This window comes from Zea mays, chromosome 7, assembly GCF_902167145.1.
Source record: "Zea mays cultivar B73 chromosome 7, Zm-B73-REFERENCE-NAM-5.0, whole genome shotgun sequence".
Taxonomy (NCBI): domain Eukaryota; kingdom Viridiplantae; phylum Streptophyta; class Magnoliopsida; order Poales; family Poaceae; genus Zea; species Zea mays.
Window position 1 is genome coordinate 39527222 of NC_050102.1, and position 72089 is coordinate 39599310.

At 43.7% G+C, this 72089-nt stretch overlaps 1 protein-coding gene, 1 long non-coding RNA gene, 1 other non-coding gene and 2 pseudogenes across 3 annotated transcripts; 3 read left to right on the forward strand and 2 right to left on the reverse strand.

The window, feature by feature from the left end:
* Positions 1-21378: 21378 nt before the first annotated feature.
* Positions 21379-23679, reverse strand: LOC103632262 (uncharacterized). Its single transcript, XM_020541440.3, has one exon. It carries the CDS (start codon positions 23213-23215, stop codon positions 22181-22183), a length of 1035 nt encoding a protein of 344 aa, XP_020397029.1. The 5' UTR covers positions 23216-23679; the 3' UTR covers positions 21379-22180.
* LOC109941000 (uncharacterized) lies at positions 21587-22148 on the reverse strand (annotated as a pseudogene).
* An 18936-nt stretch (positions 23680-42615) lies between the features above and the next one.
* LOC100274660 (MIR398bHG) lies at positions 42616-44679 on the forward strand. Its single transcript, NR_160293.1, has 2 exons — positions 42616-43017; positions 44098-44679. It is a non-coding gene; the product is annotated as an MIR398bHG (long non-coding RNA).
* On the forward strand, positions 42797-42904 carry MIR398b (microRNA MIR398b). The gene has a single exon (NR_121167.1). It is a non-coding gene; the product is annotated as a microRNA MIR398b (primary transcript).
* A 25177-nt stretch (positions 44680-69856) lies between the features above and the next one.
* The window catches only part of LOC103632263 (uncharacterized), a 2602-nt pseudogene continuing 369 nt past the window's right edge, over positions 69857-72089 (forward strand).

A 72089-nucleotide genomic window follows, 5' to 3' on the forward strand; every position in this document is an offset into this window, starting at 1 on the left:
TTATGGATTTTAAGTTATGAATTTCCAAAGGTTTTAGGTATTTGATACAAGATTAATTAAGAGATAAATTTTATTATACGTTTCATGCTAAAACAGTGTTACTAAGTGATAAACAATATTAAAACAAAATTATAGGAACTAGAATGGATCAATTTGGAATTAATATGAATTTTATATGAATTAAACAAGTTCTAGCATTATTTTTGTATTAAAAATCAGTTTCTATAATTAATTCTCCAATTTTCACTGGTTCTTGGACTGCACGCACAATTTCAGAGAAAGGCAGGGGTCTCGGGGCAAAATCCCCGAGACACAGAGCGCCATTGCGCGGACTGTGGGTCAATTATCAACAAGCCCATGGATTCTTTTGAGAAATGAACAGGCCGAAGGGGTATCTAGTGGTTGGAGCCGTTCAATCTAAATCTGATGGTCCAGATTAGATCCGGAGTACATTAAACCCGCGAGTGACCCTGAGCGTCCGATCAGAGACCAAGCGCTAGGATTACATCCACTCATCCCGAACCGGTACACAACGATAACCGTTTGATCCTAGATCAACGCTCCGGATCTAATTACCCACATATCAACTCTTGACCGCCTGATTTGAATTGGACGGCACACGCCGCATTCGACTGAAACGGTATTCCTCGTCTAATCCGGGCCGCAGATCTCACGGTCGACGGTTAGAAACTCGTCAGCAACCTCCGCCACCCCGACCGGCGGCGCAAAAACACCGCACGACGACGCCCATCGCCGGACTTCCAGATCCCGCGATCTAGCGCATCAACCTCCCTACAGGGTGCTACGCAATCGTAGGGAGCTAGTGAACACGGTGCAAGGAATATTCACCGGAGATGGGTACTGATCGGAGTTGACCACGACACGCGGCGAATTCGTAGCGACGATGAAGAATTGGAGGCGCCCAAATCGCTCCCCCTTCTTGATTCCACCGCAAGTGCGTTCCGGATGACCAGGCGGAGCTCCTCGACTCCACCCCGGGTACCCACCGGTGATGTTCTCACGCGGCGGCTATCTCTTTCCCTCATGGAGATCCGTTTGGACGACACAGCGGCGCCGAGGTGATTCACGGGGTGTCGCAAAGCGAAAAAGAAGAGGAGAGGAGCCACGACGATCCGACCTATATGGGCGCAAGGTCGTGCGTGACGCAGAGCAACGTAGCTCCGGGTCTTCGGGCGCACCCGCCATAGTCGGCGAGTTGGTTTCACAGCGATTGACAGACCGGGCCCACCACGCAGCGATGAGTCCACGCAGGGAAACACGCGGAGCCGAGCACTGGCTGAAAGGTGGGGTAGCGCGTGCAGTGGGAGGAAGAGGGAAGCGAGCGCGGCATGAGAGAATGACCCCTAGGCCCGTGCTGTCGGCGATACATCAGGGATGGCGCGCGGACGTGTTTGGCGTGACTGACAGAAGGGGTCCACCAGTCGGCGCATGGTGGAGGAGAGAAGGCTGGGTCGCGCGGAAGGAATCCTCTTGTGGGCCGAAAAGCAAAATCTAGGCCCAATCCCGCGTTTTTTCCTTTTTCTTTTATATTTTCCTTTTTCCTTTTTTGATTTTCTTTTCCTTTTCTTTTGAACCTCTAATTTGAATTTGAATCTTGTTATGAGTTTCACCTTTGAGTCAAATATACAAATTCAAATCCTAGTGTAGGAATAATATATTTTTATTTACTTATTTTTTTATCCACATAATATTTTCTTTCTTCTCTTTTCTAAATTCTAGAATTTCTTTTAGATCTTAAATACCATTTTGGACATTAATATATTTCTTTTTACATTATTTTTATAGTGTCACAAAATGAAAACCTCAGCATGATACATAAATTAGTGGTATGTCTTTTATTAATTATTTGTTTTTAAATGTGGTGTTCACATGTGATGGTAAATAGAGATGGCACATATAGTGGAAATATGTCTCCTTTAATATATTTTTACAAATTGGGTATTACATGTCAAGACCTTGACTCTCTTCACCTTCGGAGCACTAGAAGATGTTGAAGCAGCAACTTTCCTTTTCCCCCCTTGCCTTCGGACAGGAAAGCTGTAATCAGGGTAAACAAATCCAATAACATCGAAAACCCTATTCAGTCTCTTTTTCCCTCGAGCGCTGAAGGCAACCGTCATGGCTTCGTCTTCTGTCCTCGAGTAGGCTTCAAGTAGCTCATCACTCGTTGCCTCTATAGCGTCTAGCCAGTCATCATTTGGCTCATCAAATTGACTTCTGTACCAGAAGGTATACTTGAGATAAACCAAGTCACTTTGGCTGGAGCCAGTAGTAGCTTCCTTCATCATTTCCCATTCATTTGCAAGAGGCCATACTTTGTAAGCAATGTGCTCTTTAACTAAATCTCTCGTGCCAATGTAGGTTCATATGGTGTTAAAGGCATTTGGCATGCTTGCACTTCATTCCCAAGTGTGATTGATGGCCTTCTAATGCTGAAGCATGACCATATATGACGTTGAATGACACCCCTCACGTCTTCCCTCTAATTCAGGTCATTCTTCACGTAAAACCATTGTTTCATCCAAGAGCCCGGCCACTTCTTTTGAAATGTAGGCACATGTTAATTTGCCTCGGAGCGGGGCACGAAGCTGTAACGGCCGAAGTTGTTATGATATTGTTCTTTTCCGGTCGCCTTCATTTGGTAAGATAACTCGTGAATGTTGCAGAAGCACTTAGCATCCAGCTCTAGTCCCTGACTCCTCATGGCCCATATAAAAACCCCCACTTTGATAAGTGCTTCGGGGGTAAGTTGATGAAAGAATATCTCAAATGTCTTCAAAACCTCAACCAACATCTTGTGGAGCGGAAAGCGAAGACCAGCTTTCATGAAGCTCTTGAAAACTACTACCTCATTAGCTTCGGGAAGGGTAACGGTGCTTTCTCCTCTAGCCCTCACTATGGAAACATCATGAAAATATTTGCCTTTCATCGTTTCAATTTGTCCTTGTTTGACAGTTGATTTTCCAAAAACAACATGGCTCGGCCTCCACGACCGATCTTTGACATCTTCATTCTCACTCTCCACGTCAAAACTTTCGCTATCGCTGGAGTCCTCATACAACCCAGCCAACATCTCATTGGTGATCTTTTCTGTGTTGGTCTTCTCCATAGCTTCATAAAACCCAGACAGTGTGGGGCCCATGATCTTCTTCTCCTCAGCCATTCGGGAGATGATTACGACAAATGCCGAAGCCCAAAAGTTCATCGAGCTCGTGAAAGAGAAGAAGGCTAAAATGGAAAATACAGCGCAAACAACTAGATGGCATGAAAAATATTTGCGACACAGCCTTCTATATATATACTCAACGCCCCACAGCTCGGTGGGTCCCACGGTTCAGAATGATTCGCTATTCTAGCGAAGGGAAGGTGTTTTTTTGGACCTTCGGCTAAAGGCCTTCGTTCATGTCGCAGTCTAAATTTGTAGAAAGAAACAAATTAAAACTACGAGGGGCTACTGTTTGTAATTGTCCTCTTCCGAAGGTCCTCAAAACATGACTAACAATTTGTTTTTCAACATGATAAGGTTTGTTATAGGGAGCTTCGGCTTTAGGATGGAGGTTTTCCCCGTGACAAAGGCATACGAGGTGAAGATATGATCCGAAGATGATAAGAATGAACGCCAAAGTTATAGCCGAAGAGTAATAGCTTCGGCTTATAATGGTGATGAAGACTAAACATGATGCTGGCCGGAAGAGAAAAAGACTAGCTAGTCCCTAATGATTCATGTTATGATTATATGTAAATGTCAGGAACATAAATGTACTTTTACCCGGGCTGCGTCCCGTGCCTATAAATAGATAAACAGTAGCACCGTACTGTTTCACGCTGGATTGTAATCACTCTCACGTCAATACCTTCGAGCAAGCCGAAGGTATCAATGTAATACATATTCTGTTAATACTCATGCATATTTTATAGAATGCAAATATGAATGAATCAATGAGTTATACTTGCTATTTTCATCTCTTTGTATTCTTGTTTATCCATGAGATGATGAAGGTATGTACTTCATGACCTTCGTCTGATGATCATTATGTCCATTGGGAGATAATGCTTCGGAAGACGAAGGTCCTTAATACTTAGCAATTGTGTTGCCTTGTTCTTGATTCACAACATTTGAGAACAAGTGACCAACAGAAGGGGAAACTGGTATGTGGTGGTTTGGGGCTATAAAAGGACCCCCATGGCACACCTCTTCAGTACACAAGTATACCAAGAGCTACTCTACACTTCGATACTCTGCCACAACACGCTCCATCGATTCTAGTGAGATGCGAGCACAATTTGGAGTTGTTCTTGTAATTCTTTGTATTTTGCGCTCTTGCGATCTTGTTCTTATGTTCTGTTGCTAGTATTGGCTCTTGTGTGTGTACTCTCTCCCCTCTCTTGTGCTAGGTTGTAACTCTGATATTGTGTACTACTGCAAGAGACTCCAATCTATGGAGATTCCTTGCGAGAGAGATTCTATTGATATAAGGAAGACTATGGCACTCAAGTTTGATCTTTGGATCACTTCTGAGGATTGAAAGCAACGCTTGTCCAAAGAGGACACCACAACGTGGATGTAGGCAAGCATTTTAGGCTTGGTGGAACCATGGGATAAAATCACATGTCTCACTTGTGCATTTACTTTCTTGCGATTTTATTGCTTCCTAAGTTCTCCAAATTCACTTGTAATATTGCTCTTAGTCTAATTTATATTTTGAAAGAGCAATCAAGTGAAGAAGACTTTCACTATTCTTCTCACTCAGATTTGGTTTAGTTTTGCACTAACTCCTAATTTTCGATTAAGTTTGTGTTTGGAGTTGTATTTTTTGCCGGATCACTTATTCACCCCCTCTAGGTGCTCTCAGGTTGACAACAGAACTGGTAGTGCTAGCCCTGTCCTTATCTCTTCGTAGAGGCATGATAGTGGTGGCTAGTGAGTTCACCTATACATACACTATATTCAGAATTACAAAAATGCCCTCGCTCCTATACAAAGGCTATACATAGTCGAAGATGGGCAATTATGTCTTTCTACAAAGGAAAAGTGTCATGTACGTCTTCTCCTTCTCCTTCGTAGCTTCCTTGCTGTTATGTTCGAAGGTGGTCTGATCCTGGTCGAGCTTCATCTTCTTCTACTTCTGCTTGTCATTTGTTGGTGAAAACCAACCGAAAGCTTCCGATTTAGATAGATGGCTCAAAGATAACTTCCTAAAAACACACTAAAACACAGCTTTCATTAACCATAGACCTTCGGCTAAAAGACTTCTCCCCAACAAATATAAACCTAAGATAAGGTAATAAAATGTGTGCTCCGTTTAAAAAACACAATGATAGTACTCTTTTTTATTTAATAGACGTAGGAAAATTCTTAGTGTGGTATTGATGAACATGACAAAACTATATGATGGCATTCATGCCCTCTCATTTTTATATTTTCAAAATTGAAGAGAAAAACTATTGCTCCGTCATTTTGTTTTGTTGTTTCTTCACCATAATTATATTGATAAGAAAAAAAAGACGGTGGCAATTTCACTATTTGAACTTAATATGCCACTCCTTTTTGTACCTTGCCTTTTCCCTCTCCATGACTACAACCTCAAATCTCCCTTCATATCCAGCTTCTTGTCTGAATTTGCAGGAATTTCACTTTTCTAGACATTGTTGCATGCACAAAGCCGTACTTTCATGTAGAAATCACATAGCACCTAGGTAAAGAAAGTAGAAAGGCGAGGATGGTAGACGACATGAAAAGGCGTAAAAGTTTAATTGTTTACCCTGATCATAGCGGCATGATTTACAGAGGCCCTACGGTGTCCTCCACCACCAAATGATTTAGGCAGGATTTTGAATTATTTGACGATGAACTTGGAGCGCCAGAGGCCAGAGCTGGAGGCAGAAGCCAAAAACAGAAGGGACGCGGGCCAAGCTACTTGCCTTCTTTGCTCTCGTCATGCATCGTCTATTCAGTATTGCCATCCACTCAGTGGCACCACCCGTTGTCGTTGCGCAGCTGCTGCCGCTCATGGAGTTACGATTACTACACGGCAAGGCAATTTATATGTTTTTTTAATCTTTTTTTGGTCTGCTATATATATATATATATATATATATATATATATATATATATATATATATATATATATATATATATAGTACGTAACAGTGATTAGAAATCGATTTTTTATTTAGAAAGTATGTATACATGTAAATAAAAAATTTGGAAGCAGATGTGTGCATTAATGGTTTGGATCTGGCTGGGGCTGCCCGAGAGGCGATGGATCCGCATATGGGTCTCTCACATCGTCACATGCCTTGATCAAGGGTGGTCCCCAGGCGTCAGACGCTGGCTTTGTTTCATTTCACCCCCTCAGTTTCTTTTCTATTAATAGTATTCTATAGCTGCGCTCAAATGGCACAGTACAGTGATGCTGGTAGAATTGGAAGTCCCCTTTTTATTGTTTTACTAAAAGATAAAAGAAGAGAGAAAAGGGAGAAAAAATGGTTAGACAAGTTTTGGTCAACTCTTGATTAAGAAAATGAGGGAGATTAGGCGGCAACGGCAACGACTGAAGAAGTCAGAACCAGGAAGGTAGTATAGCACTAGCAGGCTAGCAGCTAGTGATTGTAGGCAGGCAGACCTAAGCATTATTGTCACGTGATGACGTTAATTAGTAGTACTAGCTACGGTTATTGATCCATTATTATACTAGGGATCGAGATTAGGACATGGATCAGACCTCCTTGAATGCGAGAATTTTTCTCATTTTCTGTGTTTTTCTTATGAAAAATGAACGGATTTCTGTGAAGTTTCTGTATAATTTCTCTAAAATTCCTCTATTCTAAAGGGGTCTCATAGATTTAAAGCAGTTACTAGTAAATGATGTGCACCTTGTGCGCATTGAAAATATTTAGTAATATAAGCGACAATAGTATTATAGCTTTCTATGTTGTTTAATTAATTGTCTGGTGAAGCTGAACCAGCTATTAGACGGATGGATTTGGAGAGAGAGGGATAGAAATGGGATTTAATCGTCTAAAGTGGCATCGTAAGTTAAATAAAGCCTTGGAACAATTTTATTACGTTAACAAAACATAGCGCACCAAATAAAAGTTTAATACTTTAATTACAAAACAAATTGTGGCAATAATTTGGTCTTTCTTTTACACAGATCTTTAGTTTGCCTAATATTTTAATCATAAGATGCGTAGTTTAAATTTGTTCCAAGATTAGCTTACTCTTGTCCTTGGATTAACCAAATTTGATCCAGGAGGCCTAGATTACTTTGTTCTTGGATTAACCAAATTTGATCCAAGAGGTCCACGAACCAATCAATTCGACATATTGCATGTTTGATCGTGTGACATTTGTGTGCAGATGGAAAATCGATCTTTCATTGCTGAATAACGGTGCCCATCAGCAAACTGGCATTTCTTTCTTTTTCTTTTTTTGTGTGGAGTCTCTGAACTGTCATCAGATTAGTGGGAAGTCCCCAGTTCTCACTGATGCACCGTCGGTGCCAACGGTTGCCGGAGTAAGAGAAGCTGCCTCGTTTCAGCTCATTCCTTCAGACTCTACAGATAAAGCTACCAGGTATATTTAATCGTGGACATTTCGTCGTCTAGGTAGTGTTTGGTTGAGGAGCCAAGTAGAACGGAGCCGTTCCATCCCTGATTCTAGGAACGGAGCCGCTCTGTTCTGTGTTTGGTAATCTGGAACGGAGCGGTTCTGTTTTTTGTTTGGTTGCAGAGTGAACGGAATGGAGCGTGACTGTGAGAGCAGGATTGGAACGGAGCGGCTCCGTTCCATTGATTTTTTGGAGCGGAATGGTTCCGGATCTGAGGAGAATATTCCCTAAATGGAGCCATTCCGTTCTAGTTACTTTGTAACCAAACAACAACAAAACTGGAACAGAACGGTTCCGTTCTACTTGGCTCTCCAACCAAACACTACCTAAATTCCTCTGTATCGACCTATAAAAAATAGGTAGAGAGTTCAATTGTCCGTGCTTCCGCTCCCTTTGCTGTAAATAACATTATTGTTATCGTGTAAAATAGATGAGAGCAGTGACTTGCAAAAGCCTCGTGGTTTGGGAGTCGAAGCATTGATTGTATACTTGAAATAATGACGATTTAGTTTTCACTTTGTTTTTTATCTCTTTATGTCAGTTGATTTTGGTGTTCCTAATTTTGGATCTAACTCGTCAGCTATCCCGAACCTAGGGAAGCTTCTCTGAACATGATGTTACCTTTGTTTTTTTTCACTGTCAAAGTCAAATGTCATCAAGGCATGGCTGGTGTCTACTCCGCACAGTCGAATCATTCTGTTTTAGATTCATATTTAATTCGACTCAAATACTTTCCAAAGCATTATCTTCTGCTAGCAGTCCTAAATTTTCCCAGAGCCCGCAGGATTATGTACAGTACAAGTCTTCATTTCCCAAGTCATGAACTGACAACTCGATTTTTTCTCCTAAACAATAGCAGAGCAGCAGCGAACATTGAGCAAGCCGGGTGAGTTGAATGAGCGCCTAGAGGAGCAGGACACTCCTTTTGGATCCGGAGGTGGCTGAGCGCCTAGAGGGCGGCATGGTCGTGCCCGTTCTCGACGAGCAGGACACTCATTTTGGATCCCGTGAAGGAAGGCACGCTCCTCCGGCCGGCGCCCGCGCCCACGACACCGTCCATCACCTGGCGCGAGGGACTTTATTCGAGGGCGCCTCTGATCTCTGGCAGTGAGACGAACTTGCGAGGAGGGCACGGGGAGGGAGACGCTCGACCGGGGACTACAAACAGCATCACTATCGTGGGATTGGAACTTCCTTTTTTTCTCAACCGGTTCTTCGTGTGCGGTCTGGAATCCTCTCGACGACGAAGGAGCAGAGCAGACGACATCATAGCGTGGATGGGGCGCGTTCGTGGCCGTTGAAGTTCGTAGCCGTTGAAGAGGCATCCTGCGGCTGAGGCTAAACAGGATGACGTGGGCGAACGGGAGGCCAGTATTGCTCGACGATTTAGTTTTCATTTTGTTTTTTATCTCTTTATGTCAGTTGATTTTGGTGTTCCTAATTTTGGATCTAACTCGTCAGCTATCCCGAACCTAGGGAAGCTTCTCTGAACATGATGTTACCTTTGTTTTTTTTTCACTGTCAAAGTCAAATGTCATCAAGGCATGGCTGGTGTCTACTCCGCACAGCTGAATTATTCTGTTTTAGATTCATATTTAATTCGACTCAAATACTTTCCAAAGCATTATCTTCTGCTAGCAGTCCTAAATTTTCCAAGAGCCTGCAGGATTATGTACAGTACAGGTCTTCATTTCCCAAGTCATGAACTGACAACTCGATTTTTTCTCCTAAACAATAGCAGAGCAGCAGCGAACATTGAGCAAGTCGGGTGAGTTGAATGAGCGCCTAGAGGAGCAGGACACTCCTTTTGGATCCGGAGGTGGCTGAGCGCCTAGAGGGCGGCATGGTCGTGCCCGTTCTCGACGAGCAGGACACTCCTTTTGGATCCCGTGAAGGAAGGCACGCTCCTCCGGTCGGCGCCCGCGCCCACGACACCGTCCATCACCTGGCGCGAGGGCCTTTATTCGAGGGCGGCTCTGATCTCTGGCAGCGAGACGAACTTGCGAGGAGGGCACGGGGAGGGAGACACTCGACCGGGGACTACAAACAGCGTCACTATCGTGGGATTGGAACTTCCTTTTTTTCTCAACCGGTTCTTCGTGTGCGGTCTGGAATCCTCTCGACGACGAAGGAGCAGAGCAGACGACATCATAGCGTGGATGGGGTGCGTTCGTGGCCGTTGAAGAGGCATCTTGCGGCTGAGGCTAAACAGGATGATGTGGGCGAACGGGAGGCCAGTATTGCTCCCGCGGTTGTACTATCTCAGGTCGCGGACGGTCCGGGATTTATAGCCGGACGGTCCGCGTGTGTTAACTTCTCTTGATCCGAGGCTCGGGTGTTTCAGGCTGCCAGGTCGCGGACGGTCCGGCCCTGGAGGGCGGACTGTCCGGACCCACCTTTTGTGTCAGCTCTGACAAGTTTCAAACGGTCAATATAGCCGTTACTTGTACGGCGGACCGTCCGGCCCTAGGGCGCGGACGGTCCGCGTGTGCGCAGAACTGCCCCCTTTTGCACATAACGGTTGGTTTTAGATGGGGGACTATAAATAGAAGGGTAGCTCGTGTGAGAGACCTCTCTTGGCCATTCCTTGCACACATTGAGCTCACTTGTGATCCTCCAACTCACTCTCTCACACTCTTTGCTTGAGATTGCATTCTAGTGAGAGATTGAGGGTTCCTAGTGCATTTGCATCATTTGGTGATTCTTGAGGCACTAGGTGGTACACCGAGCAAGCGTCGTTGGCTTGTTACTCTTGGAGGTTGCCGCCTCCTAGACGGCTCGGGTGATTGTCTCCGTCGAGCTCTCCAAGAAGATTGTGGAGAAGCCGCGGTGTTGATTGTGAGGGATTCGCGCCTACCTCGCCGGAGCGGCAAAGGTGACATTAGTGGAATCGAGGTATTGAGTGATTTCTTGTCCACTTGGCTCAAAGATCAAGTCGTGTCTTGATAGAGGAGCAAGTGAGAGCTTGAAGTCCACCTCAACGTGGATTAGGGGTGATCGGCAAATCACCGATACCACGGGATAAATTTCGGTGTCTATTCCTTCTAGCATTACTTTTTGCCTTGCAATTGATTAGTGTTTTGCTTATTGTTCTTCAAGTATTCAATCTCCGTAGTTGTCTTTCATACATTGTTTACTTATTGACACTAGTAAATTTATTCCTCTTGTTGTATTGATTAAATTTACTTAGTATTGTTGTTTTTAGTCAAAACCGTCTATTCACCCCCCCTCTAGCCGGTGTCCTAGATCCTACAAGTGGTATCAGAACCGAGGACTCCATTGTTTGTGGATCTAATCATCCCGGAGTGGGACAAAATGGCTAGTAACAACAATGTGCACATTGGGAAGCCACCGCACTTTGATGGAAACAATTATGATTATTGGAAAATAAGAATGTCAATGCATCTTAGAGCAATGGGTGGAAAAATTTGGCCAATTGTTAGAGATGGATTTGTTGTATTGAAGGAAGATGAACCATCCGTTAGTGATAATGAGAATATCCTCACAAATGATCAAGCCATGAATGTTTTTTATGATGCTCTTGATATAAATGAGTTCAATCGTATCAAGAATCTCACAACCGCTAATGAGATTTGGATAAAACTAATGGAGATTCATGAAGGAACTACAATTGTGAAGAGTGCCAAACTATATGTGTGCAAAGGGAAGTTTGAGCAATTTATTATGAAAGAAGATGAGAGTGTATCCGATATGTTCAATCGGTTGAATGAGATAGTAAATGAACTCAAAGGACTTGGTTTTAATGTACCGGATGTGGATTTCACACACAAGTTCCTTAGATCACTTCCGGAGAAATATGAGACTATTGTGACAATGCTAGTAAGGAGTGATCTATCTACAACTTCTCCAACCGAAGTATTGGGAGAAATTCTCACTCAAGATATATTTAAGAAGTCACAAGCCGATGCTTTAAGTTTGGCAAAGAAGGTGAAAAATGAATCTATTGCTCTCAAAGCCAAGGCCTCAAAGGCAATTGAAAAAGAAGATAGCAATGATGAAGAAAATGAAAGTGAGAGTGATGGTGACATGGCTTTATTTGTAAGGAAATTCAATAAATTCATGAAGATGAAAAGAGGCCAACCTAGAAGAGGTCAAACATCTAGAAGAAATGCTTTCAATGATAGAAAATGTTTTGAGTGTGGGGAACCCAGTCACATTGCCATGAATTTCCCAAGCAAGAAGAAGAAGGGCAAAGATGAAAGTGACAAGAAGAAAAAGAAATACTATAACAAGAAGAAAGATGGCAAAGCCTACTTAGTTGAATGGGACTCGGATGATAGCTCGGATGATGATGATGATGACACCTCATCCAAGCTTAATGCCGGAATTGCCATCAAGGAAGCTCCCTCACTCTTCTCATCCCCCCATTGTCTCATGGCAAAGGGAGATGCTAAGGTAAAAATCATCACCGATTTAAATGATATAAAAGATGATGATGATATCGATGATGTTGATGATGATGGCTATTCATATGATGATCTTGTTAGAATGTTAGGTGAGGCCGATGACTACATGCACAAAGAAAAAGAAAAATTTAAGGCCTTGAAGGAATTGTATAAAAACCTCCAAGTGTCTTTTGAGGAGCTCAAGACCTCTCACAATGACCTCAAAGAAAATTGTGAGAAGCTTGCGGATGCTCAAAAATCATCTATTGTGCATGAAGTTGAGGTGGTCACTAAGGATGTTGGAGTCACTTGTGACTTACTTGATAGTCTTACAAGTGAACCACTACCTACTAACTCTATTTGTGATAAATGCAAAATTTCTCTCAATGATAACATTGCTCTTGATGAATCAAAAATTATTGTTGAGAATGAAGTGTTAGTGGATAGAATAAATACTCTAACTCATGACCTAGAAAAGGCATATGGTGGTAAGACTAAATTGGATTTCATATTGGGAAGTCAACGATGCTCTCTTAACCGTGAAGGTCTTGGATATGTTCCCAAGAAAGGAAAGAATGCTTTTGTAAAGCAAAAGACATTGTTTGTGAAAGAATGTGACAAAGTGTGTCACAAGTGTCACAAAAAGGGACATGTTAAGAAAAATTGTCCCAAGTTCAAACATGTATCCTCCACTTGTTTTGAGCATTGTTATGTTCTTTCTCATAATGCAAAAGGTGTTCATGCTAAATTTGTTGGTACTTCAATTGTTGGAAACAAAAAGAAAGCTATTTGGGTGCCAAAGACCTTGGTCACTAACATCCAAGGACCTAAGCAAGTTTGGGTACCTAAAAGAGATTGATTTCCTTTTGTAGGTAAACTACAAGGCGGGAGGGAATCATTGGGTGTTGGATAGTGGATGTACTCAACACATGACCGAGGATATGAAGATGTTTACCCAAATGAGTGAGGAAGATTGCTCAAATTATGATAGTATCACATTTGGAGATAATCGTAAAGGAAAGGTTAAAGGTTTGGGTAAAATTGCTATCTCAAATGATCATTCTATATCAAATGTGCTATTGGTTGAGTCTTTGAATTTTAATTTACTTTCCGTAGCTCAATTATGTGATTTACGATTTTGTTGCAATTTCACGGTTGAAGATGTTATTATCTCTAGTGTTGATGGTAGCAATCTTAAATTTAAAGGTTTTAGACATGAAAATCTTTATCTTGTTGATTTCTCATCTAATGAGGCAAAGCTCACAACTTGCTTATTTTCAAAAGCTTCACTAGGTTGGTTATGGCATAGAAGACTTGGTCATGTTGGGATGAAGCAACTCAATCGGTTAACCAAGCATGACTTAGTTCGAGGCTTAAAAGATGTGAAGTTTGAAAAGAACAAATTGTGTAGCTCTTGTCAAGCCGGTAAGCAAGTGGCAAATACTCATCCAAATAAAAGTCAAATGTCCACTCATCGACCTTTGGAATTACTTCACATGGATTTATTTGGGCCCACATCTTTTGTAAGTATTGGTGGTAATTCTTATTGTCTTGTGATTGTGGATGACTATTCAAGATTTACTTGGGTTTATTTTCTACGAGACAAATCCAATGTGTTTGAAACATTCAAGTCATTTGCTATATTGGCTCAAAATCAATTTGATTTCGACATCAAAAAGGTTAGAAGTGATAATGGGTCGGAATTCAAAAATGCAAGAATTGATCAATATTGTGATGACAAGGGTATCAAACATGAATTTTCTTCCAAATATACCCCGGAACAAAACGGTATTGTTGAAAGAAAGAATAGAACTCTTATTGACATGGCTAGGTCTATGTTAGCGGAATATAGTATATCGGATTCTTATTGGGCCGAGGCAATAAATACCGCTTGTCATTCATCAAATAGACTATATTGTCACAAGCTCTTGAAGAAAACTCCATATGAATTGCTCATTGGTAGAAAGCCAAATATCTCATATTTTAGGGTATTCGGTTGCAAATGTTATATTTTGAGAAAGGGGAGCCGGCTTTCTAAATTTGAGAAGAAATGTGATGAGGGTTTTCTTCTTGGATATTCATCAAATAGTAAGGCTTATAGAGTTTTCAACAAAACTCATGGTATTATTGAGGAAGCATATGATGTTGAATTCGATGAAACAAATGGGTCTCAAGATGAGAGTGATAATCTCGATGATGTTGGGGGAACTCAATTGATAAATGCAATGAAAACAATGGCCATTGGTGAAATAAAACCAAAGGAAGATGATGATGAAGATAGTGTGGTTGTCATTCCTTCATCCTCAACTATAAATGAGGAAGATCACCAAAGCCAACAACTCAATGAAACCATGGATACTCATGATCAAGGTACTTCAAGACCTTCGGTTCCTCCTAAAGCTTCAACAAGCAATTATCAAACGGTATCAAGAATTCATCATTCCATTGTGAAGGATCACCCGGTTGATCAAATTGTGGGTGATATTAGTAAGGGTGTTCAAACTCGCTCTCGCATAGCTTCGTTTTGTGAACATTTCTCTTTTGTATCTTGCATGGAACCTAACCGTGTAGATGAAGCTCTACTTGATGTTGATTGGGTGAATGCAATGCATGAAGAATTAAATAACTTCGCTCGAAATGAAGTTTGGGAGCTTGTTGAGAGACCAAAGAACCACAATGTTATTGGTACAAAATGGGTGTTTCGCAACAAGCACAATGAAGATGGTGTGGTAGTAAGAAACAAGGCAAGATTAGTTGCACAAGGATATACTCAAATTGAAGGGTTGGATTTTGGGGAGACATTCGCTCCCGTAGCAAGATTAGAAGCAATCCGGATTCTACTTGCTTATGCTTGTGCACATAATATCAAGCTCTACCAAATGGATGTAAAGAGTGCCTTCCTAAATGGTAAGATTAGTGAACTAGTGTATGTTGAACAACCTCCCGGTTTTGAGGACCCCAAAAGACCTAACCATGTGTTCAAGCTTTCTAAAGCTCTCTATGGGCTTAAGCAAGCTCCACGCGCTTGGTATGAAAGGCTTAGGGATTTCTTGCTTTCCAAAGACTTCAAAATTGGGAAGGTTGACACTACTCTATTCACTAAAAGAATTGGCAAAGACTTATTTGTTTGTCAAATCTATGTTGATGATATTATTTTTGGATCTACTAATGAATTATTTTGTGAGGAGTTCGGAAAAATGATGTCAAAAGAATTTGAAATGTCTATGATAGGAGAATTGAGCTTCTTTCTTGGCCTTCAAATCAAACAATTGAAAGATGGAATTTTTATAAGTCAATCAAAATATTTGAAGGACATGCTCAAGAAGTTTGGTTTAGAAAATGCTAAGCCTATCAAGACTCCAATGGCAACAAATGGTCATCTAGACTTAGATGAAGGAGGTACTATGGTTGATCAAAAACTTTATCGTTCAATAATTGGTAGTTTGCTTTATATTACCGCATCTAGGCCCGATGTTATGTTTAGTGTATGCATGTGTGCTCGATTTCAAGCTTCACCTAGAGAGATTCACTTGAAGGCCGCTAAAAGAATTCTAAGATATTTGAAGTATACTCCCACTATTGGTCTATGGTATCCCAAAGGTGCTCAATTTGAATTAATTGGATATTCGGATTCGGACTATGCGGGGTGCAAAGTTGATAGAAAAAGCACCTCCGGTTGTTGTCAATTTCTTGGTAGATCTCTTGTTTCATGGTCTTCTAAGAAACAAAATTCGGTTGCTCTATCTACCGCCGAGGCGGAATATATATCGGCCGGAAATTGTTGTGCTCAACTATTATGGATGAAACAAACCTTATTGGACTATGGAATTATTTTCAAGAATGTGCCTCTCATGTGTGATAATGAGAGTGCGGTAAAATTGGCTACCAATCCGGTCCAACACTCAAGAACCAAGCATATTGATATACGACATCACTTCTTAAGGGATCATGTTGGCAAGGGAGATATCTCTATTTATTCCATTGGCACGGATGATCAATTAGCAGACATTTTTACAAAACCTTTGGATGAAACAAGATTTTGTTCTCTAAGAAGTGAAATGAATGTGATCGATATCTCAAATGTGGCTTGAAGTTGATCACACATGTGTCGTATTGCAACTCGGGTCTCAATATGCTCTTTATGCTATTTATTTGGTATTTTTGGTACATTTTTCATTCCGAATTGCTCTAGATAGTTTAATTCAAAATTTTGCATTACTCAATTACATCATATGTATATGCATGCATACTAACTCTTGGATTGGTCAAAATGTCCATATATCAGCACCAATTCGGATTCGAAATTCAAAATCAGCAAGTGGACAGCAATTGGAAAAATGAGTATCAGGCCGCGGACCGTCCGCCCATGGACCGCGGACCGTCCGCAGCATCAGGAACTGGACAGTCCGATCAGCCTCGCGGACAGTCTAAAATCATCAGGGCGCGGACCGTCCGCCGCCCTAGCGCGGACCGTCCGCCGCCCTAGCGCGGACCGTCCGCGACAGGGCACTTAAATCGGGCAGTGGCCGCAGATTTGACACTTGTGCTCATACGCTCTTTCACCTGCTCTCCACTCGCCCAATATTCTCTTGTGTCGAGTGTGCGCGGACGGTGAAGTGAAGTTGCGTGCGGACAGTCCGACAGCTTGTAGCAACATTCCATCAACATGTCTTCATCACGGTATCTTCAAATCTTGTGGATTTCATCAAATTTCTTCAACTTTGAGATTATTTGGGTTTCCTCTCTGATCTGAAATTGAGCAGTGGGTTTCAAAATCTGATTGGTGGGATTGATAGTTCTCCTCAATATCAATGCTATGCAAAATTTTGAACTTGTTTGGCTGGGTATTCTCTGCAAAATCATCAAATTAAACTTTTGTGGCGGCTAGGGTTCCTTGGAATCGCCCCTGGTCGGTCGCGGACCGTCCGCCTGGCGGACGCGGACCGTCCGGGCCTCTGGCGCGGACAGTCCGGCCCCCTAGCGCGGACCGTCCGGACCCTGGCAGAGCATTACCATTCCATTCCTTTTTTATAAGTGGTGATTGGTATCAATTATTTATCTATGGATGTCTGTCACATTGTTGCAGTGGTTTTGGTGGTCTCCGCAAGAAACTTGCAGGTCGCTTTAAATCCAAGCACCCTCGTGGCAATGATGATGACTATACACCAACCACTGATTCAGAGGCCCAATCCTCAACTGGGGGCACTGAATCCATGGATGCTAAAGATTTTCCTCATGTTCATCCCGATTATCCCATTGATATCCAAGGATGGACTTATCCAAAGCGGAGATTTTCTATGGCTGAGTACTGCTCTAGACGGACTGTGAACCAGTATGCTCTGGCATCTGATACAAATATCCAGTTTTTCCACACTCAGCTGCAGTTTGATGTCTTTTGGGGCACCCTGGTGGATACCAATTTTCATAAGCATCAGGTGATCGATTGGTCCTTCTTGCTCAGTCAATCAGTCATGGAGGGTCTCATCCCCAAATTTGAAACATGTGGATTATATCAGTTTATGGGGCAACGCACCGATTTCAATGAAATGGCAGTTAAGCAATTCCTGGCTACCTCGGAGATTGATATTGCAGAAGAATCTATCACCTGGATGACTGGCTTCAAGCGATATTCTGCTTCTTTTGCTGACTTTGCCGCTGCCAACAGTCTGGACTATGGCACCATTTCTGCTGGGCTGGATCTTTATACTGAAGATAATTTTGAGGATTTTGTGCAGTTTTATGAGCCAGCCAGGCTCGGTATACCCAGGAGGTTTGGAGAGACAGCAGGACTCAGACATCATCCTGCTGTCATCAACAAGATTGCCAGAGTCACCGTTCTTCCCAAGAGTGGTGATAAGAGTAAAATTCGAGATAAGTTATGGAACATAATCCAGCACATCATGAATGGTGAAGTCATGAACATTGTTCTTTTCATGATGAGGTAGCTTAATGATTTGAAAATGGACAAGAATCAAAATTTGGCATATGCTCCATACATTATGGCTCTCATCAAATCCAAGACAAGATTTGAGGGCCCATGCGAGATTGTTCACACCCCATTCAGGCCTTTTAAGAATGAGATAGGGTTTCTCACCAGGCCACTCACTCCCTTCCCAGATGATGAGGAAGACCCTGGCTATGAGGGTGGAGCAGCTCCTAATGTTGAGGGACAGCAGATGCCTCCTCCTCCACCTCCTCCTCAGCCTCAGCACTATTGGGAGCCTGCTCCAGGATACTTTGATCCTTATTTTCACACTATGCAGCAAGGGCTTGAGACTCATATTGATACTCGCTTTGAGGGCCTGATGACACATGTGGATCACCGCCTCGATGACATGCAGTCTCGCTTTGACAGTAACTGGGATGCGCTCAACTCTGAATTTTCTGACTTTCGTGATCAAATTCACACTAATGTCACTGATCCCATCATGTCCAGGCTGAATAATATGCAATAGAGTTTTCAAGATAACATGGGTGCTCTCTCCAGTCAGTTTGACAATCTTTCTACAAATGACAACATGCATGATATAAGTCAGAGGCAGCAGCAGCTCCAGCAGGATTTTGGCCAGTTCTCCTCCCTGTTTGACACCTTCAGCACTCACTACTACAACATGCATCCTCCGCCGAGTGATCAGTGAGGCCTCTCCTTTGTGGCAATTGATGCCAAAGGGGGAGAGAAGTGATGAGAAGTTGTCTGGCGTCTCCTTCAGGGGGAGTTGGTGGTTCTATGTGGACATTAAGACCATGCATATGCATTTTACCTTTTCATGCCGCTTGCATTAGTTTATGTCTTATGCATTTGGAACTTGGTTTGATCTATTAACTCTATGTCGTATGTCTGTGGACTATTATCTGTAATATTCTGTGGGATGAACTATGTTTTAGTTCAAATTACTCTATGTGTGGTTAATCGAGATGTGATTATAATTGCTGCGCTCACTCTACGGATCATCTCTTGTATGCCTTGATAACCATGATTGTAGGAAAGTCTCCATCAAGCTCCAATATATTATGTGTGTTATATCTTCAACTTCAAATAATCCTGCACACACTTAGGGGGAGCCTTTCTTGCATACTGAGTTTTTATTGGGATTTATCTATCTCTCGGACAGAACTTCAAATCAAGATAAGTCCTATGAAACTCATCTCCAAGATCTATCTTATACCTTAGGTATGAGAGAGATTTGGAGAAACTAAACTTCTCTTTAATATACTATGTGGTGTTGTCATCAATTACCAAAAAGGGGGAGATTGTGAATCATCTAGGCCCCTTTGGTAATGTTTTGGTAATTAATGACAACTACTTGTGGACTAACGATTCTTGGAGAAATAAGAATGCAGGGTTGGACCACATAGAACAGGAAATGTTGAAGAGTCATACGCATTGGTTGTGGATCAGATGAAGGAAAAGGTATAATATAGGTTTTACTTTTGCCGGTCTTGAGGAGTTTAGAGAAGATACCTGACCGGATTAGTAGGCTAGATAGCCGTACTATTAAGAGGGGTCAATGACTCAGATCTGTGTAAAACTTAGTGCCTCATAGAGCATCAAGTAGTTGCATTTGCATGAGGACTAACAGCGCTTCACATTTCGCAAGTCAAAAGTTCTTTCAAAAGCATGTTTGAAATTGCGAAGTCATGAACGCGCGGACTGTCCGGGCCTTAGGGACGGACCGTCCGCGATCCACCAGAGGGGTCCGAAGTCTGACCAGTTGTGTTGACACTGTGTTCTATTGCACTGCGGACCGTCCGGGCCTTAGGGCCGGACCGTCCGCAGTCCTGACCAGAGGAAGGTGGCTTCGGGTCAGTCCCTGAATTATAGGCGGACGGTCCGCCTGTGAGGGGCGGACGGTCCGCATGTGTCTAACTCGTTTTTGGACAGGGACTGTGTGTTTTTATAGATTTGTACTACGGACGGTCCGGGGGACCAGTCAGGACAGTACTGTCTCAGGTCGCGGACGGTCCGGGATTTATAGCCGGACGGTCCGCGTGTGTTAACTTCTCTTGATCCGAGGCTCGGGTGTTTCAGGCTGCCAGGTCGCGGACGGTCCGGCCCTGGAGGGCGGACTGTCCGGACCCACCTTTTGTGTCAGCTCTGACAAGTTTCAAACGGTCAATATAGCCGTTACTTGTACGGCGGACCGTCCGGCCCTAGGGCGCGGACGGTCCGCGTGTGCGCAGAACTGCCCCCTTTTGCACATAACGGTTGGTTTTAGATGGGGGACTATAAATAGAAGGGTAGCTCGTGTGAGAGACCTCTCTTGGCCATTCCTTGCACACATTGAGCTCACTTGTGATCCTCCAACTCACTCTCTCACACTCTTTGCTTGAGATTGCATTCTAGTGAGAGATTGAGGGTTCCTAGTGCATTTGCATCATTTGGTGATTCTTGAGGCACTAGGTGGTACACCGAGCAAGCGTCGTTGGCTTGTTACTCTTGGAGGTTGCCGCCTCCTAGACGGCTCGGGTGATTGTCTCCGTCGAGCTCTCCAAGAAGATTGTGGAGAAGCCGCGGTGTTGATTGTGAGGGGTTCGCGCCTACCTCGCCGGAGCGGCAAAGGTGACATTAGTGGAATCGAGGTATTGAGTGATTTCTTGTCCACTTGGCTCAAAGATCAAGTCGTGTCTTGATAGAGGAGCAAGTGAGAGCTTGAAGTCCACCTCAACGTGGATTAGGGGTGATCGGCAAATCACCGATACCACGGGATAAATTTCGGTGTCTATTCCTTCTAGCATTACTTATTGCCTTGCAATTGATTAGTGTTTTGCTTATTGTTCTTCAAGTATTCAATCTCCGTAGTTGTCTTTCATACATTGTTTACTTATTGACACTAGTAAATTTATTCCTCTTGTTGTATTGATTAAATTTACTTAGTATTGTTGTTTTTAGTCAAAACCGTCTATTCACCCCCCTCTAGCCGGTGTCCTAGATCCTACAGACGTACGCGGTTAGTGAGTGCTAAAAATTAACACAACCACACCACGCCCGCCCGCTCGCCTGCCTGCCTGCCTGCCTGCCTCGCCTCGCCACGCCTCGCCTCGCCACGCCACGCCACGCCCGGCCCGGCCGGCGGCGGCGGCGGCGCGCGCGCGCGCGTGGCACGCCCTTGTCCATTTCTTGACTTCTCAAGTTAAGTGGAATAAATCCCACCATATAAGTCAAGGCAAAAGACCCTTGGACTTCCAATGTGGTACTATTGGTATTCTCCACCATTACACACCATAGAGTTTATTCAATAAATGGGCCAAGCCCATAAAAGATCCAACACACGCTTGTTCGGAAGACACATACGACTGAACGCGCCTTTTCTTCTCCCGCGTCTGCAGTATCAGTAGCTTCACTCACCGGACTGCTAACATTACCCACCGCTTGAAATGCGGCTTGCCCCCAAGCCGCTGATAGTGTAGACAATGATTGATGACTCTACTTCAGCTTTCAGGGGTTAGCACTGATTACCCCATAGTTTGGGTGAGTGAGAGACAAGGGCAGTACTGATGCTGGCTTACAGGAGAACTCAGCAGCCTTGAGCTGTTGGTTGGGTACCTTTAGAAGCTATGTCTCCCAATCTGAGAATCTGAGAAGATGACCTGGTGTGAAATGAGCAAAGATTGTGTGAGTAACACTGAATTGGTGCCCTTTTGTCAAGACCGTAGCCAATATCATCAACAGCAGTGGCCTTCTCCTTCTCGTTAGCCAAGAGCAGGCTATATTGACACTCATGAGCCATGAATTACAAATCAAGAGAAGGTTAGCACCGTCTTGACCACCATTTTCTTTAGATGAACAAAAGGAATGCTCCACGGCTAAATCACTCAAGTCTGCTCCTGCAATGATATTCTTTTCAAGATCAACTAAAAGCATGACATCCTTTTCTTTAGCACAATCATGGGCATTTGAGGAGTATTCATCAGTAAGGCGCAGAGACAAGCAATGGATTCCTTTGGGAATAGCAGTTGCAACATAATGTTTATACATCAGTAAAGTAGCACCATCTTCACCATTATCTGAACTCGAGAATTCAGCTGCAAGTTCAAAGAATTCAGAGCAATAATCATACTTGTCCTCTTTTAACACCTTTAAAGCCATATTCCATGGACTGACAGCAAACCAAATTAGTTCACAGCAGAAAGGGAAAGGGACTAACCGACCTTGCTTTTGACCAATGCGGGAAGCAGGTACTCATCATCGATGAGAACAGCGTGACGGACGCCAGGCAGCTGCAGGGGTATCAGTGACTCGCACTCCTTAAGTTGTGCGGCCTCGTCCACGACAGGGACCTCCAAGGGCTGGGCCTTCTGCATGTAGAGCAGGCGGTACGAGCTCGAAGCTGTACAGAGCACGATCTTAGCATTCTGAAGCAAGAACTCTAGATCGATCGTTCGGCTGTCATACATTTCGGGAAGCTTAAAGTTAGAAGAAAGGAGCCATAGCTTGCGAAGACACGAGGATATCGCCTCCCTCAGCCGGAACCTAACATCGGAGTGCCTTTTGAACAGCGCTTGAAGCTGTTCGACTGGTTCAGACTGCACGAGCACTCCAAACGCATCGAGCAAGAGCAGCACCTCCGCCATGCAGCAAAAGTTTTCTTCTGATGTTGCGGATCTAGGAAGATCATCGACGAAAGTCTCCACACAAGTGCGCAAATCCTTAGCGAGCTTCTTGTAGTTACTCTGGAAGTAGGTCTCGAATGATATTTTCTCTCGCTCTACTTCTCGTGCTTTTTTCTGCACTTCCAGTAAATCTTTCTGTATCTCCTTAACTTTTTTGTCATCCATCGTCCGTAAAGAACAGACAACTATTACATTTCTTAGCTTGATTTCTTCTGAAACCAAATCCAATACACAACCTTGTATGGCCTCATCATACCTTTCATACGGAACCATCGGATCCTCCTGAAGTGCAATCATGGAGCTCAGGGACTTTGTCCACCCTGTGATTGGCATCAAGCACTGACGCAGACGGCGAACACGCGTGTCTAAGAAGATATTTTCTAGTTTCCGGTCCACAGCCATCCTGTCCTCGTTGCCGAAGAGCACGACATCGCCAAAGAAACACTTCGTTGCAGCACCGCCGCCGCCGGACTCTTCGATAACACCAAGGACCCGTGACGCGACCTCCGCCACAGCGGTGTTGGTCGGGGCGCAGGTCACCGTCCTCTGGTTCTCGATCAGCATGGACCACAGGAGCGCGCTGATGGTCTTCGTCTTGCCGTCTCGGAGGCCCCAGATGAGGCGCACGGAGCAGGCCGGCTGCTGCACTGGGCGGGGCAAGGGTTGGGAGGTAGGCGGTCGGGGAGGGGGCGCTGGGGCGGAGTAGGCCCGAGAGGCTGGAGCCGTTGAACCCGACGATGAGGAGGCCGTGAAGACGAGCACGGCAGCGCGTGGTAGGCGAAGAGGAGAGCGAAGGCGGCTAGGAACTTGGCGGCGAGCCTCCGCCAGACACAGGGCACAACGAAGAGGACGCGTGGGAAGGTGAGAGTGTTGCGCTTGGTGTAGACGGAGGCGACAGCGGGGAGGAGCGATAGCAGGAGGAGGGCGGGGAGGTAGGCGAGAAGGCAGGGGGCGGTGCTACCGGCGGAGCACGCGTACGGGTATCGCACGAGAGTTTGTCGGCGGGTATCACGGGGCAGCGCGCAGCGGGGAGCAGAGGCGGTTTGGCATCGCGGGCGGGAGCACGGTGCTGTGGACGCCCTCTTTAGATTCTTAAGAAGTAGTATAGATATAGATTTAGGCTACCCCTTTACATATTCAATGTCAATACTTTCATAATAGACTGCACTGAAACCACGACAGCCACCAATAATGATCCTTTACGACCGAGATATTTGCATAAGGAGTCATTATGCTAACTGCTAGTAAGTGCAACAATGCACTATTTTTATTCAATCTTTTCCACAAACATTGTGCCATAATCAATAAAAACATACCTTTATCCAAGAACGACACATCAACAAGGTGCTCGCCTAAGAGCAATTATAATAAGAAGCTTAGAGTCCTGCTTATATGGTAAATTTATTTAAGTGAATGCGAGAGACAAGTAAAAAGGTGAGGAGTGGGCTCCCATACAAGAGCCAACCCTATATGGGGTAAGGAAAAATAGAAAAAGAGAAAGATAGCAGATCTTAATCTAAGAGTTAACCTTAAAGCCAACCCTATTATATAAGTATTTTATCGTTGTCTCTAAATGACATGACAATTGTTAGAGAAATAGGTATTTTCAGTTTTAATTTAATCCAGAAAATTACAGTGATGTATGCGACAACATGTATGTGCATATGTGTATCACTACTCACATAAACAGTAAACAACAGTAAAATATGCACAAATACTAAAAACAGAGTGTACCCTGCAAAGGGACCGATGCTCAAGGCATCAGTGGCTCTATTCACACTAAACATCTCGTGTGTATGTTCGATATAGTCGTACACAGTCGATGCAGGCAGATGTACGCAGTGCAGTTTCTCGAACGGCGCCAGCGACCAGGAACTTGATCAGCGTTGATCGAGCGGACCGAGTCAGCAGTCGCGAGTACGCTCCCAAAAACCCGATCGCCCGCACACCCGTGCAAATGTCACTCTGCGGACGATAATTTCGGAGGCCTACTCTCCCACACTCTCTGTGCTCGCAGAAGGTAGGACATGAATGGCTATGTGAAACGCGTCTGAGACTGTACGTGCATATTGTGTTGTAACCAGAAATAGCATCACCTCCTCCGTATATGTACATGTGTAGAGGGAGTGAACGGACAGTAACGGTCGCCATCAGAGCTACCGTTACAGCCAGCCAGAAACTGACGCCACAGCCATTACAACTCGTCCATTACTAGCTATAACACAGTAAACGGCTAGTAACGGTCAACAGTAATAGACGATCATCAATCCAGACAAAATGCGCAATCGTTAGGAAGGAATATTCGAGACAAGGCCAATGCCAAGGCCATGACCTGGCCCGGCCGGCGGGGAGCATGTGTGGTAGTCCTTCAACCTTTTTCTCAGCTTCTCAATAGATGCACCAACGGTCCACCAATTTAAGTTAATTGAATTGTGCTTTGAACTTCCGGTATGGTACTAAAATACTAGTATATCGTAGCATTAAAATGGACCTTTAGCATTGACTATTATTGAATATTAATTTGGGACAAACCCATATTAATTCAACAACAATGATATAAAGTCTAGGGTAGGCTCTGTTACTAGCGTTACTCTAACTATTGCCTTCACCATACAAATTTCTATGTGGATAGAAGATTTTGTAAAGAGGTCACCCGTGGATTTGTTTTTGTGGAGCTAATTAACATTAATGTGTTCGATATACACTACTACAAAGGATCACGTGCCTCTATAAATTTGTTTTTGTGGAGCTAATTAACATTAATTTGTAAAGCGAGCCAAACATGTATAACTTTGTGAGTGATTCCAACGTGCCTCTGCACTGTAACATCCCAATTTTAACCCTAAGGTTAGAAACCCTAAAACTCCTAACCCCCCCCTAATTATCTCTTAAGACCCCCACCTCATAAGACATCTCATTCATCATATGCATACACCATGGTTGTTAGTAGCACCTCACATAGAATATTTTTGACACCCAAGAAACATAGATAAATATTTGTTCAATAGAAAAAGGAGATTAAAGAAATAGAAATAGAAATAAAAAAGGGAAATCCTCCCCCCTCCTCGGCTGGGCCGGATCTAGCCCACCTCTCCTCCCCGCGTGCCCGCGCTCCTCCCTCTCTCGCGGCCCATCTCCCGCGCGCCCGCACTCCTCCCTCCCCCGCTGACCGGTCGGCCCCACCCGTTAGCCGCACCCGCTCGCGCGCCCGCGCTCCTCCCTCCCCCGCTGACCGACCGGCCCCACCCGTCAGCCGCACCCGCCCTCGCTCCGTCGCGACCGCCCTCTCTCTGGCAAACGGGCCCCGCCTGTCAGCCCCTTCTCCCCCTCGCCCGTGACCAGGCTATCGGCGCGTTCGCCACCGGCCACCGCCCACCCAGTCGCCTCGCCATTAACGCGCTCACCAGCTCGGTTTGGCGCCTTGCGCCACCGCGCACTGTGCCCGAGCCGTCCCTTCACCCCCGCTTTCCCGAGCCATCCCTTCACCCCGCCTGCCCGAGCCGTCCCGTCGCCACTGTGTACCATCATCACCGCCGTGGCAAGCTCGCCCGTGCTCGCCACCTCTCCTTTCTTCCCCGCCCTGAGCACCTATAAAAAGGACCGCACAAGCTCCATCCTTCCTCACACCGGCCTCGGCCACTCCCTCTCCCCCTCCATTGGACCGAATCAAGCTCGGCGTTGTCGCCTTCCTTCTCTCCGGTGAGCCCCCCCCCCCTCTCCTCTCTGTTAGCTTATAGCCAAATTGCTATAGCTCTTAAGCTCCGCCACTGCGCCCCGACTTCAGCACGCACTTCCCCTTCGCCTATTGTGCCCAATAGCCTCGCCAGCGACTTCACCGCCGCGGGCACCCGCCACCTCGCCATGGACCAGCCACCCCGAGCGTCCACCGGCCAAATTGACCCCACCTCCGTAGTCCCCTACCTCCGCTCATGCCTTGCCACCTATTCGTCGACGCAGAACCGGGCCACCGGCGAAGAACTATCGCGGAACTTCACTGACGGCCGGTTCTCATCGCCGCGGACCGTCCTTCCCCCCCTAACGTCGTTACCTCCCCTCCTCCCTCTGACGCGTGGGCCCGCGCCCACGGCGCCGTCCCCACGCCGTCCCCCGCTGGCGGGCCAAGCTAGGCCGCCTGCCCGTGCGCGCGTGCGCCCACGCCCCAGCTGGGCCAAAATCCCCCCCAGCCCAGTTAGCAGGGAAATTCCTTTTCTTTTTCCTTTTTCCATTTCTTTTTCCTATTTTCATATATTTATGCATATATTGATATTTTGTGTACCAAAAATAGTCTAAATAAATTATAGGGCACAAAATAATAATATTTAAAAGTTGGCACACTCCACCAAGCCACCATGGTTGATGTATTGTTCATTACCTATTTTTGCTAGGAGAAGAGGGATCCGATCCTCCGGAATTTGTAGCTCTGGAATAAGGGCAGGACCGCAGGAACCCGACCTCTCCGAAATAGATCTTACGTGCTAGGAGAACTTCGACGAAGGCAAGTCCATTCTTCCCTTGATGCATAAAGTACCTACTCTTTCTACCACTACCTAAGCCGGGAATAAGGGATGGGTCTTTTGCATTGTGAGAAGAGAGATAGCCCGCATTAAAGAATATCTTTTGAGTACAAAATGTGGGATGAGAAAAGGGTGGTGTTTTTGCTAAACGATGTTTTTGAAAAGTGTATGATGAAGGGTATTCACCCTTATCGCCTTTGGAGTGGGATGATCAGGGACTCCCTGGTTTAGGGGAGGGCCTCAGGTGTTGGCTCAGCCGGGTTAGTGTGAGCATAAGGATTGTCCCCTCATATAAGGACCGATTTGTCATCCTTCACTACATGTATTCATGACAAGTACAACCACTCGAGACTGTATGGGCAGTCACTCAATCTGAACTCGTACGGTCCAAACCCCAGGGTTATGATGGATGGGGAGCACCGGGAGGATAAGGAGGGGGAATGTTTTGTCCGGTTTGGACATGGCGGTGGCCTGACTCCTTCCAGTATAACCGTTAAGGTAAGGGCGTGCGAGGAAAGAAAGAGATTCGGATTCGGGTCTCATTGGCCATGAGACCGTAGAGCCGGACTAGTGGGTAAAGTGTACCCCTCTGCGCAGAGTTCAAACCTATTCGAATAGTCCATGTCCACTGGTATGGACGAGTCTGGTGTGGTATGACAATTAGTGTTTATAACCTCCGCAATCAGGGAAATGTGTGAGTGGGTGTGTTTTTGGAAATGAAAACAATGCCACGGGAGCAGGAAGCTCAGTGGTGGTTGAGTGTGAAAATGTGCTACTTCCTTCTTCGGGGAAAACCATCAAAGTATTGCCTTTCTCTGGAAAAGAAGAGTGACTTCAACTCCACCATATAAAGCATGTATTATATAGGTCCCTCTCTCTTTATGGGCGGGATGGGCTTGCGGAATACCTAGTGTATTCACCCAGATTTATTTATGTTTTTCAGCAGCTGAAGACTTCTTTTCTGCTATGCTCGACTAGAAGGGGGCTGTGTCGGCACCTAGTTCTGCCTGTGGCTTGGGCTAGTTGAACTTCCCCTGTACTTTGTATTTCAGGCTCAATAGAGCTTGTACTCTGGTATTGTAATGACTTTTATTCGAACTATGTACTATTTGAAGTAAGGAATGTGGTTACTAGCCTCCTGGGACTAGTAATTGTATCACATTTGAGTCCCAGAGGATTGGGGCGCTTCAGGTGGTATCGGAGCCATAGGACTAGCCATAGATCGCAGCCCCGACCTTAAAAGTTTGCCTTAAAAAGAAAAGACCTCTTACCTCTAAGAAGAATATTCTCTCCTTTCCCCGATATTAACAAACGCTTCTTTTCTTCTACGAGATGGAAGGCTCCTTTGTCATTAGGACATCCTACTACTCAGAGGTGGAAGGATTCCCTCACCTATTACGAAGTTGCGCGCTTCGCATGGGGATCCGCAAGAAGCCGGAGTACGTCTAGAAAGAATACCGCGAGAATGGAACTGAGAAATGCTCTATGGCAGTCTACTTGGGAGAAAGCCGAAACTACCCAAATCACCCTCCTTTCCAAGTCACCTTCACTAGACACCGTTTCCTAGGCACTTGCCAAAACGTTGCCCGAAAAGCCCTCCGCCAGCTATGCCAAAACTACAGCAGGGAAGTCTTTGAGACACCCCTTCGTTACTTTCCACCTAGCAACAAAAATACCCCTACCTGGAGGAAAATACTTCAGGCCCTGTCAGGAAGAGATCCTACTGAAGATGACCCCACCATAGTCTACATGGCCGGATATCTCCACACCCTTGACAACCACTATGACGACCTTTTCTCCCACTACACCCACCTAAACTCACGGGTGGAGAGCCTAGAGCAACAAATCAAGAAATTAAAAGAGGAGAAGGCGTCCCTCCAAGAAAGTCTCGAAATAGCAGAAGGTGAAGAGGCCAACACTCGTAAAGCCTACCGAACCCTAAAGATGGATTACGATAAGAAGTTAAAGAAGCTCGCCCCCACTAAGAAGATCCGGAAGCGGACCAAGAGCGAAGGATGCCAGACAGAACGAAAATAGGAAGCCCCACCAACACTGCCTCCCTCCAGGATAGAAAACTTGTCAGACGTTGAGGATATGTCCCTAGCTAGCCTTGACGACCTTCTCAGGGAATTTGGGGACACCTTAGAAAGGGAGTTCGGAAGCACCTTAGAAAGCGCTCGCGTGTAGTATGATTTGTGGTAACTGTATGCTTGTAATGAACTTGTGTGATGAATAAAATAACGTATTTGAAAAAAAAATTGGCATGTGCATAGTAGTAATCCGCTCCCCCTGGCAGATGGCTTCGGATAAAACCATGCCTACTGCCTCTGGGATTGGAGCAAGGTCCCCCCTAGGAGCTAAAGGAGAAGTCGGTGGAGAAGGGAGTGAGACCCACCTCCGTGCACCTCCGGAGCTGCCATTAGACATAGCCCAAGTTCTGGCCAACCAAACCTGACTCATTGAGGTCCTCACCAGAAGCCTTGAGAACCAGCGCCCGAATGTTGGAAGACCTCAGGACAGGATGTGAGATTTTCTAAGGCTCAAGCCTCCCACATTTGCTGGATCCAGCAATCCGCTCGACGCTGATGACTGGCTGCGCACAATAAAAAGGAAGTTAGAAGCCATCGGATGCCCTGAGAACCAGCGTGTTCATCTGGCTGCTCATCAACTTTCTAGGATGGCCCTATCCTGGTGGGATACCTTCAGCATTGCCGTCAGATATGCTACCTGGGCAGAATTTGAAGCCGCCTTCCGAGAACATCATGTGCCCCAAGGGATCGTTCAGCTCAAGGAAGATGAATTTTGGGAATTAACTCAAGGAGGAAGATCTGTCAGAGTACGTGCACAAATTCACAGTATTGGCTCGCTATGCGCCTGACGATGTCAGCACAGGAGCCAAGAAGATGGCCCCTTTTCTTGAATGGGCTAAGACCAGAACTCAAGACTATCCTTGCCAGCCAAGATTTCCTCAGCTTCTTGCACCTCTCAAACAAGACCATACAAGTGGAAAGGGCAAGGGAAGAAGAAAAGGGTCACCTCAAGAGGAAATTCCAAGTCCTCCGAGCTCAGCAGCAGGACAGGCACCAGAGAATTTGATCCTTTGGGTTTCCACCCAAGAGACCAAGCTTCAACAAGCCAGCTGGACCCACTCTGTCACGTCTCAGTCAGCAAGGTCAAATCTCCTTTCAGGCCCCTCCATTGCAAGCAACCAACCTCCAGCTAATGCCTGTTGGCACTGCAGAGACCCTAGTCAATACAAGAATAATTGCCCCCAGTTGAAGGCATCCGGGCCTACTTACTCCAACTCGATGAATGGCCCCAAGAACGCCCCAGCAACCGCCTCCAAGGCACCCTCCTCCAACAACCAGCAGAACAAGAGCCAGTATCATGGCAGGGCACGAGTAAACCACGTTGACGCTCAAGAGGCTCAGCAAGCCCCGGGAGTCGTGCTCGATGAGTTCCTAGTTGAATTTACTCCCGCTACTGTACTTTTTGATTCCAGAGCATCTCACTCATTCATAGCCACTAGTTTTGTGGAAAAGCATGGCATTCCCACTACACACCTAGAAATTCCCTTGGTCACCCGAACCCCAGGGTCAGACCTTCTATGCCATCTCAAATGCTCCCAAGTCAGGATTCTTTTAAGTGGGGTAGTGTTCTTGGCAGACTTAGCTGTCTTGCCATCCCAAGGAATTGATGTGATCTTAGGAATGGATTGGTTAACCAAGCATAATGGCGTCATAAGTTGCGCAAATAAGACAGTTCTTCTCACTGACCACCAAGGAAAGTCAGTTTCATGTCAGGCTCAGCCACCCGCCCAAGATCCAATGGTGTTTAATCTAGCAGCAGAAAGCATATCTGTAGTAGAAGAATTCATGGATGTATTCCTAGAAGAATTGCCAGGAATGCCGCCAGAAAGAGAAGTAGATTTCTACATTGATCTAATTCTCGGCACCGCACTAATCACAAAGAGACCATACCGCATGGCTTCCACTGAATTGGCAGAGCTAAAACTCCAGATCGTAGAACTTCAACAGAAAGGGCACATTTGTCCTAGCTCATCTCCTTGGGGAGCACCAGTCCTATTCGTCACCAAAAAGGATGGAAGTATGAGGATGTGTATTGATTACCGATCCTTGAATGAAGTTACAATCAAAAACAAGTACCCACTACCTCGGATCAATGACCTCTTCGACCAACTTCAAGGGGCCAAGTATTTCTCCAAGATAGACCTAAGGTCAGGATATCACCAGCTGAGAATCAAGGAAGCAGACATTCAGAAGACTGCATTTGTCACCCGGTACGGACAGTATGAGTTCACAGTAATGCCCTTCGGACTAACCAACGCACCCGCCTTTTTCATGAATCTCATGAATAAGGTATTTATGGAAGAGTTGGATAAGTTTGTCGTAGTCTTCATTGACGACATCCTTATCTACTCCAAGAGTCACGAAGATCATGAGCATCACCTTCAGATTGTCCTCGAAAGACTCAGAGCACATCAACTCTATGCTAAGCTCAGCAAATGTGAATTTTGGTTAGAAAAGATAGCCTTCCTCGGGCATATCTTAACTACAGAAGGAATAGAAGTGGACCCGTCCAAAGTAGAAGCAGTATCCAAATGGAAGCAACCATTCAACGTTAGTGAAGTTCGAAGCTTTTTGGGAATGGCAGGATAGCAAGACCTATGACCGAGCTCCTCAAGAAAGACAATAAATTTGTGTGGACCCCGAAGTGTGAGGAAAGCTTCCAAATCATAAAGCAGAAGCTCACAACTGCACCAATTTTGACACTACTAGATATCCACCATAATTTTGTCATCTTCTGTGATGCTTCAAGGCAAGGTTTAGGATGTGTACTTATGCAAAATGAGAAAGTCATTGCCGATGCATCACGCCTACTCAAGCCGCATGAGCAGAATTATCCAACACATGATTTGGAATTGGCAGCCATAGTGCATGCCCTAAAAATATGGAGGCACTACCTGATTGGGAACAAATGTCACATCTTCACAGATCACAAGAGCCTGAAGTACATTTTCACTCAGCCAGACCTCAATCTCCATCAACGAAGATGGCTAGAACTGATCAAAGATTATGACATTGAGATCCACTACAACTCCGGAAAGGCCAACGTGGTAGCAGACGCCCTCAGCCGAAAACCTTTCGGGGAGAAAGAAACCAACTTCTTGGAAGATTCGAAGAAAGAATCAGTCCAATTGAATGCTTGTCTCAGAGACAATGGCAGCCTAGAAGTCAAGCCAATACTAGAAGAACTCATACGCAAGGCTCAGCGCCTAGACACTGAGACGGCAAGTCTTGTGGAGAGAACTCGCCAAGAACAACTCCCGGACCTCAGGACAGATGAAGAAGGAATCCTTTGGTTCAGAAACCGTATGTGTGTACCAAAAGGAGAGGCACGAGAAGTTTTGCTTGACGAAGCTCACAACTCAGTCTACTCTATCCACCCAGGGACCACCAAGATGTACCTAGACCTCAAGACCAGATACTGGTGGAGAGGAATGAAAAAGAAGATAGCACAGTATGTGGCCCAGTGCGACACTTGCCAGCGAACTAAGGCAGAGCATCAGAAGCCTGCAGGTCTACTGCAACCCCTCCCAGTACCCAAATGGAAGTGGGAAGAAATAGGCATGGATTTCGTAACCGGACTGCCTCGGACTCAAAAAGGGAACGATTCTATCTGGGTTATAATCGACCGTCTTACCAAGTTAGATCATTTCATCCCAGTAAAAACTACCTTCGGAGGAGCCACCCTTGCCTGGATATATCTTAAAGAAATAGTCAGACTCCATGGTATTCCATGGAAGATAGTGTCAGACAGGGAACATAGTTCACCTCAAAATTCTGGATGAGCCTTCAGCAAGCTATGGGCACCAAGCTAGACTTCAGCACCGCTTATCACCCTCAGTCAGATGGTCAGACAGAAAGGGTCAACAAGGTCCTCGAGGATTTGTTGAGAGCCAGTGTGTTAACTTTTGACAGGAATTGGGAGTCCAGTTTGCCATATGCAGAGTTCTCATATAACAATAGCTACCAGGCCAGTATCCAGATGTCACCGTTTGAAGCCTTGTATGGACGAAAGTGTCAGACCCCTCTGATGTGGTCCAACGTAGGGGAAAAGACACTTGAAGGGTCTGCCTTCGTTAATGAGGCAGAAGAGAAAGTTGCCCTGATCCGCAAAAGATTACTTGAAGCTTAGAGTCGACAGAAGAGTTATGCAGACAACAGGCGGAGAGAACTTAGGTTCGAGGAAGGATACTTCGTCTACCTCAAGGTCTCCCCAATGCGCGGAGTCAAAAGATTTCAAGTGAAAGGGAAGCTAGCTCCACGATTCGTCGGCCCCTACCCTATCATTGGCAGAATAGGACCCGCAGCCTACCGCCTTGAATTGCCAGAATCCATGTCAGATATCCACAATGTGTTTCATGTAGCCCAGCTCCGCAAATGCCTGAAAGTGCCAAAAAGTCGCATCGAAGAAGAGGCAATTCAGATTTAGAAGGATCTGCAGTACCGAGAAAAGCCAGTAAAGATTCTTGACTCAGCCGTTCGAAAAACCCGAAACTCAGAAGTAAAACTTTGTAAAGTTCAGTGGAGCAAAGAAGGAGAAGAAGAAGCTATCTGGGAAAGTGAGGACTCTTTGAGGAGGGAATACCCTTACCTTTTCTCAAACCCAGTCTAAATATCGAGGGCAAGATTCCTTTAAGTGGGGTAGGTTTGTAACATCCCAATTTTAACCCCAAGGTTAGAAACCCTAAAACTCCTAAACCCCCCCCCCCTTAATTATCTCTTAAGGCCCCCACCTCATAAGACATCTCATTCATCATATGCATACACCATGGTTGTTAGTAGCACATCACATAGAATATTTTTGACACCCAAGAAACATAGATAAATATTTGTTCAATAGAAAAAGGAGATCAAAGAAAAAGAGAAAAAGAAATAGAAATAGAAATAAAGAAAGGGAAATCCTCCCCCCTCCTCGGCTGGGCCGGATCTAGCCCACCTCTCCTCCCCGCGCGCCCGCGCTCCTCCCTCCCTCGTGGTCCACGTGGCCCATCTCCCGCGCGCCCGCTCGCGCGCCCGCGCTCCTCCCTCCCCCGCTGACCGGCCAGCCCCACCTGTCAGCCGCACCCGCCCTCGCTCCCTGGTGACCGCCCTCTCTCTAGCAAGCGGGCCCCGCCTGTCAGCCCCTTCTCCCCCTCGCCCGTGACCAGGCTATCGGCGTGTTCGCCGCCGGCCACCGCTCGCCCGTTGCCTCGCCATTAACGCGCTCACAAGCTCGGTTTGGCGCCTTGCGCCACCGCGCACTGTGCCCGAGCCGTCCCTTCACACCCGCCTGCCCGAGACGTCCTGTCGCCACTGTGTACCATCATCACCGCCGTGGCAAGCTCGCCCGTGCTCGCCACCTGTCCTCCCTTCCCCGCCCCGAGCGCCTATAAAAGGACCGCCCGAGCTCCATCCTTCCTCACACCGCCCTCGGCCACTCCCTCTCCCCCTCCACTGGACCGAATCAAGCTCGGTGCCGCCGCCTTCCTTCTCTCAGGTGAGCCCCTCTCCTATCTGTTAGCTTATAGCCAAATTGCTATAGCTCTTAAGCTCCGCCACTGTGCCCCAACTTCAGCACGCACTTCCCCTTCGCCTATTGTGCTTAGTAGCCTCGCCGGTGACTTCACCGCCGCGGGCACCCGCCACCTTGCCATGGACCAGCCACCCCGAGCGTCCACCGGCCAAATTGACCCCACCTCCATAGTCCCCTACCTCCGCTCATGCCTTGCCACCTATCCGTCGACGCAGAACCGGGCCACCGGCGAAGAACTGCCGCGGAGCTTCATCGGCGGCCGGTTCTCATCGCCGGGGACCGCCCTCCCCCCCCCCCCCCCCGACGTTGTTACCTCCCCTCCTCCCTCTAACGCGTTGGCCCGTGCCCACGGCGCCATCCCCCGCTGGCGGGCCAAGCTGGGCCGCCTGCCCGCGCGCGCGCCCGTGCCCCAGCTGGGCCAAAATCCCCCCGACCCAGTTAGGAGAGAAATTCCTTTTCTTTTTTCTTTTTCCATTTCTTTTTCCTATTTTCATATATTTATGCATATATTGATATTTTATGCACCAAAAACAGTCTAAATAACTTATAGGGCACAAAATAATAATATTTAAAAGTTGGCACACTCCACCAAGCCACCATGGTTGATGTATTGTTCATTACCTATTTTTGCTAGGAGAAGAGGGATCCGATCCTCCGGAATTTGTAGCTCCGGAAGAAGGGCAGGAAGCCGACCTCTCCGAAATAGATCTTTCGTGCCAGGAGAACTTCGACGAAGGCAAGTCCATTCTTCCCTTGATGCATAAAGTACCTACTCTTTCTACCACTACCTAAGCCGGGAATAAGGGATGGGTCTTTTGCATTATGAGAAGAGAGATAGCCCGCATTAAAGAATATATTTTGAGTACAAAATGTGGGATGAGAAAAGGGTGGTGTTTTTGCTAAACGATGTTTTCGAAAAGTGTATGATGAAGGGTATTCACCCTTATCGCCTTTGGAGTGGGATGATCAGGGGCTCCCTGGTTTAGAGGAGGGCCTCATGTGTTGGCTCAGCCGGGTTAGGTGTGAGCAGAAGGATTGTCCCCTCTAATAAGGACCGGTTTGTCATCCTTCACTACTTGTACTCATGACAAGTACAACCACTCGAGACTGTATGGGCAGTCACTCAATCTAAACTCGTACGGTCCAAACCCCAGGGTTATGATGGCTGGGGAGCACCAGGAGGATAAGGAGGGGGAATGTTTTGTCCGGTTTGGACATGGTGGTGGCCTGTCTATTTCTAGTATAACCGTTAAGGTAAGGGTGTGCGAGGAAATAAAGAGATTTGGATTCGGGTCTCATTGGCCATGAGACCGCAGAGCCAGACTAGTGGGTAAAGTGTACCCCTCTGCGCAGAGTTCAAACCTATTCGAATAGTCTGTGTCCACTGGTATGGACGAGTCTGGTGTGGTATGACAATTAGTGTTTATAACCTCCGCAATCAGGGAAATGTGTGAGTGGGTGTGTTTTTGGAAATGAAAACAATGCCACGGGAGCATGAAGCTCAGTAGTGGTTGAGTGTGAAAATGTGCTACTTCCTTCTTCGGGGAAAACCATCAAAGTATTGCATTTCTCTGGAAAAGAAGCGTGATTTCAACTCCACCATATAAAACATGTATTATATAGGTCCCTCTCTCTTTATGGGCGGGATGGGCTTGAGGAATACCTAGTGTATTCACCCAGATTTATTTATGTTTTTCAGCAGCTGAAGACTTCTTTTCTGCTATGCTCGACTAGAAGGGGGTTGTGTCTGCACCCAGTTCTGCCTGTGGCTTGGGCTAGTTGAACTTCCCCTGCGCTTTGTATTTTAGGCTCAATAGAGCTTGTACTCTGGTATTGTAATAACTTTTATTCGAACTCTATACTATTTGAAGTAAGGAATGTGGTTACTAGCCTCCTGGGACTAGTAATTGTATCACATTTGAGTCCCAGAGGATTGGGGCGCTTCATGCACGAACCATCGAGTCGTGATCAACAATGTCGTCCTAACTAAAAGCATCACATGGGTAACCCCGTGGTGCGAGGTCGGTCACAAACACCAACAGCTGGCGCGCCTGGTAGGGGTGCGACGTTGATAGACAATGACTTCATGGCAATCACCTTCAACACCATGATCACCTTCATTGCCGAAGAGATCTTCCACTTCGGATCCATCTCCTGCGCAGATAGGGGAGGTATCTTGCACTACATAGCGAACCCGTCCAGGAAGAAATCTTCCCCGGTGGCGCCAAAAGTGGCTGCAAGGTTGCCATGAACAACGCTAGCGAGAATTCCGCCGGCAGACCTCGAAGCGAGAGAACTTCGGTGGGTTTTTATTCCACGCAAGATCGTGCCAAAATCGGGCGGGCCTAGGGACGTTGTGACGCATGTGGCTCAGCTGACCGAGTCCTCACCTCCAGCCCAACGAACTCTGTTGTCCACATTGCCCACTCGAGCATGGACCCGGATCACTTGACGAAGAGAAGCATGTGCCTCTCGGACAGGCACGACCCCGAAGGCACCACCGACGGCCATCTCGACCACTCCGCCCTCAAAGGAGATGGAAGGAGTGCGCAGCACCATACCCAGCTCCTTCCTAGACATCCTCTTCATCCAGGGAAGGGTGGAGGACACACTCATTTCCAACGACGAGCCCACCGTACTGGGGGAGGAACCCCCCCAGCATGACGCACGCCAACACCGCAACGTGTGGCGTCACCATGAAGCCGGGGAACGAGATCCAACACAACCTGTCTCCCAGGATGAGGCCTCTAAGTAGGGGAAACCCCCGACAAAAGAGCGATCCGAGAATGCCGCAACTCCTGTCGTCGTGATCGTCGCCGCGCCCAGAACGTGAGCGTGAACAAGCTGAATAGGACGCCAGGCTCCAACGCGAGAACCTGTTTCTCCCTCGAAACCTATTCCCTGACTTTTCTCGAGCACTAAATATGCCAAGTGAGGTTGGAGGGGTCCTAGCTCAAATCGCCAATGGCCTACCGCGCACCCCAGACTCGGAGGGGTATCGACAGGTACTCACCCAAACGGCGAACCACCTTCTCCCCCTTGCTCACCCGTCGAATGATCTACTCCACGCCATCAACGGTCGACAAGATGCACGGAGCAACATCAATGCTTTGCATGATTGCTGGCATGAGGAAGAGATGAGGCGGCGGGAAGAGTACGACAGGGATCATGGTGCGCCAGCACACAGCCGTGCCACCAGGACCAAGTCAGCAACAGCTTCCACCAACATGGAGCTTAACCTAAGACAACAGTGCTATCACAAGGGTGGAATGGGACGCCCTAGGCCAATTAATTAGGAAAGCTAGTGTGAGTTAATCCTTTCCTGAAAGGGGCAACTGGGTGTGGAAGTTGTCGGTATAGGGAGGCTTTCGGGTCGATCTATTTGAGATAGCTTTTCGGATGAGGGATTCCTATATCACCCCCTTCTGCCTAAAACTGTAGCGGGTTCTCTCATGCTAGTGGAACTTTGGAAAAGCCTCGTAGTGCTACTCTGCCTCGTCTCCTCAGTAGAGATGAATGGCAAGTCATGGTCCCTTGGCAAATGGGTAACATGGCTTATGGGTAAAGATGTGCAACCTCTATAGAGTATAAAATTGGTATATCAACCGTGCCCACGGTCATGAGCGGCTCAGGACTCTCACATTATTAAATGATGGAACTAAACTTAACATGTCATGCATTTGCATTGCATTGCATTGTGGAGTTACTATTATTATCTATGATCTCTTATTTAATTGGGATGATATTTACTTATACTTAGTAATTGCTAATAAAATTTTGACCTACAAAATTAAAAGCTATGCTCAGCCTTAACCATTTTCCTTGGTAAGCCTTACACTACACATGAGCCCCAACTGTAAGTGAGCTCATACATACTTTTCCCACACTTGTCGAGCGATGACCGTATGGGAGCTCACCCTTGCTATAATCACACCAGGTCAAGAACAGTACCGCTGGAGGAGCATGAAGGATGATGTGATGAGGTCGGAGAGGTCTAGGTCATTGTCTCCCCGTCAACTATGATGGTGGAGGATCATTGTCGCCATATGATGTATTTTATTTGGTTATTTTGTACAAAAATTGTATTATGTTATAAAGATGTGACATTGTTTCCTATACACTAAGTCATCATATGTGTGAGACTTAATCCTAACACACATTTGAGATACATCTAGATTTGTCCTTAAATCTGGGTGTGACACAAATATAGTCGTTGGAGGAAAGGAGACTGTTTTGTATCACACCGGACCTATTCGATGCACCATCGAACCATGGTCCAATGACCTCCACGTCAGCTAGTCGTTGGTCTTCTATCAGATTTGTTGCAGTCCTGGAGGTGTCCAATGCACACCGAACCAGTCCATTGACCCTACCACTTCAAACGACACTTGGAACTAGTCGTTGTCGATCGTTTCCTGCTAGTCCAATGCATCAATACCATGGTCCGGTGTCCTAGCTAGGAAAGTGCTCGGAAATATGGTCTCTACACAAGTGGTCCATTGACCCAGTCCGGTGCACATGAGCAACATCTGGTGCACTAGAATTATCCCATCTTCATTTTCTTCAGTTTTCTTTGCTTGGGCTCTTCTTGGCTTATGTCTTGGACTAGTGTTGGATATTTTTAGATCTTATTTTAGTCTTCAAATGTCTTATTTTAGGTCTTGCTTCCTCAATGCCTCAGTCCAAGTCATTTTTGTAGCTTGTGAACTATAAGCATAAACACTAGCAAACACATTAGTCTATAAGGTTACATTGATCATCAAAGACCAAAATCATATAGTTAAATTGGTCGAGGTCCATTTTCCTTGCAACTATATCAGGCCTTCAAGAAGGAAGGAAATCACCTAATTTTGTGAAGTTTAAAAAGTATAAGGTCTACTGGTATGAGTTCCTATGCTACAAGACATCCAAAAAGGGCTACTCTAGGACATCAATACCAGTACTAAGTAGGAGTACTTTCATGAAGTAAGGCTTGGTGGTTACAAAAGGGTTGTCGGAAAGTGGAGCAAGTTGAATAATGATGTCATGCAGTGAGGTGTCATTCCTAAGAACCATGATTGGTCAGAATGCTTAAGCGTTGGTACTATGGCCACGAGCATAGTATCTAAGAAGATAGCAACCTTTATTTCACGAACAACATCAAAGACATCACAGAAATTATCATTGATGATGTGGATAAGATGTTGAAAGGGTAATTTGTCCCAGACATAGAAAAAGATGAGCTAACACTTCCCTCAACAAACCTGAGCACCTGGGCCATATAAGAGAATACATAAGTTTGTGGTGGAAGTTCGGACTTGCTCAGGATATTGACACCTACAAGAGCCGACACAGAGTCAAAGCTAAGGAGGTGGATAGGGTGGGTGTGAAAACTTGAGTATGAGCAAGCTAGAACTAAATCTTCTATTGTCAATGAGATTCAACACCAAGTAGCAATTGCAGTTAGTCAACTAACGTAATATTCTAATCGTTATATTGAGCCCATGAAAATAGATTTAGAAGCTTCCAAGAATAGATTTAGTTAAAGAAAAAATAGAAAAGATGTACAAAACATCTAGAAGAATATCAAAACATTCTAATCAATGCATAAAGATGTTTTGAAAACTTTGCTCACCGAAAAACATAAGACACAACCAACCTGAATACATTTAACGTAAATATTTGCATATATGCACACAAAAAATCTGGGTTCAAATAGAGACATAGCCATAGTTGAAACACATATGCCACCACCACATGACAGATTACAAACACAAACAATTACTAAAGTTCTAGCCATTTATAGCAAAGATTTGCATCATTGCGACTTCAAGCAGTTTGCATCCCTGCTTTACTTGTAATATGTATTGTTCCTTTAGCAGCAACATCTATTGTCTCCCGTTTGTGCCCCTGAAAATTACCTGCATAGCAGTAGGAACTTGTGCATTATTAAAAATCACATCATTTTGACAAAGCCATATCGCCCAACATATAGCACTCGCTCCAAACCAAATTTTGCTGCTAAGTTTCACATCGCTGTTGGCGCTGATCCGGGCGCCAATCACTGCGTTGACAACCGGCGTCGGTGCTCTCTGCACAGGCGCGCATGGTCCGCGGCCAGGGGCCGAACGGTCCGCGACCTGATACAGGGCTCGGGTTCCCTGCCTGACGAGCCGGACGGTCCGCGCGTGCGCAGGGGCGGCGGAGTTCACCGACAGCGTCTGGATCTCACTCCCGGGAGGGACCTTTCGGGGAGGAGAGATCCTAGGTGTTGTCTAGGGTCAGCAGGCCGACCTAGACACCTCTAATCGATGTAGAGACGAAGAGAAGCGAATAATTTGGGGATTGAGAGGCTAAACTAGAACTACTCCTAATGACTAAGGTAAAAACAAGAGATAAACTGATTATTGATTCGATTGTTGATATACAAATCAGTCGTATTCCTCTATATTTATATAGGAGGGGGCTGGACCCGTTACAAACTAATCTCCCGAGTTAATTCTGCGAATCTAGCCAACAAAACCTGCAAGAAACTCGGAACCCTAACTGACTTTGCGCGCGCGAGGACCGTCCGCACCACCAGCGAGGACCGTCCACACCACCAGCGCGGACCGTCCGGACCGCGGACCATCCGGCCTCGGGGCCGGACCGTCCGCAGGTCACTTTTGGTGCCCAACATCAGCCCCATAAAGCCCCTATGTAAATGAATGACCAATGCTCCGAGGAGGTGAAATATTAAACTCAACTTGAATACAATGCCAAACACATTTAGCAATATGGCAATCGAAGAAAAGAAAGATGTTGAATATACTCATTTAACATACATGCTACACATCATAGGCAACCTTTTCATTGTTTCTTCACTAAATTATCAAGTGTGAGGGCTATATTATTTGTAAGGTACCACATAAAGATTTTTAATCTTAAGAGGAATTTTAATTTTCCAAATGGGATGATTTCTTGGAACAACTTGTGGCATAACCGGAGCCCTATACATAGAACGCACTGTGAACTTCTCATGTTGATGTAAGGACCAATAAAAATATCACTTTGATCGTTTAGTTGAGCATTGGTAATCAAGGCTGAGCTGCTGCCAAGCCATTAGATTATTGCCCACCAAGTATCGACGAGAGGCTACATTTATTGCATTTGATCTTAAAACAGAAGCAACAAAATCTCTCTTTTTGCGGACTATATCATAGAGTCCAGGGAAAAGATCCTTAAACGTTGCGTTACCATGCCATTTATCCTCCCGAAAAACGAACTTGAGTCCCATCCCCAATTTTGAAAGAGCCTAGGCGAATAATGATGTCCTTAACACCTAACAGCCCTGCCCAAAAATATGAGTCTTTAGGCATATGTTTCACTTGGGTAATTATTTTATTTCTCAGGTACTTATTACGAAGAATTGACTGCCGCATACCCTCTTTGTTAATTAAGTTGAAAAGTGATTTACTTAGAAGACATTTATTTTGAAGGTCAAGGTTGTCATCTATTTGAATATAGTAGATATAAAATTGAAGGGCTAAAACGAGTAATATTTTGGGATTGCTATTTTTTTCTAGCTGTATGGCTTCTACTATATGTTTTATATTAGAAAAACTACGTACATATAAAAGAAGTCAAAACAAAACTATTAACTATTCATTCGGCTGCCCATGAAACGTTTCAGCCTGCTGTGTGCAGCCTGGTGTAGCGGCTGCTAGCTGAGGGAACGACAGGAAAGGGCCGCATCGCGCGCAGTACAAGCTGTACTCGCCGGGCGCGTGGTCTGCGGTACCGCGCGCGTACTACAGGAGCGTACTACCGGCCGTCCGCCACCCACGGACCCACCCCTGGTACATAGCACACCACACAGGGCTCATCCCGCCACGTGCCCACGTCAGATGCGACCGAGATCCATCTTCACGAACGGCGATAAAATATGAGCTCATTTGGCGTCATAGTGTGCTCATCTGGTGCCATATAAGTGCCAAATTATCTGCCCTCGCCTCGCTCCTTCGCTTTCATTCCTCGGCCTCCGCAGCTAGCGCAACGCAAAGGCAGTTCCGGCGGGGGCGGACTGGGAACACATGGGAATGAGATGAGATCATTGCTCGGTCGTGCTGGCCTGGGCCGTCGGCGCGCGTTGATCTTGCATGTGTTCTCAGGTCGCCCCCGGAGGGCCTTCCTTGCTGCTGTGTTCCGCTAGACCTGGAGTATCTCGACGACGGTGGCAGGCACACGCAGTGACGGCACCACTACGTCTGTTCCGCCACGAGAGCCTATGTAACGGTATGTTTATTTTGCTGCTGCAGCACTCTTCGTCCTAGCTCATGTCAACTGCCCCGACAATAAGAAACCAGTGCAGGCATGTCTATAAAGAAAAAGATCTACGTGGTACGGTCTGGGCACTGATGATTAGTTGCTCTTGTTCAGGCCAACTGATAACCAAGTAAATGAACATGTAAGAGTACTACTCCATAGATTACTCTGCTCCGTTTTTTTATTACTCGCTCCGTTTTTTTATTTGCTACGTTCTAGTTTAAAAATAAATTAATATGCGATAAATATTCGAGAACGAGAGTATTGCTTTATAGATCTGTTAAAATTTGGTTTAGGCGGGACCAGCCAATTTTTCTCCTTCTTTCTGTTTTTATCTCCGATCTAATTAAAAATTGTGACGTCGTCACAGCGACAACACCTTCACCTGGTAAGTTGCAACGAGCTTTAGATAGTATGCATTGACGGCGGTTGTTTAATCATTTACATCCGCAATTGTTTAATCAATGCAGATTTGTGTGCATTGCGGGTGGAACGCGCATCTGCACATCGGCATGCGCAAAAGTTGAATGATTGCAGGTTTATTTAACATGTGTTTGGTTTCGGAATGACTTGGATCGGATCCGAGCCAACCTATTTTTCTAGGTTGGGTCAGACTCGTTCCTTGTTTTGTTTCAATGACAGATTAAACCTAATTTCTTGTATGATTACAGGGTTTAAAGTGGGTTAGATCTACACCATCTCTTATTTGTTTTGTGATGAGAGATGAACTTAATATGATCAACTTTCTAGTCATATTACCAAACTAAGGATGATATATTAATTCAGTAAGATGACAACATTCAAAATAAATGAAACTGACACTATTTTAATAATTGAGAAATCCATAAGCACAAGATATACATAAATTAAAGTCATTATTAACCAAGTCATAATTTTTTAGTGACGAGGTCTCACTGTTACATTTCAGTCATAATTAAAGGAACATCCCAACAACATCAAGATGCATTTCAGTGAATTTGTAACATTTGTCATGACTAGCAGACTTGTCTAGGCGATGATGAGCACTGACCTTTACCTGTTCGATGACAGCACTAGCAAGGCTCGCGATGTCGGCATCGAGGGCAGACCAGCGGGGGACTCATGGTGGGAGGCGCAACAAGCCGGTGGGGGAGTCTGACGACACTGACGGAGGCCAGCATGCTGGAGGGCAGGCCAGTGGGGGAATGACGACGGGAGGCAGGCGGGGGATTAACGTCGGAGGGTAGGCCAGCAGGGTCCCTTGTCCCATCAAGCCGGCAGTGGCGCCGTGCCTCTGTGCTAGTCTCGAGTGTATAAGGCATGGATGACGGGAGGGTGGAGAGGAAGTGGGTCGAAATGGTTCGTTTGTTTTTAAGGAATCCCTAGAACCCACATTTTCAAGAAGTATTTTGACCCAGAACCAACCTAACCCACGAGCATTTTGAACCAAACGTGGGTTGTTGTGGGTTGAACTCGTTCCAACCTGCATCAACCCACTAACCAAACACAAACTCCGAGTGTATGTTGTATTTGGTTGAGTAGAGTGGGAGAATAGAGTTGCTCCATTCCATTTTTGGATGTTTGGTTTCTAACAAAATGAGAGCGGAGTGGCTCCTAGATCTTCATATGAAAATTTATTATAAATAGTTGGAACGCTCTTTCTCCACAAAAACGACCGAATGTGAGCGCTCTCCCGGACACGGGCGCTCTCCCCTCTCCACTCCTCTACACTCATACGACTCTCCAACCAAACAACGATTGGAGCGGCTCCGTTGTATTCTACTCTTCAACCAAACAAAAAATGGAGCAGCTATGTTCTTTTTGCCAAATGCAGAATAGAACGGCTCCATTCTCAAATACTGAAATGAAACCACTCCATTCTATTTGACTCTCCTCTCCAACCAAACACACCCTTAATTTGTCGAGACAGTACACGACTCTATTTAGGTCATGTTTGTTTCCATACTAAATTATATCAATGAAGATTATAACTATCACTTTAGGACCACAAATAAGCTGAAATTAAGTTAGCATTGAGTAGCTTATTTCAACTTATTTGTGATTCTAAAGTAATATTTTACTCTCCTACCCTTCCACCATAATCCAACTTATATAATCTAGGAGAGAAACAAACATATCCTTATTAATCGGCTGACGCCAGTATACGACTCTGCTTAATCGACCAGCGACAAGGTTGTATACACTAATCTAATTTTCCCTCCGTCCCAAATATAATTTGTTTTACACTAATCACACATTCACTAAGTAACATATGAATGTAGATTATATGTATGTCTATATTCATTATCCTTTAAATGAATATAGACAGAAAAAAGTGGACTAGAAATAACTATATTTTAGGATGGAGGGATTATTATTGCTTATTCATTCTTGATTACAAATTTGTTTTTGGATGATATGTTATAAATTTAGTCTCTCGACATACTCATTTATGTAATCTCATGACATGCTATCAAATAATTTATTTACTAGGTGATACAAGTCAAAGTATAGGGATTTCTTCACGAGTTTTGATGAATCTTCTTCAATCGATGATGAGGAGCTCATACTTTCTGCCACTCAAATTATACAAACGACTTCGCATGTTCAAAGAAAGACAGGTGGTTCTCTCCTAGGACGTGCATACATACACCATGATAGAAGCAGGGCACAAAACAATATACAAAGATTACTTGGATGATAATCCGACGTATGGTTCAAGCTTGTTCCGATGGAGGTATTAGTCTATTTGATTTTTCTGGTTACCAATGTGCATATTGAAATTATGGATGTGTCATTATTATCCTACTCGTAGGATTATAATGAACTGTTCAAGTTGTAGAACAACATGACGATTACTTTCTGCAGAAAAAGAAACAAAGCTCACCAACTAGGATTAAGTTGCTTCCAGAAGGTTACTGTAGTATTCTGTATGCTAACTTATGTAATACCAGCAGATGCTACGGATGAGTATGTACGTATTAGAAAGTACAACTCTAGAAAGTCTAAGAAGGTTTGTCAAAGATGTTATTGAAGTTTTTGGAGATGAGTATTTTGAGGTCACCCAATGAGAATGATATAGCTCAATTACTTGTGTTTGGGGTGAAAAGAGGTTTTTCTGGTATGCTCAATTCACTTTACTATATGCATTGGAGATGGAAGAATTGCCCATCCGCCTAGCAAGGGCTAGTTTTTGGGCCATCATCATACACCTATAATTATTCTTGAAGTTGTTGCTTCGAAGGATCTATGGATTTGACATGCCTTTTTGTTTACCTAGATCTCTTAATGGCATCAATGTTCTTCACCGATCTCCACTTTTCACAAATCTATCAAACAAAGAAGCTCCAGAAGTAAACTACAACATAAATGTCCATGACTATACAATGGGATACTACCTTGCAGATGGCATATACCCATCTTGGGCCGCATTGGTTAAGACCATATCCGCACCATGTGAGAATAAGCGAATATACTTTGCTAAAGCACGAGAAGCTATAATGGAACGAGCTTTTGGGGTTCTACAATCTCATTTCGCTATTATTCATGGACTAGCTCGATTATGAGATGAAGAGGAACTAAGTGACATAATGACAACTCATATAATCATGCACAACATGATTATTGAAGATGAGGGAATTGTGGATGCAGATGAACGTTTTGAGAGTGGAAGAGATAATGTTGAACCCTCCCATGAGTGGACAACAGACTTTGAAGAATTTCTCCAAAATGACAAGAATATCAGGAACTAAGAAACTCACTATCAACTTCGAAAAGACCTTGTGGAGCACTAGTGGCAAAACCATATGCAGATCAATATAGTCTTATGTTTGTTCAGGATTTTTTATCTTAGGAATCTTATGTTCTAGATTAGTAACCTTATAGTGATTTGTTCAAGAGTTTATTTCAAAGCCATGATCAGCATATACACTCATAAATCTTAGTGCATCGTCGTAGTTCCACACTCTAGCAAGAGACAACTTCAGCACAATTGTAGCAGTGCATATTAGGCAATCATGCATTATGATTTTTAATTGCAATAATAATTTCACCTTAGTTGCTCATTTTCATCAGCTGCGATGAGAATCAAAGAAAATGGCATCAATAAAGTTGCTATTGTCCCTAACTCAAACCTTGTATCCCAACTAGCAATTTGGCTTGTCCAAGGTTATTAAAACGAAGTTTAAACATCGTTTAAGCGACAAAACGTTGTCTGGGCGTGAAACGCTGAAATGTTTTAGGATCTATCTATGTCATTTAAATTTCACATTTTTGTGTTTAAACGTTATACACAGTTAAACATGGCGTTCCTAGCGTTTTAGTCTACTGTCACCTGTACAATTTGGCCCAGCCTATTTTGTTTGAAACGTTTAAAAGTCAAAACTCCACCCATGAATGTTTCAATGTTTCGTCGTTTTAATAACCTTGGGCTTGCCATCTTGCAAATTGCTATTCCTATAATGTTTAGTTGTGGATTACGCAAAATAAAGAGCACACAAAATGTGGAGGCATCATACCTCAGGTTGAGAAGCCGACAATAAACATATTACAGTTTCTGGTAAAGCCACACTTCAAAAAACCATCAGTTGTTCCGTAAAAAGACTTGGCTGTTTGAAGGAGATAAACAAATTAGCAATAACGACACAAAGAAAAAATATTGATATTTCTTGAAGTGTTAAATTTTAAGTCGAAAACTGAAACTTTGCATTTGGATCAAATATAGTAGCCCAAAAACCCATAGGTTTTTTGGCCTTTTCACTGGGGAGAAAGCCGACATGGACATTTTCTTTTGGTTTGTTCATGTGTGTATTTGGAAGCCCATCGTCCGATGCATTTATGCCCAGGGGAGCCTTTTTCATAGGAAACAACCCTGGCCTCCCAAGTAGGGATGTTCCTAAAACATCCGACTTGTATCACAAATCTAATATTTTAGCATAGATATACCTAGAATTTAAAGCTAATTTTTGGCAATGTTATTAAGAATATTATGAAATATTTAAATAAATTTTTATATAATTTTTTATGTATATTATTTTCTCCCTATAACAAAAAGGTGAAAAAACATCTGAATCCGAATTCGAATAGACATCCGAATTTTATATCAATTATTTAAAAATATATAGAATGAATTTAATGTTTAGTTTTTGTGAAGGTTAATAGACTCAATGCTAAAAACAAGAATATAAATTTACATAGCAAATTCTATATGTTATTTGTTCATAATCGAAGAAAGAAGACCAAAAATTTGACATCCGAATAAATATCCGGATCCATCCCTACTCCCAAGGCCACGTGATTCCCCCAATGGGCACCATCTCGCAATACCGCCAACCCGTCTCCTCCAAGGGCCGACAGTCAGGCTCCTTGCGATGCCAACGCCCAGCCTCAGGAGCGGCTCCCTAACGCCATCCTCGCGATGCCAACCTTGTCCTCGGGAGTGCCTCCACTGCCACTCCATCGTCTTCTCTGACGCCATCCCCTTCCCCTCGACAAGATCATCTCGATCTATCCCACTCAGGATCTCGCCTTGCTGCACCCCCTTATCGCTTGCTCCTGCTGCTCTGGATCTGACTTTTGGTGGCTGGCATCGGCCATTCATGCCTTGCTGCCCTGCAAGATCCATCGCATGCGGTGACGGGTACAATACATACGCCGCATGCGATGACGGCCTGTAAGTTACTTACTGTTTATTCAGAGGTTATCTTGACCTCAATGGATCATTCGCTTACCATAATTTATCTCATGTATCTTAGATGGAATTTAATTTACTGTAAAACACCTAACTGTTGCTTGAAAAAAAATCTGATTTCCTATCTATCTGAGTTAACCACCGCTAAAATCCTCTCCTGTTGCTGGTCCTAAAATCCTCTTTTTCTTCTGCATCACGCTAATTGCATCCATCTAGATCGGGTACTTCGTCTCATATCAACCTCCTCGTATAATACATATGTCAAGGTTACTCATTGGTTCACATCTCAATTCATCAATTTAGTGTTGTTACTCCTTGGTTCAGGTTGTTAGGATGTGTCATTTACACTAGCCGATTAACAGTAATCGGGGTAGGGTTAATCCTCACCGTCTAATCGCGCCCCTGATCGTGGGGCTATCCTAACCGTTGATTGCAACCCTCGGTCACACAACTCCATATAAATAGATTAAGGGGGGACAGGTTTAGCCAACACTAATCACTCAACCACAAAACCCTAATTGATACTTTGTAGAGGTCCCCATAAGCTAGACGCTCGTAATGACTGGAAGAGCTGCGGCTCATGGCTTCGATCCCCACTATCTCCCCAATAGGAATGGGCTCTGAGCCTCCCCCTGCATGTGCCAATGGAGGAGCTGATCCACCACCGATCAACAATAGGAACCAGTCTCCTTGTCACATGTAGGGAGGTGGAGGAGGAGGAGGAGGCGGGTCTTTGCTGCAAGACGCGACCGTGATGGCTGCTGCGATGAACAACAATAAAGGTATGTGTCTCTATTCCTCTCAGTAGAATAGAACTACTCATTATCGAGGATTTGGAGTTACGGATTGGTATTCTAGGGTCTTAGGAATTGATCCTAGGCACCATAGAATCTAACAATGGTATCAGAGACACCCTAAGACCCCTAGATCTCCTAATCCGCGTCAATTTTGAGATCACAGAAAAGTCTCGACTCAAAGTTACTAAGCTCAGTTTTTCCTCATTGCTTAATCACCCGAGAACAGAGAATAGAGAATAGAGAAGAAAGAAAGAAAGATTAGATTGAGAATAGGACAGAAAAGAATATGCTCGGTTTAGGGTTTTACAAACCCTAAGTTTGCATATCAAAGCCATTAGAGACACAGCGAGTCTCGACTTTGACCTCATGGAACTGAGAGTATCAGTAACCCACAAATCACGTTAGGGTTTCCAAATCCTAACTAGTTTTCCCCAAAATCGTAAATAGTGCTCGAGATTTTGAATCCACGCCCAAGGCAACGGTAAGAATGAGTAAAGAATTGCATGGAATGCATTAGGGTTTCGAAAACCCTAACAGAATCCAAAACCGAACGGGTCCATGTGCATATATGCACCATCTAAGCACTAAAGAGTTATTTGGTTTGAATCCGTCAACAAATCATAGCATAGGGCCCAGATCTATGTGCTTCACCTCAACAACTCGATTCCACCTATTACATCAGGTTTCATTTCTTACAAACATTCATTACAGAAACGAGTGGAATCGAGTAATAGGGGTTAGATCTGGGGGAGAGGGAAGGTTCAGAGGAGGCGGCCACAGAGGCCGTGATTTACCTCACCATCGGGGACCACCGACGGTGCCATGCCGGCGGCAGCGCACCCGCTCAAGGGGATGCGCACGCCAGCAGCACGACCCGCAGGGCCCTGTTCCGTCGAGCTCGGGCCAGCCAATGCACAGCACAGAGAGAAGAGTGGGATGGATGAGCGCCGCCGGACTGAGCTGGACAGCGAGCGGTACCCTACGACGCTCGACCGAGAAAACCGGAGGGATAGAGTTAGGGTTGGCCAATTTTTTCGCTTTTATAGACGTGAATAGGTATCAGCTCAATCATGACTATCCGTTGGATCCGATAGTGCAAACTAGAGGCGGGGCGCGTCAGCCGGCCAGTGTGGCAAAATGGCAGCCTGGGCCCAGGTTATGGCCTAGGCACGCCTACCTCCATTGCACAGCCCAAAAGGCCAAAGTCGGGCCGCCAAGCAGGCCGAGCCATGAGGCCGACTAGGTCGTAATGGTTGTTATTTGACCAACGTTGAATATTTGATTCATGCAAGTTCTATGATTCAATATTTATTTCAGATGTCCTAAATATTTTTCTGTTTTAATTTTGCAAAGGTCCACATACTGCTATGCTGATTAGCCAGATTGCTCAGATGAAATTGCTAGATGGTAGTAATTACCATTTTTGGCGATAGGATATTGATGTGATAACCATAGTGGGTGAAATAGATAACTCACTACGGTTTGATAGACCAATAGAGCTCAAAGATGGCACTTCCAACTATGAACACAAGTGGATGCAGTACAACATCAAAAAAGTTAAGTGGGAGAGGTAAAATGATAAGTGTATGATTATTCTTAAGAGGACCATCAATGAGTCTCTTAAGAGTTCCATACCAGATTGTGAGACTGTCAAGGAGTACCTTGAGAGGGTAGCTTCTCATCATAAGGGGTCCTCTAAGGCATATGCTTGCTCTCTGATGACTGATTTTGTAAATGCAAAGTACAATGGAAATGGTGTTAGAGCATTCATATAGAAAATGATATCCATCGTTGCTAACATAAACAAATACCTCAGGTCTCCCTTGCACGAGGAATTTGTGGCATCTATGATATGAAGTCTCGACCAAAGGAGTTTGAGACCTTTCATATCCAGTATAACACCAGTGTCACTGATAAGTGGAACATAGACCAATTGTTAGCACAATGTGTCTAGGAGGAAGAGAGATTGAAGCAGACATGAGACTCTCTCAACTTTGTAAAAGGCAATATCCCTAAACAGAATAAGAACTCAAAGAAGAAGTTCAAAAAAGTAGGGTAAGCAGAATAACCAGGCTTCTACTAGCAACAACAATCAGCCAAAGTAAGGAGGCAGCATCTCAGTTCCCCTGATACCTGCCTCTACTGCAAGAAGATAGGTCATTACAAAAGAAAGTGCCCTGAATTCCTGCAGTTTGTTCCAGAGAGTGGTAAGTACCAAGTGACTTTTGTAAATGAGTCTTTATATTTAGAATATCCTAGTTATTCTTGGTGGATTGACTTAGGTGCAACTGTTCATGTTGCCAACTCTCAACGATGACTCCGTTCAAGCCAATGGCTCCCAAAGGGCCAAAGAACAATTAGAGTGGCAAATAGAGTCGAAGCAACAGTCGAGGCCATTGGAGAACTACATCTTAGCTTACCTAATGGTTTTGTACTGTTGTTGAGAGGCATACTCTATGTACCTTCCTTGCGAAGGAACCTTATTTTAGTTTCCACATTGGATGATCAACACATTCATTGTCATTTCGGTGATAGGCAGTGTGTTATTCAGTTTGATAATAAAGATGTTGGTCTCACCATCCGACGAGATATGCTTTATTTACTTTCGCACAGTGATGTTGTTAATGTCTTAGATACATCAGAAACAATCCAACCAGCAGTGGCAGGAAAAAACGAAGTGATGGAGAAACCTCGTCGAAATTATGGCACTATCGTTTGGGCCATATTTCGAGGGGAGAATAAAGCGCCTTGTTAAGGAACAGATTCTCCATCACTTAGACTTCACAGACTTAGAGCAATGCAGAGATTGCATTATGGGTAAATTTGTGAAGCGGATTAAGAAAAATGCTAAGCACAGTACGAGAGTGTTAGAAATTATTCATACATATATCTGTGTTCCTTTTCCAGTTAGGACAGTAGATGAGTTCAACTTGTTCATAACCTTCATACATGACTACTCTCGCTACGGTTATATTTATCCCATTTCTGAAAGATTAGAAGCTTTATACAAGTTTAAACTGTTCAAGGATGAAGTAGAAAATCAACATGATTTGAAGATAAAGGTTGTCAGGTCAGATCGTGGGGGTTACTATGGTTGTCATACTGAGTATGGACAGGTACCAGGGCCATTTGCGAAGTTCCTAAGAGAAAATGGTATTGTTTCTCAGTATTCAACACCTGGTGAACCACAACAGAATGAGGTTGTTGAAAGGCTTAACAAAACATTAATGGATATGGTAAGGAGTATGCTTAGTTACTCTAACTTACCATTGGGTCTGTGGATGGAGGCTTTAAAATTGCTATGCATGTACTCAACAGAGTCCCTAGTAAATCAATCGCTAAAACTCCACATGAGTTGTGGACTGGCAGAAAGCCCATGCTCAACTACTTCCACACATGGGGTTGTCCAGCAGAAGCTAGAATATTTAATCCTGGATAGGGAAAGCTAGATGAGAGAACCACTAGCTGCCATTTTATTGGCTACCCTGAGAGATCGAAGGGTTATAGATTCTACTGCCCAGGCAGACAAACCAAGTTTATAGAAACCAAACATACCATTTTCTTAGAGGATGACATTATCAAGGGGAGTAAGGCACTTAGAGAGGTTGACTTTCAGGAAAAGAGGACACATGTACCATTTCCGATAGTTGAAGAACCATACTTCTTGATACCCATTGTGGTCCCACCAACAGTTATACCGACTGTGAGTGAAACCCCTGCTACAAATGTTGCATCACCTAGTGCAACTACTACAAAGCAAGAAGCTTCACCTTCTGCGTATCTTGGCCCAGAGACGGTTGCATACGAACGTTCAGAAGACAGTGGTAGTGTTGCGCCAAGTAACACACCATTGCAGGAGCCCCAGAACGAACCAGAATAAGAAACAAGTCTCAGGAGGTCGCAGAGGCCCAGAAGATCTGCAATCCCTGATGACCATGAAGTCTATGCAACAGAAGACACAGAAAGTGATGATATTTATATGAGTAAGGACATTGATACAGAAGGTGATCCCACTACATATGAAGAAGCTATGAGAAGCAAAAACTCATCGAAATTGTTTTCAGCCATGGAAGATGAATTAGAATCCATGAGAATGAACAAAGTTTGGGACTTAGAGGTCATTCCCTAAGGAGCCAAAATAGTAGGTTGTAAGTGGGTCTACAAGACCAAGCGTTACTCCAAAGGGAATGTAGAAAGATATAAGGCTATACTTGTGGCCAAAGGGTTCACACAGAGAGAAGCAATTGACTACCATGAAACCTTCTCACATATCTCAGCAAAAGATTCATTCAGGATTATTATGGCACTAGTGGCTCATTTTGATCTAGAGCTCCATCAGATGGATGTGAAGACAACATTCCTAAATGGAGAGTTAGTGCGAAATGTGTTCATGGCACAACCAAAGGGTTTTGTCGTGAGCGGTAAAGAACACATGGGATGTCACTTAAGGAGGTCCATTTATGGATTAAAACAAGCCTCCAAACAGTGGTATATCAAGTTTGATCAGACTATCAGGAAGTTTGGTTTTGAGGAAAACAAGGAAGACAATTGAAGTTATGCAAAATTTAAGAAATGAAAGTATATCTTCCTTGTTCTGTATGTTGATGACATAGTTTTAGATAGTTGTGATAAGGATCTACTGGCAGAAACAAAAATGTTTCTTTCCTCAAACTTTGATATGAAAGACATGGGAGTAGCCTCTTATGTTCTAGGAATAGAAATTCATAGAGACGGACAAAAGGGAGTATTAGGATTCTCACAGAAGTCACACAGAGAGAACGTACTAAAGAGGTACAATATGCATAAGTGTAATGCCTCGCCTGGTCCAATAGTCAAGGGTGATAAGTTCAGGGAATATCAGTGTCTCAAGAATCAGTATGAGAAAAACAAGACAAAGTCAATACCATATGCTTTAGCAATCGGAAGCATTATGTATGATCAAGTATGTACTCGCCCTGACTTAGCATTTACCACCGAGATGCTTGGACGCTATCAGAAGAATCCAGGCATAGATCACTGGAAAGCAGTCAAGAAGGCTCTAATGTACCTACAAGGTACTTAAGGTCTCATGCTTACATATAGAAGATCTAGTCTCCTACAAATAGTTGGCTATGCAAATGCCGACTAGGGAGGGTGTAGAGATACACTGAAATCCACTTTAGGGTATATATTTACTCTCTCTGGGGGAGCTATTTCTTGAAAGAGTTGCAAATAGACAGCGAGAGCATCATCGACAATGCACGTTGAGTTTGTAGCGACGTATGAGGCAACTGGATAGGCGATGTGGATGAAGAAATTCGTACCCGGATAAGAGTGGTTGATAGCATAGACCGACCACTTAGAATTTACTGCGATAATGATCCAATGGTATTTTTCTCCCATAATAATAAGTCAAATGGCGTTGCCAAGTATATTGCCATTAAGTGTTATATTGTTAAGGAGAAGATTCATGATCAAACCATTGAAGTTGAGCATATAAGAACCCATCAAATGCTTGTAGATCCGCTCACAAAAGGCCTTCCACCCAGCATGTTTAGTAAGCACGCAACTGACATGAGATTAAGGGAGTGCCTATGATCTTGAATCATAGGGGCTACAGTTTGCAACCTAGTAAAGTCTTTCATTCTGAAGCAGGGGAGCATGTTGTAGTCAATGAGTGCAGTGAAACCTAATAGATCATTGTCACGCATTGGTCTCTATGTGTAAACCTGTCGAATGATGGAATTCCGAAAAGTTTGAGTGAGAGGTATGTAGAGAACAGAGGGGAGACTGTTAGGATGTGTCCTCTACGCTAGCTAGTTAACAGTAATCGGGGTAGAGTTAATCCTAATCACTCCCTTGATCAGGGGGGCTATCCTAACCATTGGTTGCAGCCCCGGTCACACGACGCCATATAAATAAATTAAGGGGGCCGACAGGTTTAGCCAATGCTAATGACTCGACCACAAAACCCTAATCAACACTTTGTAGAGGTCCCCATCACCTAGGCGCTCAGAGTGACTGGAAGAGTTGCGGCTCATGGCTTTGATCCCTGCTATCTGCCCAACGGGAACGGGATCTGAGCCTCCCCCTACAAGTGCCAATGGAGGAACCAATCCACTGCCGATCAACAACGGGAACCAGTCTCCTTGTCGCACGCAGGGTGGAGGAGGAGGAGGTGGGTCTTCACTGCAAGACACTATTGCGATGGCTGCTGCGATGAACAATGAAGGTATGTGCCACTATTCCTGTCAATAGAATAGATCTACTCATCATCGAGGATATGCAGTTACGGATTGGTATTCTATGGGCTTAGGAATCGATCCTAGGCACAATAGAATCTAACACAATTCTCAATTGTGGTACATTGCATCCATCAATTCATGTCTCGTGTGCTCGTACTCCTTGGTTCTTACTAGTAGTTGTTGGCAGCCAAGCACTTGTTGTTGCTAACTGAATACGTAGGTAATGCAGTGTACCTGCTCCATCTACACGTAGCTGACGAACGAGCCTAGGCTTCCATTGTTGTTTTCATTCTAGCAAGTTGCTTATTTTGCAGCAAGTTGTTTTATTTTATTTGTGATATTCAGATGGACCATAGAACTAGGGACCATCTGCCATTGATCCCTGGAAATAAAATAATACCATATGTTTTCATCCTCTCTTAGCATTAGTCATTAGTCAGATTGTGTTATTGTTGATTCCTAGTAGTATAAAGTTATTGGCAGTCCCAACTCCCAACAATGTTGAGGTGTGAGTCACGAGGGAGACTTTGATGTCAGTCTAGACTTCAGAGTCCTTGCTTTGTGTAGATGCCTTCTACTACTGTTGTATGTTTGCCTGGGACGGTTGCTGGGTACCGGTCACAATAATTGTCTCAGGCCATAGATAAAGAAAGTTAGTGTCTTTAGATTTGTTTTTGGACTGCATTGATGTTAACATGATCGAGTGTAAAGAAAGTGAGTGGATTTAGATTTCTTTACTACTATCCTTGTTACAACATGTTCTGTATAAATAGTTGGAACGCTCTTTCTCCACAAAAACGACCGAATGTGAGCGCTCTCCCGGACACGGGCGCTCTCCCCTCTCCAATCCTCTACACTGATACGACTCTCTAAACAAACAACGATTGGAGCGGCTCCGTTGTATTCTACTCTTCAACCAAACAAAAAATGGAGCAGCTATGTTCTTTTTGCCAAATGCAGAATAGAACGGCTCCATTCTCAAATACTGAAATGAAACCACTCCATTCTATTTGACTCTCCTCTCCAACCAAACACACCCTTAATTTGTCGAGACAGTACACGACTCTATTTAGGTCATGTTTGTTTCCATACTAAATTATATCAATGAAGATTATAACTATCACTTTAGGACCACAAATAAGCTGAAATTAAGTTAGCATTGAGTAGCTTATTTCAACTTATTTGTGATTCTAAAGTAATATTTTACTCTCCTACCCTTCCACCATAATCCAACTTATATAATCTAGGAGAGAAACAAACATATCCTTATTAATCGGCTGACGCCAGTATACGACTCTGCTTAATCGACCAGCGACAAGGTTGTATACACTAATCTAATTTTCCCTCCGTCCCAAATATAATTTGTTTTACACTAATCACACATTCACTAAGTAACATATGAATGTAGATTATATGTATGTCTATATTCATTATCCTTTAAATGAATATAGACAGAAAAAAGTGGACTAGAAATAACTATATTTTAGGATGGAGGGATTATTATTGCTTATTCATTCTTGATTACAAATTTGTTTTTGGATGATATGTTATAAATTTAGTCTCTCGACATACTCATTTATGTAATCTCATGACATGCTATCAAATAATTTATTTACTAGGCGATACAAGTCAAAGTATAGGGATTTCTTCACGAGTTTTGATGAATCTTCTTCAATCGATGATGAGGAGCTCATACTTTCTGCCACTCAAATTATACAAACGACTTCGCATGTTCAAAGAAAGACAGGTGGTTCTCTCCTAGGACGTGCATACATACACCATGATAGAAGCAGGGCACAAAACAATATACAAAGATTACTTGGATGATAATCTGACATATGGTTCAAGCTTGTTCCGATGGAGGTATTAGTCTATTTGATTTTTCTGGTTACCAATGTGCATATTGAAATTATGGATGTGTCATTATTATCCTACTCGTAGGATTATAATGAACTGTTCAAGTTGTAGAACAACATGACGATTACTTTCTGCAGAAAAAGAAACAAAGCTCACCAACTAGGATTAAGTTGCTTCCAGAAGGTTACTGTAGTATTCTGTATGCTAACTTATGTAATACCAGCAGATGCTACGGATGAGTATGTACGTATTAGAAAGTACAACTCTAGAAAGTCTAAGAAGGTTTGTCAAAGATGTTATTGAAGTTTTTGGAGATGAGTATTTTGAGGTCACCCAATGAGAATGATATAGCTCAATTACTTGTGTTTGGGGTGAAAAGAGGTTTTTCTGGTATGCTCGATTCACTTTACTATATGCATTGGAGATGGAAGAATTGCCCATCCGCCTAGCAAGGGCTAGTTTTTGGGCCATCATCATACACCTATAATTATTCTTGAAGTTGTTGCTTCGAAGGATCTATGGATTTGACATGCCTTTTTGTTTACCTAGATCTCTTAATGGCATCAATGTTCTTCACCGATCTCCACTTTTCACAAATCTATCAAACAAAGAAGCTCCAGAAGTAAACTACAACATAAATGTCCATGACTATACAATGGGATACTACCTTGCAGATGGCATATACCCATCTTGGGCCGCATTGGTTAAGACCATATCCGCACCATGTGAGAATAAGTGAATATACTTTGCTAAAGCACGAGAAGCTATAATGGAACGAGCTTTTGGGGTTCTACAATCTCATTTCGCTATTATTCATGGACTAGCTCGATTATGAGATGAAGAGGAACTAAGTGACATAATGACAACTCATATAATCATGCACAACATGATTATTGAAGATGAGGGAATTGTGGATGCAGATGAACGTTTTGAGAGTGGATGAGATAATGTTGAACCCTCCCATGAGTGGACAACAGACTTTGAAGAATTTCTCCAAAATGACAAGAATGTCAGGAACTAAGAAACTCACTATCAACTTCGAAAAGACCTTGTGGAGCACTTGTGGCAAAACCATGCAGATCAATATAGTCTTATGTTTGTTCAGGATTTTTTATCTTAGGAATCTTATGTTCTAGATTAGTAACCTTATAGTGATTTGTTCAAGAGTTTATTTCAAAGCCATGATCAGCATATACACTCATAAATCTTAGTGCATCGTCGTAGTTCCACACTCTAGCAAGAGACAACTTCAGCACAATTGTAGCAGTGCATATTAGGCAATCATGCATTATGATTTTTAATTGCAATAATAATTTCACCTTAGTTGCTCATTTTCATCAGCTGCGATGAGAATCAAAGAAAATGGCATCAATAAAGTTGCTATTGTCCCTAACTCAAACCTTGTATCCCAACTAGCAATTTGGCTTGTCCAAGGTTATTAAAACGAAGTTTAAACATCGTTTAAGCGATAAAACGCTGTCTGGGCGTGAAACGCTGAAATGTTTTAGGATCTATCTATGTCATTTAAATTTCACGTTTTTGTGTTTAAACGTTGTACACAGTTAAACATGGCGTTCCTAGCGTTTTAGTCTAGTGTCACCTGTACAATTTGGCCCAGCCTATTTTGTTTGAAACGTTTAAAAGTCAAAACTCCACCCATGAATGTTTCAATGTTTCGTCGTTTTAATAACCTTGGGCTTGCCATCTTGCAAATTGCTATTCCTAGAATGTTTAGTTGTGGATTACGCAAAATAAAGAGCACACAAAATGTGGAGGCATCATACCTCAGGTTGAGAAGCCGACAATAAACATATTACAGTTTCTAGTAAAGCCACACTTCAAAAAACCATCAGTTGTTCCGTAAAAAGACTTGGCTGTTTGAAGGAGATAAACAAATTAGCAATAACGACACAAAGAAAAAATATTGATATTTCTTGAAGTGTTAAATGTTAAGTCGAAAACTGAAACTTTGCATTTGGATCAAATATAGTAGCCCAAAAACCCATAGGTTTTTTGGCCTTTTCACTGGGGAGAAAGCCGACATGGACATTTTCTTTTGGTTTGTTCATGTGTGTATTTGGAAGCCCATCGTCCGATGCATTTATGCCCAGGGGAGCCTTTTTCGTAGGAAACAACCCTGGCCTCCCAAGTAGGGATGTTCCTAAAACATCCGACTTGTATCACAAATCTAATATTTTAGCATAGATATACATAGAATTTAAAGCTAATTTTTGGCAATGTTATTAAGAATATTATGAAGTATTTAAATAAATTGTTATATAATTTTTTATGTATATTATTTTCTCCCTATAACAAAAAGGTGAAAAAACATCTGAATCCGAATTCGAATAGACATCCGAATTTTATATCAATTATTTAAAAATATATAGAATGAATTTAATGTTTAGTTTTTGTGAAGGTTAATAGACTCAATGCTAAAAACAAGAATATAAATTTACATAGCAAATTCTATATGTTATTTGTTCATAATCGAAGAAAGAAGACCAAAAATTTGACATCCGAATAAATATCCGGATCCATCCCTACTCCCAAGGCCACGTGATTCCCCCAATGGGCACCATCTCGCAATACCGCCAACCCGTCTCCTCCAAGGGCCGACAGTCAGGCTCCTTGCGATGCCAACGCCCAGCCTCAGGAGCGGCTCCCTAACGCCATCCTCGCGATGCCAACCTTGTCCTCGGGAGTGCCTCCGCTGCCACTCCATCGTCTTCTCTGACGCCATCCCCTTCCCCTCGACAAGATCATCTCGATCTATCCCACTCAGGACCTCGCCTTGCTGCACCCCCTTATCGCTTGCTCCTACTGCTCTGGATCTGACTTTTGGTGGCTGGCATCGGCCATTCATGCCTCGCTGCCCTGCAAGATCCATCGCATGCGGTGACGGGTACAATACATACGCCGCATGCGATGACGGCCTGTAAGTTACTTACTGTTTATTCAGAGGTTATCTTGACCTCAACGGATCATTCGCTTACCATAATTTATCTCATGTATCTTAGATGGAATGTAATTTACTGTAAAACACCTAACTGTTGCTTGAAAAAAATCTGATTTCCTATCTATTTGAGTTAACCACCGCTAAAATCCTCTCCTGATGCTGGTCCTAAAATCCTCTTTTTCTTCTGCATCACGCTAACTGCATCCATCTAGATCGGGTACTTCATCTCATATCAACCTCCTCGTATAATACATATGTCAAGGTTACTCATTGGTTCACATCTCAATTCATCAATTTAGTGTTGTTATTACTCCTTGGTTCAGGTTGTTAGGATGTGTCATTTACACTAGCCGATTAACAGTAATCGGGGTAGGGTTAATCCTCACCGTCTAATCGCGCCCCTGATCGTGGGGCTATCCTAACCATTGATTGCAGCCCTCGGTCACACAACGCCATATAAATAGATTAAGGGGGGGACAGGTTTAGCCAACACTAATCACTCAACCACAAAACCCTAATTGATACTTTGTAGAGGTCCCCATAAGCTAGGCGCTCGTAATGACTGGAAGAGCTGCGGCTCATGGCTTCGATCCCCACTATCTCCTCAATGGGAATGGGATCTGAGCCTCCCCTGCATGTGCCAATGGAGGAGCTGATCCACCACCGATCAACAATAGGAACCAGTCTCCTTGTCACATGTAGGGAGGTGGAGGAGGAGGAGGAAGAGGCGGGTCTTTGCTGCAAGACGCGACCGTGATGGCTGCTGCGATGAACAACAATAAAGGTATGTGTCTCTATTCCTCTCAGTAGAATAGAACTACTCGTTATCGAGGATTTGGAGTTACGGATTGGTATTCTAGGGTCTTAGGAATTGATCCTAGGCACCATAGAATCTAACAATGGTATCAGAGACACCCTAAGACCCCTAGATCTCCTAATCCGCGTCAATTTTGAGATCACAGAAAAGTCTCGACTCAAAGTTACTAAGCTCAGTTTTTCCTCATTGCTTAATCACCCGAGAACAGAGAACAGAGAATAGAGAAGAAAGAAAGAAAGATTAGATTGAGAATAGGACAGAAAAGAATATGCTCGGTTTAGGGTTTTACAAACCCTAAGTTTGCATATCAAAGCCATTAGAGACACAGCGAGTCTCGACTTTGACCTCATGGAACTGAGAGTATCAGTAACCCACAAATCACGTTAGGGTTTCCAAATCCTAACTAGTTTTGCCCAAAATCGTAAATAGTGCTCGGGATTTTGAATCCACGCCCAAGGCAACGGTAAGAATGAGTAAAGAATTGCACGGAATGCATTAGGGTTTCAAAAACCCTAACAGAATCCAAAACTGAGCGGGTCCATGTGCATATATGCACCATCTAAGCACTAAAGAGTTATTTGGTTTGAATCCGTCAACAAATCATAGCATAGGGCCCAGATCTATGTGCTTCACCTCAACAACTCGATTCCACCTATTACATCAGGTTTCATTTCTTACAAACATTCATTACAGAAACGAGTGGAATCGAGTAATAGGGGTTAGATCTGGGGGAGAGGGAAGGTTCAGAGGAGACGGCCACAGAGGCCGTGATTTACCTCACCATCGGGGACCACCGACGGTGCCATGCCGGCGGCAGCGCACCCGCTCAAGGGGATGCGCACGCCAGCAGCACGACCCGCAGGGCCCTGTTCCGTCGAGCTCGGGCCAGCCAATGCACAGCACAGAGAGAAGAGTGGAATGGATGAGCGCCGCCGGACTGAGCTGGACAGCGAGCGGTGCCCTACGACGCTCGACCGAGAAAACCGGAGGGATAGAGTTAGGGTTGGCCAATTTTTTCGCTTTTATAGACATGAATAGGTATCAGCTCAATCATGACTATCCGTTGGATCCGATAGTGCAAACTAGAGGCGGGGCGCGTCAGCCGGCCAGTGTGGCAAAATGGCAGCCTGGGCCCAGGTTATGGCCTAGGCACGCCTACCTCCATTGCACAGGCCAAAAGGCCAAAGTCGGGCCGCCAGGCAGGCCGAGCCATGAGGCCGACTAGGTCGTAATGGTTGTTATTTGACCAACGTTGAATATTTGATTCATGCAAGTTCTATGATTCAATATTTATTTCAGATGTCCTAAATATTTTTCTGTTTTAATTTTGCAAAGGTCCACATACTGCTATGCTGATTAGCCAGATTGCTCAGATGAAATTGCTAGATGGTAGTAATTACCATTTTTGGCGATAGGATATTGATGTGATAACCATAGTGGGTGAAATAGATAACTCACTACGGTTTGATAGACCAATAGAGCTCAAAGATGGCACTTCCAACTATGAACACAAGTGGATGCAGTACAACATCAAAAAAGTTAAGTGGGAGAGGTAAAATGATAAGTGTATGATTATTCTTAAGAGGACCATCAATGAGTCTCTTAAGAGTTCCATACCAGATTGTGAGACTGTCAAGGAGTACCTTGAGAGGGTAGCTTCTCATCATAAGGGGTCCTCTAAGGCATATGCTTGCTCTCTGATGACTGATTTTGTAAATGCAAAGTACAATGGAAATGGTGTTAGAGCATTCATATAGAAAATGATATCCATCGTTGCTAACATAAACAAATACCTCAGGTCTCCCTTGCACGAGGAATTTGTGGCATCTATGATATGAAGTCTCGACCAAAGGAGTTTGAGACCTTTCATATCCAGTATAACACCAGTGTCACTGATAAGTGGAACATAGACCAATTGTTAGCATAATGTGTCTAGGAGGAAGAGAGATTGAAGCAGACATGAGACTCTTTCAACTTTGTAAAACGCAATATCCCTAAACAGAATAAGAACTCAAAGAAGAAGTTCAAAAAGCAGGGTAAGCAGAATAACCAGGCTTCTACTAGCAACAACAATCAGCCAAAGTAAGGAGGCAGCATCTCAGTTCCCCTGATACCTGCCTCTACTGCAAGAAGATAGGTCATTACAAAAGAAAGTGCCCTGAATTCATGCAGTTTGTTCTAGAGAGTGGTAAGTACCAAGTGACTTTTGTAAATGAGTCTTTATATTTAGAATATCCTAGTTATTCTTGGTGGATTGACTTAGGTGCAACTGTTCATGTTGCCAACTCTCAACGATGACTCCGTTCAAGCCAAAGGCTCCCAAAGGGCCAAAGAACAATTAGAGTGGCAAATAGAGTCGAAGCAACAGTCGAGGCCATTGGAGAACTACATCTTAGCTTACCTAATGGTTTTGTACTGTTGTTGAGAGGCATACTCTATGTACCTTCCTTGCGAAGGAACCTTATTTTAGTTTCCACATTAGATGATCAACACATTCATTGTCATTTCGGTGATAGGCAGTGTGTTATTCAGTTTGATAATAAAGATGTTGGTCTCACCATCCGACGAGATATGCTTTATTTACTTTCGCACAGTGATGCTGTTAATGTCTTAGATACATCAGAAAACAATCCAACCAGCAGTGGCAGGAAAAAACAAAGTGATGGAGAAACCTCGTCGAAATTATGACACTATCGTTTGGGCCATATTTCGAGGGGAGAATAAAGCGCCTTGTTAAGGAACAGATTCTCCATCACTTAGACTTCACAGACTTAGAGCAATGCAGAGATTGCATTATGGGTAAATTTGTGAAGCGGATTAAGAAAAATGCTAAGCACAGTACGTGAGTGTTAGAAATTATTCATACATATATCTGTGTTCCTTTTCCAGTTAGGACAGTAGATGAGTTCAACTTGTTCATAACCTTCATAGATGACTACTCTCGCTACGGTTATATTTATCCCATTATGGAAAGATTAGAAGCTTTATACAAGTTTAAACTGTTCAAGGATGAAGTAGAAAATCAACACGATTTGAAGATAAAGGTTGTCAGGTCAGATCGTGGGGGTTACTATGGTTGTCATACTGAGTATGGACAGGTACCAGGGCCATTTGCGAAGTTCCTAAGAGAAACTGGTATTGTTTCTCAGTATTCAACACCTGGTGAACCACAACAGAATGAGGTTGTTGAAAGGCTTAACAAAACATTAATGGATATGGTAAGGAGTATGCTTAGTTACTCTAACTTACCATTGGGTCTGTGGATGGAGGCTTTAAAATTGCTATGCATGTACTCAACAGAGTCCCTAGTAAATCAATCGCTAAAACTCCACATGAGTTGTGGACTGGCAGAAAGCCCATGCTCAACTACTTCCACACATGGGGTTGTCCAGCAGAAGCTAGAATATTTAATCCTGGATAGGGAAAGCTAGATGAGAGAACCACTAGCTACCATTTTATTGGCTACCCTGAGAGATCGAAGGGTTATAGATTCTACTGCCCAGGTAGACAAACCAAGTTTATAGAAACCAAACATACCATTTTCTTAGAGGATGACATTATCAAGGGGAGTAAGGCACTTAGAGACGTTGACCTTCAGGAAAAGAGGACACATGTACCATTTCCGATAGTTGAAGAACCATACTTCTTGATACCCATTGTGGTCCCACCAACAGTTATACCGACTGTGAGTGAAACCCCTGCTACAAATGTTGCATCACCTAGTGCAACTACTACAAAGCAAGAAGCTTCACCTTCTGCGTATCTTGGCCCAGAGACGGTTGCATACGAACGTTCAAAAGACAGTGGTAGTGTTGTGCCAAGTAACACACCATTGCAGGAGCCCCAGAACGAACCAGAATAAGAAACAAGTCTCAGGAGGTCGCAGAGGCCCAGAAGATCTGCAATCCCTGATGACCATGAAGTCTATGCAACAGAAGACACAGAAAGTGATGATATTTATATGAGTAAGGACATTGATACAGAAGGTGATCCCACTACATATGAAGAAGCTATGAGAAGCAAAAATTCATCGAAATTGTTTTCAGCCATGGAAGATGAATTAGAATCCATGAGAATGAACAAAGTTTGGGACTTAGAGGTCATTCCCTAAGGAGCCAAAATAGTAGGTTGTAAGTGGGTCTACAAGACCAAGCGTTACTCCAAGGGGAATGTAGAAAGATATAAGGCTATACTTGTGTCCAAAGGGTTCACACAGAGAGAAGCAATTGACTACCATGAAACCTTCTCACATATCTCAGCAAAAGATTCATTCAGGATTATTATGGCACTAGTGGCTCATTTTGATCTAGAGCTCCATCAGATGGATGTGAAGACAACATTCCTAAATGGAGAGTGCGAAATGTGTTCATGGCACAACCAAAGGGTTTTGTCGTGAGCGGTAAAGAACACATGGGATGTCACTTAAGGAGGTCCATTTATGGATTAAAACAAGCCTCCAAACAGTGGTATATCAAGTTTGATCAGACTATTAGGAAGTTTGGTTTTGAGGAAAACAAGGAAGACAATTGAAGTTATGCAAAATTTAAGAAATGAAAGTATATCTTCCTTGTTCTGTATGTTGATGACATAGTTTTAGATAGTTGTGATAAGGATCTACTGGCAGAAACAAAAATGTTTCTTTCCTCAAACTTTGATATGAAAGACATGGGAGTAGCCTCTTATGTTCTAGGAATAGAAATTCATAGAGACGGACAAAAGGGAGTATTAGGATTCTCACAGAAGTCACACAGAGAGAACGTACTAAAGAGGTACAATATGCATAAGTGTAATGCCTCGCCTGGTCCAATAGTCAAGGGTGATAAGTTCAGGGAATATCAGTGTCTCAAGAATCAGTATGAGAAAAACAAGACGAAGTCAATACCATATGCTTTCGCTATCGGAAGCATTATGTATGATCAAGTATGTACTCGCCCTGACTTAGCATTTACCACCGAGATGCTTGGACGCTATCAGAAGAATCCAGGCATAGATCACTGGAAAGCAGTCAAGAAGGCTCTAATGTACCTGCAAGGTACTTAAGGTTTCATGCTTACATATAGAAGATCTAGTCTCCTACAAATAGTTGGCTATGCAAATGCCGACTAGGGAGGGTGTAGAGATACACTGAAATCCACTTTAGGGTATATATTTACTCTCTCTGGGGGAGCTATTTCTTGAAAGAGTTGCAAATAGACAGCGAGAGCATCATCGACAATGCACGTTGAGTTTGTAGCGACGTATGAGGCAACTGGATAGGCGATGTGGATGAAGAAATTCGTACCCGGATAAGAGTGGTTGATAGCATAGACCGACCACTTACAATTTACTGCGATAATGATCCAATGGTATTTTTCTCCCATAATAATAAGTCAAATGGCGTTGCCAAGTATATTGCCATTAAGTGTTATATTGTTAAGGAGAAGATTCATGATCAAACCATTGAAGTTGAGCATATAAGAACCCATCAAATGCTTGCAGATCCGCTCACAAAAGGCCTTCCACCCAGCATGTTTAGTAAGCACGCAACTGACATGAGATTAAGGGAGTGCCTATGATCTTGAATCATAGGGGCTACAGTTTGCAACCTAGTAAAGTCTTTCATTCTGAAGCAGGGGAGCATGTTGTAGTCAATGAGTGCAGTGAAACCTAATAGATCATTGTCACGCATTGGTCTCTATGTGTAAACCTGTCGAATGATGGAATTCCGAAAAGTTTGAGTGAGAGGTATGTAGAGAACAGAGGGGAGACTGTTAGGATGTGTCCTCTACGCTAGCCAGTTAACAGTAATCGGGGTAGAGTTAATCCTAATCACTCCCTTGATCAGGGGGGCTATCCTAACCATTGGTTGCAGCCCCGGTCACACGACGCCATATAAATAAATTAAGGGGGCCGACAGGTTTAGCCAATGCTAATGACTCGACCACAAAACCCTAATCAACACTTTGTAGAGGTCCCCATCACCTAGGCGCTCAGAGTGACTGGAAGAGTTGCGGCTCATGGCTTTGATCCCTGCTATCTGCCCAACGGGAACGGGATCTGAGCCTCCCCCTACAAGTGCCAATGGAGGAGCCAATCCACTGCCGATCAACAACGGGAACCAGTCTCCTTGTCGCACGCAGGGTGGTGGAGGAGGAGGAGGTGGGTCTTCGCTGCAAGACACTATTGTGATGGCTGCTGCGATGAACAATGAAGGTATGTGCCACTATTCCTGTCAATAGAATAGATCTACTCATCATCGAGGATATGCAGTTACGGATTGGTATTCTATGGGCTTAGGAATTGATCCTAGGCACAATAGAATCTAACACAATTCTCAATTGTGGTACATTACATCCATCAATTCATGTCTCATGTGCTCGTACTCCTTGGTTCTTACTAGTAGTTGTTGGCAGCCAAGCACTTGTTGTTGCTAACTGGATACGTAGGTAATGCAGTGTACCTGCTCCATCTACACGTAGCTGACGAACGAGCCTAGGCTTCCATTGGTGTTTTCATTCTAGCAAGTTGCTTATTTTGCAGCAAGTTGTTTTATTTTATTTGTGATATTCAGATGGACCATAGAACTAGGGACCATCTGCCATTGATCCCTGAAAATAAAATAATACCATATGTTTTCATCCTCTCTTAGCATTAGTCATTAGTCAGATTGTGTTATTGTTGATTCCTAGTAGTATAAAGTTATTGGCAGTCCCAACTCCCAACAATGTTGAGGTGTGAGTCACGAGGGAGACTTTGATGTCAGTCTGGACTTCAGAGTCCTTGCTTTGTGTAGATGCCTTCTACTACTGTTGTATGTTTGCCTGGGACGGTTGCTGGGTACCGGTCACAATAATTGTCTCAGGCCATAGATAAAGAAAGTTAGTGTCTTTAGATTTGTTTTTGGACTGCATTGATGTTAACATGATTGAGTGTAAAGAAAGTGAGTGGATTTAGATTTCTTTACTACTATCCTTGTTACAACATGTTCTGTAAATAAGAGCTATCTTCATGTTTTGCATGCTTAAGTTCCTTATAAGAGCTATCTCTAGTTCTCTAGATATGGGTTTTCGGGAGAAGCAAGTTAGACATTTTTTGTTAGATGAGGAAGAAGACGACGATGAGTTGTTCTTTGTTATTCTCCCTACAAAAATTACATACCTCTCAGAAGAGAAAGAGCCCATCCACACTTCCTCACTCACTAGTGCTAAAAAGGTTAGAGAAATCCTTGAAGGACATGAGAGTTGGTTCAAATCTGAGTTCTGAATGGAGCTAGTGATATTCAAAACCATAGGAAATTTTCTTAGAAGAGAAAATTTACTATGAGACACATGAGGTGTTACTGTTGAGGAGCAACTTGGGATGTTCATGTACATGATCTCCCACAATGCTACTAACCAAATGCTACAGAAGACTTTTCAACATAGTGGAGAGACTATCCATAGAAAAATATTTGAAGTATTTGATATTATTTCCACACTAACTCAACATTTTGTGAAGTTTCCTAGCTCTGTCCAAACTCATACCAAAATTGCAACAGATTCTAGGTTCATGCCATTTTTAGGTGAGCTATCAATTCCAAACACACAATTTGCTTAAGTTTTTCCCTTTCATTGCTAGTTTGCCACATTGCCTCAATTTCTTTCCATATTCTTTTCTTTGCAGAACTGCATTGGTGCAATCGATGACACACATATACACATCACCATAGTAGAACATAGGACCCCTCCGTATAGAAATAGAAAAGGAACTCTTTCACACAAATGTATGGTAGTCTGTGACTTCGAACTCAATTTCACATTTGTTTCATGTGGATGGGAAGGGTCAACCTCAGATGCAGGGGTGCTTCGATCTGCTATTAGCAAAGGATTTAGTGTGCCAGAAGGAAAGTTTCATCTAGTATATGGTGGTTATGCAAATACATCATCCTTCATTGCACCATATATAGGGTATATCATCTCAATGAGTTTAGGAGGCATCGTTCATCACAAAGTGATTATGCGAACTATAGAGAGTTGTTCAACCACCATCATGCAATTCTTCGTAACCATATAGAGAGAGCCATCTATGTTCTAAAGAAATGGTTCCCAATTCTAAAAGTAGGCACATTTCATCCCATAGAGAACCAAATCAAGATCACATCTGCAATTGTTGCATTTCACAACATAATTAGAGGGTAAAATGGAGACAAAAGATGGCTTGACAACTAATTAGATTACATCTCTCCATGTCAATATGTTGATGTCCTAGAGGGAGATAACAACTACCTGAATGACACAGAATCAAGTGATGGAAGCACTCTAAGAGATCAGATCACACTTCATATGTGGGTTGCCTACAATAGCTAGATGTGGGTTCCTATAATAGCTTGTAGTATGTATGTTTTGTAGTTTGTCATGTAGCTAGTTGCCTAGTTCTATGCATTCATCGATTATGTACTATTATTACTTATGAACTTAAAGTTGCCTAGTTATGTACTGTTATTTCCACAATTTCAGTTTTGAAAAAAGGATGATTTGGAATAATGTGTACAAGAAAGGCTTAGTTGATGTGATGCATGATCACAAAGATAATCCAAAATTCAAAGGTCAAAATGGTTGGAATCGTGATGGATGGAATAGTATCACTACCAAGTTCATGAAAAGTCCCTCTATCTCATTTCTCTAAACAAGAACTGCAATAGAAGGAGAGAGAGCTTAAAGGATACTACAAGGTAATAAGGGATTCAAGAAAAGAAAGCTGGGTTGGTTGGAATGACACCCTATGCATGGTACTAGCTGAACTAGAAGTTTGGCCAAGGATGATTTGTGTAAGCAAAATTTCTTTGTATGATTCTATATTTGTGCGTTCAATATGTTCACTTTTGGTACTAATAACAAATTACATTTCATGTTGCATTTAATAGGCTCACCCAAAGGTATCAAAGTTTCGCAACAGGTCATTCCCTCTTTTTTATAGTTTAGAAGGGCTATATGAAGGTGTGTGTGTGTATACTTCAGCATTCTATTTATTTATACCTTCTGTTTGTTCAACAAGATCTTCTAGGTTGTTTTTATGATGAGCTAGTTGTTGTCCTGCTATTCAACATCAGTTAATTGATGCTCAATCTGTTTCTGTCACCAAGTAATTTGTTTTTGTCACCATTCAATATGTTTCTGTCACCATTCAATATGTTTATGTCAGCTTAACACCAGTTAAACAGATTGATCACCACTTGCGTCATGTTGCCCTATCTTGAGCTAGTTCAGATTCAATGTACTTTTGCTCAATTTTTCCAACCTATATTTATCCGGTTCGGCTTTCTTGGCAGTATTGCAGCCAACCTTTTCAATAATGTGAATTAGTGAATGTTGCATTCTAAGTACTTTACGATTCATGGACGCCAATATTTTGATAGCATGTAGCACTTTTTGCTACATAATGCAACTACCATAATTATTAGTCTCTCAAACATAAACTATATGCTTTCTGAACATCAGAGTTGAGCAAACCAAAATAGGTAGCAACTTCATGCATCCATTGAAATAATAGTACATTCATGTGCCTTCATCTTTCTTTACCTATGCTCTTGTGGGGACTGATGGCTAGTGTCTGTCTATGTGCTTTCTTGTTCTCATTGTGCTTGCTAGCCTAGCTCAGCCACAGATCCAACAACGTATCATGTCACTTTAATATACTTGTTGCATTTTGTATAGGTAGTGTGGCTACCGGAGAGTTAAATTTCACATCAACTGCTACTGATCTTCCTCCACCTTCTACTCCATCTAGAAGTGTGTCTAGACAAAGTCTCAATCCCTTTAGTACTAATTCACTTGATTTGGATGGACAAGAGACCACAAGTGTGCTCAATCTATCTACTGATGTTCAATTTGTCCCAATATGTACTAATGAACCCACTGAAGCTCAATAAGTCCCGTCTAATCAAGAATCGAGCTAGAGAGAAGGTGGCAGTGGGAGAAAATGTAAGCAAAGCCATGTTGGATCAGCTCTTGAAAGTTATGTGGAGTTTAAAAAGATCCATGCTATAGAAACACTTGAAACTCTTAAAGAAAAGAATAGACATGTGGAACAATTTTCCATTAGCAAGTGTCAGAATGAATTGAAAGTAATGGATGGATTAACGGTTGAGGACAAGTCATATGATTTGGAGTTTTTCAAATATGTGACAAATAGAGAGGTTTTCTTAACAACAACGGAGCATGATGTTAGTGAAATGAGGCTCAAGCGCAAAATTAGGTATGTTATAACTTGAATCTACTAAGCATGCAATATTGTACACTACAAGCATATAATGTCATTTTTATAATTGTAGGTTACTTCGTGGCAGTTAGCTCTAGGCATTCTGGTTAGCACGAATTTTTGGGTCAGTTATTTTGGGCTTTTGACAATTCGGCTTTCAAAAACAATACCCGAATACGTACTCGATCTAAGCTAAACTCGAAAATTCGGGTTCAATACGGGTAGCCGCGATTGCAAACAACATGCAATATATCAGTTATTCATATTTCTAAACAGTATGCAGTGTATTCCGGCAGCAAATAACACAATATTTAATAATACAACAAAAAAGGCATCACAACTGAACAATAAGCATTGTGTTTTAAAGGCCAAACATCTCATAGTCTCAGTCTCAGACTCTCATACTTAGTATTAGAGGTTGCCACAAAGGCACAAACCCACAATAAAGCTACCAGCCGAGCACACTGCACATGTCCATAGACTGACAATCCACTTATCCAATCTC

Bases quoted from the DNA above. Each gene is read 5' to 3' on its own strand.
- LOC103632262 (XM_020541440.3), bottom strand. From the start codon at position 23,215: ATGCTGATCGAGAACCAGAGGACGGTGACCTGCGCCCCGACCAACACC.